This window comes from Camelus ferus, chromosome 11 (assembly GCF_009834535.1).
Source record: "Camelus ferus isolate YT-003-E chromosome 11, BCGSAC_Cfer_1.0, whole genome shotgun sequence".
Lineage (NCBI taxonomy): Eukaryota > Metazoa > Chordata > Mammalia > Artiodactyla > Camelidae > Camelus > Camelus ferus.
The window spans coordinates 24,343,138-24,405,998 of NC_045706.1; the positions used below are offsets into that span (position 1 = coordinate 24,343,138).

The window sequence follows — 62,861 nt, forward strand, 5'->3', positions numbered from 1 at the left end:
TTGTACCTAGAACATAGTATGCATAGGAAGGGGCTCCATGGAAAAGAACTCTAGAGAAATACTTGTGCTGTTTAAAGTCAGATTGATAAATGCTTTTAGCCTTTTAAGTAGACTGAGGCCTGGGACCTCCTGTTGCAGGCTGAGGCCTGCAGCTCAAACAACAGGATACAAGGAAACCACAAAGGGTGAAAATCAACTGCAGACATGCACAGTTGGGATGAGTTACGAACAACAGGATGCACAAAACACCCAACTGCTGTTTCTGAGGTGTTAGGTCAAGAGGAGGGCACTGGGGTCAGGAGCAGGGCACTGGGGACAACAGCAGGGCACTGAGCATGATCCCTGACCATAGCACCACAAGGAGATTGAGAGGACTATCCAAACCTCCCTCCTTTCCAGTTCAACCCTGGTCAGCAAGAGCATGAGAAAAAACCCTTTAAACCATTATACAGTTAAGCAGTTACAAACACCATTACAGGTATTAGATGGTCACCAATGATAACAACAGGGTCCTGCTCGGCTACATCTCATCTGTAAAATACTATCCCAGCCAAAATACTATCATGTAAATGTATTATATGCATAAATTAGCTAATACAAATTAGCAATGAGTGAACTGAAAATTCTTTAGATGTGTTAAACATTGGAAAAATTACAACACTCCTTCCTATCTCTATATAAAAAGTTAAAATAAAAGCAACACTAATGCTAAATTAAGTCTAATAAATTCCAGCAAAGTTGATTTTTCTCAAAATGATTTACTCAATGCTGTTTTAGAACATCAAATACAAAATTATTTCTTAAAAAGATATTTTTCCTCCTTATTTTGCCACCCATGTTCTGTTGGTGTGCTAAGCAAGTGCTTAGTGTCCCTTTCTGGTTAATATAGCATTGACTCTGGTAGATAAGTATTTCTCCACTTGTGTAAGTAGCTCTCTGGCACACTTCTCCAAGAAACGAAATTGTTAGGACAAAGGGCATGAAATTTAAAATTTCAAAAGACACTGCCAAATTGTCCTCCCATAAAAGCACCAATTTGCATATTTACCAACAATATGTAAGAATGCCTATTTCCTCACTCCCTTACTGGGTTTCATTAATTTTTACGTCTTTACCAGACTAGTAGGTAAAAATGACCTACTTACATGTGTCAGTTTCTATTTATTTAAGTGTTAGTATGAGTGACCATCTTTTCATATTTCATTGACCTTTGATATCATTTTCTGCAGTCTCTCCAAGTCTTTTACTCAATTTCAGGTGGGTTGTTTGTTTTATTTTTCTTTTTTTAAATATTTCTTTGTATAATAGGGAAATGGTTCTTTGCCTGTCCTATGTTCTGCAAATATTTTTCCCATATGTCTTCTGTCTTTTGACTTTTTTTTTCACCCCCAGAAAGGTGTTCTACATTTTTCTGCAGTCAGACTTATCTTTTCTCTTCTCATGGCTTGTGGGTTTGACATCATGCTTAGAAAAGAAACTTCCATTTGAATATGATAAAAATGCTTCATTTTTACATTTAAATCTTAGCTCCACCTGAGGTGTTTATGTGTAAGAAGTGAAGTAGTCCTTCATACCTTACTTTTGGTTTTCTAAAATGGTGCAACCACTTCAAAAAACAGTGTGCGAGCACCTCAAAATGTTAAACAGAGTTACCTACCACGTGACCCAGCAATTCCACTCCTGCGCATAACGAAGATAAATAAAAACTTAACCAACTGATATGACCCAACTCCAGCACTGGATTACAGTGGATGGATTACGAAGAATTACAAAAAAATGATCATGTTCATTATCTTAATTGTAATAACTTTACATGTGTATACATTTGCCAAACCTCATAAAATTTACACCTAAAGTATGTGCAGTTTATGTCAATTATACCTCAATAGAGCTGTGGGGGAAAGGTAGAGAAAAGATAACTGACTATTTAAAGCAAATATAACAACAATATATTTGGGGGTTTATAATACACATTGAAGCAAAAAGGATGACAACAATAACACAAACAGTAGGGTGGGAGAAATGGAAGGTTTTTGTATTATATATGAAGTGTTATATTATTTAAAGGTAGACAGTAATAAGTTAAAGATGCATATTATACACCCTAGAGCAAACATTAAAAAGTAAAAGGAAGAGGTATAGCAAATAAGCCAATAGTAGAGATAAAATGGAATGATAAAAAGAAGGCAGAAAAAAGAAACAGATGGGAAAAACAGAAAATACATAGTAAAATTATAGATTTTAACCTAACTACATTGATAATTACAATACCTACAAATAGTCTAAACACATCAGTTAAAGGACAGAAATTATCAGACTGGATAAAAAGAAAGACTATGCTGTTTTCAAGAAATCTACATTAAATATAAAGATATGGGTAAAATGTAAAAGGATGGAAAGAATCAAAGGATCAAAAGAAATCTGGAATGGCTATGTTGATGTCAGACAGAGTGGACTTTAGAACAAGGAATATTATCAGAGATAAAGAGGGATATTTCAGAATGGTATGTTATATCAAGAAGAAATAACCATCTTTGGGGGAGGCTATAGCTCAATGGTAGAGGGCTTGCTTAGCATGTACAAAGTCCTGGGTTTAATCCCCAGCACCTCCATTAAGAAATAAGTAAGTAAATAAACTTAATTACATCCCCCCCAAAAAAATGCAAAAGAAGAAATAACCATCTTAAATGTGTAAGTACCCTATAAGATAGCTTCAAAATACATGAAGAAAAATTTATCCATTCATCTATTGATGTGCACTTAGGATGCTTCCGTATCTTGGCAATTATAAATAATGCTGCTCTTAATAATGGGGTGTATGTATCTTTTTGAATTAATTCCTATTTGTAGTTGGCTTTATTCCTTTGATAACTATGTAAGTTTAAAAAGCTAAAGCTCTAAATGTTCTTAGAAACAATGAACAGTACATATATGTAAATTTTTTAAAATATGTGCAGTATATTGTGTGTATGTATTTACATGCCATATATTGTATATGTGCAGTCAAATTGTAATAATTCTACCACACAAAACTGAAAAATGAAAAACATATATGAAAAAAAGCTAACAGAAAGAAAAAATAGGAAAATTCACAATTGTTTCAATATTCCTCTCTCAGTAATTGAACAAATAAACAGAAAATCAACAGAGATGTAGAAGATTTGAACAACACTATCAATCAACTTGCCCTAGTTAACATTGATAGAACATTCCACCAACAACAGCAAAATATAATTTTTTTTCAAAAGCACATAGAACAGTCACCAACAGAGACCATATGCTGGGCCATGAAACAAACTCTATAAATACAGAAGGATTGAAAAATCAACATCAGATGAACTACAGACCTAAGTGAATGAAACAAATGATAAAGCTTTTAAAATATAATATAGAATATCTCTATTATTCTATTAATAATAATAAGGAACATTTTCTTAAGCAACACATAAAAGCACTCATTTCAAAAGGAAATATTAAAAAATAATGATATATCAGTCAGAAATTCAACAGGAAACAGATGACACACTCAAAATGGTCTGAGAAAATTTAAATGGTCTGAAACACTCTTTAAAGATTATTTACAGTGGTGTGAGTATAGGGGAATATAAAGACAGTCTTATGACAGAGAGCTGGTAGCAACAGTTTGTTCCCAACACTTGGGCAAAGCAATGCGAGTAAGGAGAAGGTTCGGGAACCCTGAAGGAAAAAGTCTGTAGAGGAGATTAGCTTGAGGGAAGCAGTGACTTTTGATTTGAAGACACAGCAGGTTGGGGCTAGGAAAAATACCTACTCTCATTCTCCACCTTCTTTTGATTCCGAAAACTCAATCAGAAGCCAAAGGGCACAGAGCCCACTGATATTGTTCCTAGAGGTCACACTCCCTAGGCAAAGAGCCAGTGGAAAAAGGTGGAAAGTATATCATGGAGGGACAAATGGAAGATATCTGGCTTAGAATAGCTGACTAAATAAAAAGTAAGCTTTCTCTTCATCAAAAAAAAAAAAAAATACAATAAAGTAATGCAAGACACTGAACTGAAGAAAATATTTATATAGCATAAAACCAACAAAGGAATTATATCCAAAATATACAAAGAACTTCTGCAAATCGGTAAGAGAAAGACAACCTAATAGAAATACAGGCAAAAGACTTTAAGCAGATACCTTCAGAAGAGGAAATCGAAACAGTCAACAAGTAAATGAAAGGGTGTTCAACCTCATTATTAGTCAGGGAAATCCAAATTAAAGCCACAGTAAGATATGATTACACACCCAGAAGACTTGGGGAAATTTTTATTTAATGTAACTTACCCAGTGTTGAGGAGACTGTGGAACAAGGGGAACTCTCTTGAGCTGCTATTGAAAGTTCAAATTAGTAAATACCTTTGGAAAATTGGCATTATTTGGAAGATTGAAGATGCACTTACTCTATGACCAGCACTTTCCCTTCTAGGTTTAAATTCAGAGAACTCTTGCACATGTTCACCAATAGACCCAAGACTGTTCAGAGCAGCATTACAACTTGAACTCCTGTCAATGAATAAATTAATAAAGAATTGGAGGTATACAGGAGACTACTACACATCATAGAAATAAGCAGGTCACATGAGAATAGGTACAGTATGGTACAATTTACACGGTTCTATAAAATAAGACTATATATTCCTTAGAGATGATTGCATATACCTATTTATATCTATATAAAAATGATAAATACCAAATTCAGGACACACCAGGAGATGGGGAGGAAAGGAAAAGAGAGATGATTGGGAAGAGGCAGGGGTGAAAAAATGTAACTTTAGAGCAAATTCTTAAGGGCCCCTATGGGCCAGACATTAATCCTTTATATGTTGGATTATGGGACAGTTCAGGGGAGATGGTATATGTCCTAGGGAGAAATCAATGATTTGGAAATGAGAGGAGATATTCAGAGGGTTCAGGCCAGCAACTGTTTCCCAACCGGTATTATTTCAATATTATAACAATTGGTACTTATTAATGTTAATACTGGCTTAACATTCAGCCTTAACATACAGACAGGGAATTTAAGTGTGTTGGCAACATTCTGTTTATAAGGCTGAGAGATGGATATACATTTTTTTCAATGAATTATTCTTTATTAAAACCTTTTAGCATTCATGTTTTCTTGGCTATTAGGAGTAATACTACCATGAACATAATCAGCTTCAGAGATGCAAGAAAAGCATTACTCTCCCCGCTAAAATCTTTAACTTGATCTATATGATCCTACATGATCTAGCCTCAGCAAATTGCTCCAGATTTACCTATAGCTCAGTGGTAGAATGTATGCTTAGCAAGCACTGAGGTCATGGGTTCAATCCCTAGCACCTCCATTAAAAAAAAAATTAAAGGGAGCTGTCTCTCCCAGTCATCTTGGCTGACAGCTCCCTGACTGATTTTCTTTTCTTCTCTCTGTAGTTTTAGCCCTGTCAAAAAAAATTTTTTTTAATAAATAAATAAAACCTAATTACCTCCCCCCAAAATTAAAAAAAGTTAAAGATTTTAGACTTCACCCAAGACAATAGAAAACCAGTGCATACTGAATGTTAGTTACAACTCAATTTTTAAAAATTGTACCACTTTGATGAGAAAAGTGATTTGATCAGATCTGTTTTTGAAAGATTATTTTTGAGCAGTATGGTGAAAAGATTAGAAGTGGGTAAGAATTAGGGGAAGGGGTGGTGGCAGTAGAAAGGTAAAGAAATCAATGTGAAAAATATTTGGGAAATCAAATCAACAAGACTTGAAGATGGCCTGGATAAAAGGGTAGATGAGAAGAATAAAGGTATCACGGGTAACTGACTTTTAGATTTTCACATAAGAAAGGGCACTGTTTACTGAGTTGGAAAACACTAGAGAAGGTGGAAGATTCAGAGGAGGGTGAGTTAAGACATGAATTAAATTTTGAAGTTAAAGTGCCTACAAGGCATCCTGGTTCAGATGTCCCCTAGTCCTGGCTCCAACTACACATTGCTCCAATCCTCAGGCCTCCAGCCAGTTAAAGGGCCTGTACCTCTAGATGGGCTTCATTGTGGCTCTGAGGTCTTTAAAGACAACAAAACTTGGTCTCCTTCATGGAAAGAAGTAGCCTCCTACAAAGAAAGTTTTACTTAGGGGCACTGCAACTTAACAGCCCCAGCTTTCACTAACAGATGACTGGCGTTGCAAAGAATATTTCTGCTGCTCCTGTAAAACTGTCATGAATACACATTGTCCATAATGTTGTTTAGGTCTCTTGTAATAAGGACCTATATGATAATTATTTTTAAAATTTTGTATCATCAGGAAAAGTTGTGTCTCTGTATGCTTTCTTACCTTTTGGGAATAATTATCAAGCCCACTATAGTTCCCTCTTTGCCTTGGCCACCAGGAAGTTCTGAGCTAAACTGAAAGTCAAGTATAAAGTCAAATATAAATATAATTATTTAGTCAATAATTATACCAACCTAAATTTATGATAGTTACTCCATCCTTTGTTCCTCCACAACATAATTTTAAATAATCTGTTTTTAGTTTAATGCCTTTTCTTCTTTTTTTTCAAGTAAAGGTAGATTTATTTAGAGAGCTATATACTACATAGAGTGTAGGCTGTTTCTGAAGGTGAGAGAAAGGCCACTAGGTGTGTGAGGTGTGGGTAATGCCTTTTCTTATATGTCATATTTATGAGCTGCTTCAAATTCCTCTTTGAAATGACACTTAAAAAATGTATGCTTACTAGGTGTCACGTACTTGGCATTAATTATCTTTAATCGACAAAACAATTCAACATTACCCTCTATCCTTTTTTTTTCTTCCTTCCTCTTCTATGCATTGGACAGAAATGGAACCTGAGTCTCCTGTGTGGGAGATGAGAATTCTACCACTGAACCTCCAATGCCCTAGCAACACTGTCTCTATTTTGTAGACAACTGCAGTGTAGTGTAAGGCTATGGATTCTGGAATCCAATTGCCTGGATTCAAATCTCAGCTCTACTTCTGCCTGTATAAATTTGGATAAGCAGTGCATCCCTTCTCTGCTTCATTTTATTCATCTGTAAAATATGGATATTAATACTTCTCAGGGTTGTTATGAGGAGTAAATGAGATATGCTTATAAAGTTTATAGTGCCTGAGCCATTGTAAGCACTTAATAAAGGTTGGATAGAATTATTATTTACATATAAGGAGGCTGAGATAAAATTAACAGAGTACCACAGCCAAGTATCACACAACTAGTAGTGCTGAAATTGAAATACAGGGCCATTCGGTCTTTTCCACTGCACCATCTGCCTAAAAGAGGAAATAAAACAAATAAATAAAACTTTCTAGAAATTCCAGGCCTCTTGGCTTGTTTATCCATTCTGAGGAAGGACATGTGAGTTGTATCCAGTTTGGTGATTAAAATGAATCATGTCTTGAAGCACACGTACATGAATTTCTCTAGGTAGAGTATATCCCTAGGAATAGAATTTCTGGGTCACTGAACTTGCATATTTTTATCTTTAGAAGATAACATCAAATGTTTTCCAAATTGGTGGTATCAATTTACACTCCCACCAGCAGTAGAGAATTAACATTGAGCCCTTTCTCTGTGGACATTTGCTGAGAGGTTTGTTTTATTGCTAAAAACTCCAGCAATCAGACTGATTTCAAAGAGACTGGTAAGATTTGGGGGAGTCAGGTGACCATCTCATCATTTTACAGATAGCGTTATTGACAGTCCTGGGGAGGATGTGATTTGCCCAAAGTTACCTGTGAGTCCAAGGCAGGGCAGGAAATAGAAGCTGGGACTCCATACTCCTACTCCCATGCCCACCCCCTTTTTTTTTTAATGCATGTAGCGGTATCATTTTTTTTAATTAATTTATTTTTATTGAAGTATAGTTGATTTACAATGTTTTGTTAGTTTCTGGTGTACAGCATAAGTGATTCAGTTATACATATATATATTCTTTCTCATATTTTTCAATATAGGTTATTACAAGATACTAAACATATTTTCCTGTGCTATAGAGTATGATCCTGTTGTTTTCCACTGACTTCTCAACATTTTCTCTTAGATGTCTCAAAAGCACCTCAGACTAACATGTCCCAAACCAAACTTTTCTAGTGTTCCCCATCCCAGTGAATGGCACCACCATTCTCTTAGTTCTTAGGAAAAACATCTGAGTCACTCTTAATACCTTACTCTTCCTCACTGATCTCCTCCCACACCCCACCAACCAAGTTCTAATTTTTTTTCCCTAAATATTTCTTAAATCCATCAACCTTTCTCCATCTTCTCTATCCTAGCACCACTTTAATTCAAGTCACAGAATGATCTCTCACCGGGCTTATTGCAGTAGCCTAATTGGCCTCAAAATATCCGTTCCAAACCCTTTCAGTCTATTCTCGCAGCAGCCACATTTGGCTTTTCAACATGCAAATCTGTCACCAGCCTTTAATACCACTCAATGATATTAACAGAATACTTAATATCAGCTGATAACTGTACTGATAATTCTTTTAGATGCAGTAGTGAAATTGTGGTTATCTATTTTTTAAGGCTTTAAGCTTTAAAGCTACATATGTTAATTATTTATAGATATAGTTAAAGTCTTATTTTTATTTCAAAACAATCCAATGGAAAGGGGTGCAGAGAGGTATGGGTTAGGGTATCAGAAATGAAACAAGATAGGCCGGGGAGAGGGTATAGCTCAGTGGTAGAGTGCATGCCTAGCATGCATGAGGTCCTGGGTTCAATCCCCAGTATCTCCATTAAAAAACAAACAAAAAAAGATTAAATAAATAAATAAATCTAATTACCCCTCCCCCACCACACACAAAAAAATGATAGGACATGTGTTGGTAAGAGCTGGATGGGGAGATGGAGGGTTATCATACTGCTCTCTCTACTTTGGAATATATTTGAGATTTTCCCTAATAAAAAAAATTTAAGACACACACATGTACTCACTGAATGGTCTGAATGTTTGTGTCCTCCTGCTCCCCAGAATTCACATGTTGAAGCCCTAACTCCCAATGTGCTGGGATGAAAAGGCAGGGCCTTTGGGAGGTAATTGGGTTTGGATGAGGTAATGAGGGTAGATCCTCATGATGGGATCAGTGTCCTTATAAAGAGGGACCAGAGAGCTTGCTCCTTCTCTCCTGACCATGTGAGGACACAGCCAGAAGCCTTCTGCAAGCCAGGAAGAGAGCTGTCACCAGGAACCAAACAGACCTGCATCTTGATCTTGGACTTCCCAATCTCAGAACTGTGAGAAATATGTTTCTGTTGTTTAAGGCACCCAGGCTGTGGCATTTTGTTATGGCAACCTGAGCTAAGACACTCACACACTCTTCAAAAGCTTCCCATTAGGGGAAGTACAGCTCAGTGGTAGAGTGTGCTCTTAGCATGCTTGAGGTCCTGGGTTCAATCCCCAATACTGCTGTTAAAATCCCAGTACCTCCATTGAAATAAATAAATAAAAACCTAATTACTCCCCCACACCAAATTTTTATATATTTTAATATAGATTTTTAAAAAGTGAAACCTTAAACAAAAAAGCTTCCCGTTGCCTTCTAAAGACCAAAATCTCAGACACTCATTACAAGGCTCTGCATTCCCAGGTCCCTGCTTCCCTCTCCAGCCTCATCTTCAGTTGCTCTCCTCCTCACTCGGCCTTTCAGCTGCATAAGGCTTCTTTCAGTTTGGGGTCTCCATCACGCTCCCTCTCACCAAAAGGCCTTTGCACATGTTATGCCCCCTAACTGGTAAAACACACAGCCTTGCTCATACTGTACCACTGAGATAGGTAAGAACCTGGGGCCCTTTACTGAAGTGCTTGCACCTGGACTAATGTCTCCTTGTGCAACAGAATACAAAGAAACCATAAGGGACTAAAAACAACTGCATGCATACTCAGTTGGGGAAAATTATGCACAGTATGATACAAAAAGGCCACAAACTGACACTTCTGAGGTGCCAGAAGCAAAAGCAGGGTACTGCGCATGATGCCTGCGCACAGCACCACCAAGGAGAGTGGGCAGACCACCTAAGCCACCCCTGAAGCCCGAGCCACCCATCCTCCCCTCCCCTCACCCCATTTAAAGAACCAGCGCCACTCTCCTCCGAGAGCCAGCAAGGGAACCTGTTACTTGTTTTCACTTGAGTCTCAATAAAGCCTTGCCTGAATTCCTCGTCTGGCCTTTTACTAATTTTTATTGATTAAAGAGTGCGAGGATCTGAGTCGGCAACAACCTCACCTGCACCTAATTAACTCTCACCTTCAAGTCTTGGCTGAAACCACTTCCACAGTAAAGATTTCTATTAGCACGGCAACCCTGTGTCCTGGCTTGCCTTGGAGAGTCTCAGTCTACACCTGTTTGTCTCAGCCTAATTATCAGTTGCTCTCCTTTCACTCTCAAAAGCATCCCAGTTTAGATGATAAATTACATGCTTACCCAACCTGTGAGGGAGTCCCACCACTGCGTGGGTCATTTTCCCCTGATACATGTTCTCATAGCTATTTGCACCTTGCCTTCATTGCAGTGAAGTTTATACTTAAACATTTATATGTGAGAATTAATATCTTTGCCTCTCATTAGCCTGGGTAAACTTTGGTCACTGGGCCTGTGTCTTTTTTGTTCGTTCATGATTGTGTCCTCAACATCTCTCACAAATTATGTTCCTACTATATACTAAGCATTCATACTTGCTGAATGGATGAATTTCTGTTTCTGGCAGGCTAATTTAGTGAAATACTCTGTAGTCCCCTACCCTCCAACCCACTTCAAAGATGAAAGCCTGGCATTTGTTCTTCTCAATCTGGAGATACATAAGGGGATTATGCTGGGTGAGGAGGGGAGATAGGGGAGAGCTCCAGAGCCTCTGAACTCCCAGGCCAAGGGAGGACACAGGTCTGCAGCCTCCATAAGCAGTGGGACCTGTGACTGGCCCCCCTTACGGGAACTCCAATGCCCTGTAGGACCTGAGGCTAAGGTTGGGAGTTCCATGGTGAACATCAGTTCCTCTACAAGTAATGTTGCCTGTTGCTGGCTTTCATAGATAACCAGGACAGACTGGAGTCCAGAAGGGCCTCTCCTCTCCACTCTCCAGAACCAAGGTTCCTCAAATGAGGGCCTATGCCTGTATCCAAAGGCTCACAGCAGGTTCTCCAAGTTTGTTGAATGTCACTGAAATAAGCTGCCAAGCTTCAACTATAGTCGAAATCTTGCAGTGTACAAGAGCCCCACCTACTGGCCTCTTCAATAATTGCAGATAGCTTAAGCCAGCTTTGCATGGGGCAGGGGATAAACTTCAGTGGTCAGTAGGGAATTTGCTTTCACAGCAGCTATATTCATGCCAGGAGCATTGCATTGACAATCAAGCCCCTGACATACTCCAGGTGAACAAAATAAATTATAACTCCTGACTTGGGTACAAAAGGCCATTGCCATTGAATCTTCAGAAGGTATTATCTTGCCCCTGCCTCCCACATACCCTCTGCTTGATCCATCTTAAAGGCTCTCTGCTCCCACTGGAAATGTTTCCTCTTCCTTGCATGGTATGTGCCTTCTCACCTGCTATTTTCCTCAGAATCCTGGGTTCATCTTAGTCTTTTCTTGCTTGTTCCTTTGGTGGGGGGGGGGGTGCTATTCTGGTCCCTGGAGACAGGACTCAGCAGAGTATGGACTGTTCCCATATTTGACTTCCCCAACTAGACACTGAATTCTGAGGGAGTTCTATGGCTGGTAAAAAGTAGGCACTCAACCAAAGTTAAATACAGGTAGATCAATTTTTAGGGAGACCTGGACTCTTGTCTCAACATGCCACTAAGCTGCAGTTTTATCAACCATAAGCAATCATTTTAAACTCAGCTCTTTCCCCAGTGGTTCTCAACTAAGGGCAATTTTGCCTTTAAGGGGATGTTTTGCAGTATCTGGAGCCATTTTTGGTTGTCCAAACTGGAGGATGCTACTGGCATCTGGTGGGCAGAGGCCAGGGATGCTACAACACACAGTACAGTCTTCCACAACAAAGAATTATCTGGCCCCAAATGGCAATGGTATCAAGGTTGAGATACTCTGTGGTCTAGTTATTACCCACCTAACTGGGTTGGGTGGCAGTGAGGATATAACCAGTAAAACACAAACCCACAAAAGGGCATTGGTAAGTCAGCCTTGTATCCATGAAAGGTACACTGCAGAGGGGCATAAGCCATCATGTGTGCCATTCACGTAATGTGTGGATTTCATCAACAGTGCCAGAACCTATCAGCAGGTGGGAATTCAGGTCGCTCACAAAACTAAAGTTTCTGGTAGGATCAATTCTGCGCATCAGTGTTTGGCATCACGAATGAAGGTGCTAAACCAACATCAAACATCCACACACAAAATAAAGTCCACTGCCTGGGTATAATCATTAACATTAACAGGATTCAAGCCTCTGTTGAAATGGCATGATGCACATCACAAGGGCACCAAGGAATGACATCTCCCAAAACCTCTTATTGTGCAAGTGGCAGCTTGGAGTGCTTACAGTGTGCTAGGGACTATACTAAGTGCTTTAGATAAATTCTCAGACCCTACAGCAGCCCTCTGGGTTGGTCAGATTTTACAGACATGAGAGAATACTCTCATTTTAAATGAGAAAGCAGACTCCTAGTAGATGCTGTTAGACAATCTGCTCAATTGCCTCACTTGTGTAACATGTCAGCTGCATATATGTAGCAGGTTCAGCTTTGCAAGGCCTAAGGGAAACGGAGATCTGTTAAATTTAAAAAGTAAATAAGACTGGGAAGGGTTATGTTTATAAAATGCAAAAGAAAAAACAAGTCATAGCTTTAAACAATAAATAGGAAGCTTAAAATTTGTCTACTTTAAGGAGAAAAGTTAATGGGTGTATATTATATCCCATTTTAAGATGAAAATGCCTGGAAACCAAATATTTGCAACCTATGATTCAGGGCAAATCTCTTTAATGTATCAAGAGCACTTAGTTATCATAGAAAAAGATAAATAATTTAAATGAAATAGGGGACAGCATTGGTCACATTTCATAGAAAAGAAAATACAGATGTCTAAATATGTAAGAGAAATCCAAAATAAAACAAAATGGATAAATAGAATGTGGTATATACATACAATGGAATTATTATGCAGCCTTGAAAAGGGAAATCTTGCTACAACGTACATGGTTAAACCTTGAGGACATTATGTTAAGTTAAATAAGCCAGTCACAGAAGGACCAATATTGTATGATTCCATTCATACAAATTACCTAAAATAGTCAAAATCACAGAGATCTGTTGCACAATGTCAACATACTTAATGCTATCGAACTATACACTTAAAGAGAGCATTTTCATTTACCCAAGTGGGAAAGACCAATTTGTTAAGTGTTGGCAACAGGGCAAGCAAAGAGGTGTCCTCATAAACTGTTGGTCGCTGGAACTGCAAATTGGTACAATGGTTTTGAAAGGCAATGATGAGCAAAACGTTAAATGCACATATGCTCTGACCCAACAATCACTTAGAATATTTATTAAAAATATTCACAAATACTCAATGTCTCATGTATAAAATATCCACTGTGGCACCATTCATAGCAAAATACTACCAGCAAAAAACAACCCAACCAGCTACCAATAAGGTTTAAATAACTTATGCTATTTCCATACAGAGGGGTACCACACAGTCCTTAAAAATGAGCCCCAAAGTTACAAAACACTGCATATAAACTACTCCATTCGTGTAAGAAGAAATGGGAGGAAGCTCATGGTAATACACAGAGAAGCTCTCTCTGGAAAGAGACACAAGAATCAAATCCCAGGGCTAAGATGAGATGGGAATTTTTCACTTTATACTGTTAGATTTAACAAGTACATTTGAAGATGGAAGCACGAGGGGAGGTAAGAAAAAAATTACTTCTTTTCAAATACTCTTTTAACAATTTTCAACTCTGGTTGCTCATTAGAATTATCTGAGAGCTTTAAAAATCCCAACTTCCAGACTCCACCAGAGCACACCAGTGTCTGACTGATTTGGTTGAGAGATGGGTCCCTGGGTATCAGTGTTTTTAATTAAGCTCCCCAGATAATTCTAATTTTCAGCCAGTGTTGTGAAACCACTGATTTAGGCCACGGATTAGCAAGCTGTAAAGGGCCAGATAGTAAATACTGTACACTCTGTGGCCACATAAAGCCTGTCATGTCAGTTTCCCTTTTTTTAAGCCCTTTAAAAAATATAAAAACCATTCTTAGCTTCTGAGCAATAAAAAAACAAGCCACAGGCTGGCTCTGGCCCACAGGCCATTTTGCCAACCCCCAATTTAGACTATGCAGAGGCTGGACTATTGCCTGGAAAAAGCACCATGGGACAAGGTATGGCCAAGAAGAGCCAGCAAGCTGCTACCAAGAAGGCTCCACAGTGAACTCACAAGTCTGGACCCCAAGGCCTCTAACTCAAGTTGTTCTGGTAGGAGGTAGGAGGGCTCTGGACTCACATTAATAAAACTCCCAAGACACATTATAAACCAGCCAGTTTATTATTTTGTAGTAAGATGTAGAACTTTTACCATGCAGACTGAATACCTCTGTCGGCATGAAGAGCACATTTTCTTCCTAGAGGCAGTTACATAGAAAACCAGGTTATCAGGTTACTTGGAACCCAAACAAGGGGAGGCTGATCTTCAGCTACACCTCATCCATAAAGCTAGAGCACTGCCCCATCACAGGGACAGCCCAGCCTCCAGAGAGCTCCTTAGACTCTTCCCTCCCCACCTTGCTCTGGCCAAGCAGTGCCAACAGTAGTTGTCTCCTATAGCTTCACAATCAGCCTGCTTGGCCTAAGAGTCACATCTCTGCTCACTGGTTTTTACTGTTACTGACAGTTAAAGTTCTCAAGGGGGCACATCAGTTGCTCCCATGTACCAACTAAAAGACACAACAATCCTATTAGGATGCTCTCTCAACCACATTCAACTCAAGTTTTACCAGATAATATGCTTTGTGAAGTTTCTTCCCATCTCCATTAGCATATATATAGGTTACCTATAAATTCACCTAATCTAATTCCTACTGAGGACTGAGGTTTTTAACTATAGGTTTTCTTCTTCCTCTTTCTTCATCAGTGATTCCCAACCTTGTAGTAGTTAATGAAACTGTGTCACCACTGCTACCATGATAGAAATACCAAGTGATGTGTACTTTTCAGATTAATGTTATTTTGTCCTCTAAGATGTTTTAAAAAAAAAAAAAAAAAAAAGAGATGTAGTCCTCAATTTAGTACTCAACACTGTAAGTATTAAGGGTCAAGCCAGTCCAAAAAAGTCTTTGAAAAATAAAAAAGTTCACGCTTTCAAATTAAAAAACATGTATTGCAAACATTATGTAATAATAAAATTACAGAAAACAGAATATTCAGACTGACCCCAGGGCATTCACACCACACCAGAATTTTGCCTGCAAAACAGTAAATTTTACCCCCAAAAGTAGGTAAGTCCATGCTGGCTGAAAACTTCAGTACTAGACCCCATGAATGAGGTACATAGTTCATGCTTAACAGATATATACATTAACCATTCTTAACTGCCTCAGGGTAGCAGGGGTGAAATGTGGGCATGAGCACTCACATAGGCAGAATTCGCCACTTATAAAAACTCACACGTGACCTTTGCTGTGTCTTGGGCGGTAGCTTAAGATTTTCTCTGTGGGAACCCACCTTTGAAAATAACAAAACTCAATAGGAAATGATTTAATATAAAATATACAAATTTCTCAGTATGAGGACTTCCACAGAACAGAGAAGAGGGAACAACTAAGACAAAATTTTCTTTAAAAAGAGAACACTCCTTTCACCTTGTCCTTGCTACCCAACACTCAAAAACAAACCTGTACAACACCACGAACACAGAAAAGGACCTCAGAGGATGTTATGATGCAGTCTTCAGACCTAAACTGCTGTCTTCACCAAGACCCCCCCCCCCCGCAACAGAGCTGGGGTTCCCAGGTCCACTGGGAAAAGTAAGTGGTCTCAGATGATCACCCCTGCTATGCCACGAACAGCCCCAGGTCATTCACTGTCAAACTTAATGGAATTCACTTGGACAGAGATGGAGCCTCCCCGATAGCTGCCCCGCTTCTTCTTGGTCTTCTCATGCCGGAAGGATTTGCCTTTGGTGAACTTTAGAACCTGATTGGCTCGCTCCCCCCAGTCTCCGGCTGCACCTCGCTGGTAAGCAGAGAAAGGTGGTTAGCACATAGGACAACACCAGGGACTGTCACTTTCTTCTCCCTGCTCCAGGCAACCCAAACCCAGAGAGCTTTCTGCCTACCAGAACCAAAAGCTGTCCTCTCTCCTACCCAACCCTGCTCAAGAACGGTGCACACCCTCTCTCCTCACCTTGGCATCAAAGGAGTTGTCTGCCACTCGAGCATCCACCTCGATCTCCTCCTCCCTGACCCTTCGGAACGGGGAAGACACCCTTCTTTCTCCCTGGAGAAGAGTGAGGTAGAAAAAGATGAAGTGGCCACCTGACCTGTGTGCAGGCATAACCCTGTGCGCCAGGCCAGGCAAAGAGCTGTCAAGACGACTCAAGGTTTCCTTTTCTACTCTTAAGGCTGGTCCCTAAGAGGAAAATAAGACAACTTACTTTCTTCCTTTTAGGAAATGTGTTGGGGGTCTGGGGCTTTATTTTCTTGGCTGGAGGAGACTCTGCCTCCTTGCCTGCCTCATTTTGCTTCCGTTTCTTTCCTGAACCTATGAAACAAAAAGCCAGACTCAGATCAGTTTCCTGTTCCTCCCAGGTACCTACACCAAGGGCCTGCAACTGGAAGCCATTATGGGCCTCTGTGCCCTATCCCATCCCCCAAGAGTATAGCCCGTCCTGATTTGGGGGACAAACCAGGAGGCAGGTTCTTTGGATACAGACCTGGCTTAGAAACTGCCATTGCTGCCTTTTTCTTGTCCTCCTCCTCCCCGTTGCTGTCCCTGTTTGCTTTTCCATTCTGGGCAGCCAGTGCAGAGGTGCCATTGGCCTTGGGGGCTTGTGGTCTTGGAGTGCCCTTGCTCTTGGGCTTCTCCTCCTCCTCCTCACTGGAATCATCAGAGGAAGAACTGCTGCTGCTTTCGGCCTTTGCTTTCTTCGCAGAGGCTGGCTTGGAAAGGGCTATGGCTCCTGCTGCCTTCTGTGCCTTTTTTTTAGCTGCGGGTTTAGGCGTCTTCTCTTCCTCCTCTTCCTCACTGCTGGAGCTGTCCGAATCAGAGCTGCTGTCCCCACCACCCTGAGAGGCCTGCTTGGCAGGCAAAGATGGAGCTGCTTTGGCCATCACCTTGGACTTAGGGGTGGCTACAGTCTTCTTCATCTTCTCCTCCTCACTAGAACTGCTCTCCTCCTCGCTGGAGCTACTATCAGCCTTTCTGGTCAGAGGCTTCTGGCCACTGCCTGCAGGCTGCTTTGGAGTGGTGGCTGGCTTAGCTGTGGACTGCTTGGGAATGGCAGCTGGCTTACTTGCGGAATTCTTGGTGGTACTGACTGGCTTGGCAGGAGCTTCATCCTCAGAACTGTCTGAGTCTGGACAGGGAGAAGAGAATGAAAAGCTCCCCAAACCAGGCTGAGGAGAGCCCTTGAAGCTCCCACTGACGGCCTCCATACGCCTTACCTGAGCTGTCTGAAGAGCTCTCTGCTACCTTCTTTGCTGGAGCTGGTTTAGTGGTGGCTTTAGAGATGACTGCCTTAGCTGGGGGTTTCTTTTCTTCCTCAGAACTTGAATCTGGAGAGAACCTATGGCATCAGACTAGGTCCAGAGTCCTGACCCACCCAGGGGCAATAAAAGGAAGGATGCAAAGACCCACACAGAGCCTTAGCCCTGTCCCAATTCAGGAAAAAGCAGAAGAGGCAGAAGCATTGTCTTCCCTAGTCCTCATACACTCCCCAGACCCGCTTACCACAGCTGACAACTCACCAGACTCATCGCTGCTGTCCTCACTGCTCTCCACAGGCTGCTGCTTCTCTGCAGCTTTCTTGGGAGCCTGGGTTCCCAGAGACTTCTTGGGTGGGGGAACAGAAGGCGGGGGGACTGAACTATAGGGACCTGTTTAAAAGGGACAGCATGGTGGCTTTAAAATATGTCCATAAATTCTTTGATACCTCTCCCTTCTAGAAATGGAGCTTAACTCCCCGTCCCTTAAGCATGGGTTAGGATTAGTGACTCATTTCTAACAGAACATGGCAGAGATGATGGTGTGTTATTTCCAAGTCTAGATTATAAGAGGCAATGAGGCTTTCTCTGGGAGAAGCTAGCCATCATGCCACGTGGCTCTATGGAGAGGTCCACATGGGGACAGCAGAGGTCCTTCTGCAACTGGGCCTGGTTACAGTCGTGCAGCTTGACTCCCCATGTCCAGTCACCTGGTTTTTTCTTCACGGGTTTTTTCTTCTGCTCCTCCTCCTCCTCACTGGAGGAGTCCTCACTGCTGGAACTCTTCGGGGCCAGGGGGGCAGCTGCTTTCACTGGAGCCTTGGCCACAGCTTGCTTTTTAGGTATGGTCTGCATCACACAGAGAAAATTAATTGCCACAGAAACATGTTGACCCAATCAATCCTTGCCAGGAAAGGGAGACCCGCACCTCCGTCCCCTGCCCCCTCCTCCCTGGCAGAAGTCAAGGCTCAGACCTTCTTAGAGATGGCTGCTGCCTTCTCCTCCTCAGAGTCATCACTGCTACTGCTGCTGCTGCTGCTGCTGCTGGCTGCTTTGCCATTGGCTACTTTAGGTGCTGCCCGAGCTGGTGAACCTAAGAAGAAAAAAGAAACTTTGTAAAGCGCACCTAGGTGTTAAACGGCCATAGAAACCTCTTTCCTATTAGCTCTGAACTTAGGAGTCTCTCACTTCTCTTGCCTTTGGAGCAGGTGTAAAGAAGGCTGTGGTTTACTGTACCAGAGGATAACTTTACTGCCCAATTTCAGTAACAAAGCTGTCTTAAAGAAAAAAATGATATGATGCAAATCATTTAAATATGCCCCCTGAAGTCTTTCATGCCAACTTTCACTGGTGCCAGAGAAGCTCCCACAAATCATAATCTAACCTTCATCACCAGAAAATTAATGAAGAAAGTAAAAATTCTCCTTTGTCCCATGGAAGATACAGGAGAAAAAATGGCAGTGAAGAACATAAAAAAAAACAGACATGTAGTCACAAGAGAATGGGATTTGTGCAAGTGTAAATGTCTATGAAATGTAACTCTAAAAATGCTAAAATGACACCATTCTTTAAAACATGTTTTCCCTTGTCAGACTATTTCTGTAGTTACTGGCCCCTAATTATGAAATGTCTTACTTGTTAGTGAAAAGTTAAAAAAAAACAAAAACAAAAGACACTAGTCAACACCTCTAATTCAGCAAGCAGTGCTACTGCACCACTGCACTGCATAAGCAATTTTCATACCAGTCCCCAAAGCAACCTGGTACCCGGCCTAGCCTCTCGGGAACAGAAACAGTACCTGGTTTGGCTGCTGCCTTAGCCTGAGCTTTAGCTGCCATGGGTGTTGTCTTTGGCTTCTGGTTCTTTGGAGCCTCATCCTCTGAGCTTGAGTCAGAATCAGAATCAGAGCTCTCAGCCTTCTTAGGAGGAGCTTTCACTGCTTTGGCTTGGGGTTTAACTCCCTTCTGTGAGAGAACCCACAATGAGGATAATCAGCAGGAGTTTCTGGGTACTCAAAGGGCATCCCAAGATAGAAGGCTTCCTAGGCACCTTCTTTTTCAGAGGCGAATGGAGCAGTAAGAGCAAGGGAAAGCTAAGCAGAATAACATATAGAAAGGGCAACAAGCTCTTACTAATAAACAAAAAGTTCAGCCACTTAATTTGCTGGCCCTGTACCTCCCTAAGCTCCCAGGACCTGTCCACAAAACATACTTCTTCTTGGAGTCCTAGACAGTGTCCCAGAGAAACCCGATACTGCCAGGGAAGCAGAATGGACTGAATTTCCTCTAGATTCAGGGCCCAACTTCAACCTCACATATCCTTTCCAGACTTCATGCTTCTACATCTCTAAAAGACCTCATAATCATCTGTTGTCTGCCCACTACCATCAAGCTAAAAAAGCCAAGTTTAGGTTTCTTCTTTCCATTCCCTTATGTAATCTCTCTCTTTCCCAAAGTTGCAAACCTGGATAGGTTTTTTCTTTTTGTCCTCCTCCTCATCACTGGATTCTTCACTGCTGCTACTGCTGCTGCTCTCTGATGTTTCAGCTGCAGCTTTTCCAGGATGCTGAGGCAGACTGATCCGCTTGGCAGGTACAGCTAAACAAAAGTAGGTCCCAGTAAGAACCAGCCATGTGGTATAGACAGGCTACAAATCCTTTCCTGGAACTAAAACTTCTGCTGGGCCTTACCAGCTTTCTTAGCTGGAGGCTCTTGGGCTTCTTCCTCCTCGCTGCTGTCCTCACTGCTGTCACTGGATGAAGTCTTCTTAGCTTTCTTAGTCACAGGTCCATTTGCCTGTAACTTCCGCTTTGGGGCCTTGGTGGACCTGCTGAGGTAGATTAGGCTAACCTCTGGGGGATCAGTACCTTCCCAAACCAAGGAACACAGCTCAGCCCATTTTGGGGGGGAGACAACAGCTACATTGGCACAGGGAAGACTTACTTAAGCCAAAAACTATAGATGTCCAAGAGGGAAGAGGCATTGGCATCCTGCTGGGTCTGTAAGAGAAACGAGAAAGAACAAGGTAAGAAAATTTTACCCTGGCTAGTCTATGAGAGTTCAGATTTTGTTATTCTCTCATTAAAAGTGACTTGCTTTATACCTGCTATACTTGGTAGAAATGTTACATTGCTGTAAGACTTTTCCTACTTGCATAAACTAGGAGAAAAATATTCTATTTATATATTTTCCAATTTTTGGTATCAAAAACTTGAGCTATTCCTGTAGTTTCTGGCACCATCTATCCCCTGCCTGTCAATCCTACTTATCAAAGCCTTTAAAAATGTACATTCCCTTTAGTCTAGCAGTGTATTATCCAGGAATTTATCCTTACCCATGAAACAAACATCTGTACAAGAGAATGTTTGCTACAACATGGTTTATAATACCAAATCATTGGAAATCAACCTCCAAGAGAAGATTAGTAAAACGCTATGTTACACGTTCAGTACAGAATTGCATTCAGCTACTAATTACACTGATACAGATTACAGGTTGGTGCCCCCCAAAATGGCAAGGCATTACAGTACACACAAGCACAGGCTCAGTTAGATGAATAGATGTGAAAGTCACCTCTGCCAGTTATTTCTGTGTGACCCTGAGCAAATCACTTAATCGTTCTGAGACTGTCCTCTTCCCTATAAGATAAGTAATACTACATAACTAATCTGTTGAGAGAATAAGAAATAATGCATATAAAGAGCTTAGCATCTGGAAACAGCATCTAGCCCTTAGTAAGGCCTCCATAAAGATTAGTTTTTGTCATATAAAAGATTCCTAATTCTAAAAGACCCAATTCCATCCAGCCAACTGTGGAAACACTCTCAGCAGCTTCTCTAACAATTCCATCATGAAATCAGTTGTACCAGACCACATGGCTTAAGGAAGTTCTTTCTGAGGCTGATCTAATTCTCTCCTTGTGCTGCCTGATTCTGCCACAAAGAACAAGCCTATCTTCTCAAAGACTAAGACTTCCAAGGACTACAACTCTACTCTACCGTCCCTGAGGGTGTTTTCCCATGAAGGCATGTCTGCTTTCCTTGAGATACAGATTCCAAACCTTTCACATTCCTGGTCATCTTACTTTTACAAGTTCTTGGAACTTCCTAAGTTACCATAACTAAGATAACAGCTTTCACTCACTGATGCTTCGTGAGCACCAGGCAATGGTATTGCCATTTTGTATGTATGATGTTACTGAAACACAAAAATTCTATAAAGTGGACGACGACATCCTCATAGGAGTAGAAACAGTTTCAGAGGCTAAGCAAGTGGCCCGGCCATAAGTTTTAAGTGGCAGAGCTTGTTCCCAAACCTAGACTTGTTTGATGGCAGAAGTCAAAGATCCAAGCCAACAGATATGCCGGCTTGGTAGGGCTATGATGCTCAATCCTGCTTCAGTATAATTAAAAGCAGAATCCTATCTCTCTACTCTGGTTCACTTTCTTCTTTACTAACGGAAATCTCAACCTTCGTTATTTCTAAAGCAATTTTACTTATCTTTGAGTCCCGGGTAAACTCGATTGAGAAGTAAGGTCAAGAACCGTTCTGCATCAGCAAACGTAAAGCCCAAGGATGGAACCAGGAGCCTCTAACATCTCCAGTGGGACTCGGCGCTCCCGCCTAGCCACACTCCGCCAGCCACGTGACCTAGGCCACGAGGGTCCCACGCTGCCGCCGCAGCACCGCTCACAAGAAAAAAGCAACAAGGCTCTGCGCTATGTAGTAAGACCTCGTGGAAGAAGGGATGCCGAGACTCCAGGCTTTTACCGGTCACCGCCGTGAGCTCGGCACAAAGGCCTGGCAGACACTGGGCTCGCGGACCCCACAGACCTCCCTACCCGCAAACCTAAGCATGCCAGAGCCGGCAGCCCTGTGCTCATCCCACCCCAGCCGGTGCCCCAAGTCTGGGACTCACAGCGCCGGTTGCCTTGGCGAACTTATTGGCCACATCCGAGAGCTGGTTATCGCGCAGAAAGCCGAGCACGAGGGGATACAGGTCGCTGGGAACCACGCGGCGCAAGCCGGCGTCCGCCATCCTCCGGGCAATACGCGTCACTACCGTCGCCGACGCACACGACTCAGGAACCCGGAACAGGAGTAGGGGCGGACCCGTGACGCCATCGCGCCGTGCGGGGCACCGCGGAAGAGGCGGGCACATTCCGCAGGGCAGTCCCGCCCCCACCTCGGAGGCCGGGTCAAGGCGGAATCTACAAACTCTTTCCGGTCTCACGAGTGTCGCCATCTTGGTAAGGGCGGGGCCCTGACGTCAGGGTTCACGCCCTCGGCGGTGGCGGGAAAACTCCGGCGTTCCTGCGCCCTGCCTTTCTACTGGAGCCACTTTTTCTCAGGGAAGCAGTCACCTGTGCCCCTGGGATTCGGATGTCGGAGGAATAAGTGGGCCGGCGAGCTCCACTGTCCTTGAACGCTGTAAACTTGGTCAGATCCCCCAACCTACCCCAATCGAGCTGCCAGTGGTTTCCCACCCTTCACCTTCACTGCCTCCAATACCCTGGGAGGCCCCTTCTCAAAATACCACCCACATCTCTGCACTCCCACCCCCATTACAGAGGATCCATAAAATCCTCACCACGGTAGTGGTGAGGTGTTAATCTTCAAAACTGCCCCTCCTTTAATCATGATTCGCCCATAAGACAACCCATTCCACTCTCAGCCTCAGGTCCGCTCCATGAAGAGAAAAGGGGTTGTGCACCAAACCTGAGTAGCAGCAGCAGTCTCTTCAAACCTATAATCCTGAAAACAACCCTTCTACCTACAGTTTACCATGAACTCTCCCTGTGGGAGAACTAGAAAACCTCCCAACTGCCTCCCCTTTTGCCTTTCTCAAAGTAGGCACTCCCCTCTCCTCTGTGTAACTCCCCCTCCCCCAAAGGTCTATCCACATGCATGCATCTATGCACCTGCTGGGTACCAAGCATTCTGTTCAAACTAATGTGGTCCATATACACACAAGCTGCAGTTTATTTTGGAACAAGTGTGAGCTTCCTCTGGGTCCTTGATATTAAAATTCCTTTCTGGACCAGTAGCATCAGCAACCCCTTGTTGGAGATACAGAATCTCAGGCCCTATGCCAGAAGTCAGAATCCGCATTTTAAACAGATCTCCAGATGATTCAAATGCCCTTTTAAAATCTGAGAAGCACTGCCCTAGATTACTGATTTCACTGACAACATTCTTGAGGAGCAAAGTTTCAAGTCCAAAAGAATTTTGCACCTGATCAATGAGGGGTTCTAAGAACTAAATGAGGTAAGCATGTCCCTGTTGTGTTCAGAGAGGAAAAGGGACTTTTCTAGTACTAGCTCCACAGAAGGAAGCACAGCAGCACTTGAGAGTTCTCTCTAATTTATGTTTATTAGTCTGCATAGTAACTTAGAGTTTCCAAACACTGGGGGAGCCCCATCCCTCTTACATGGGAATGTAAGTGACCGTGTTTCAATGCCTGTTATAAAAAACAAATAACCTTTAAAAAAAATCTGATTTAACACATTTTTATTTCACTTTTTTCCATTTCTTTATAAAACAGTCATCTCCTCACTAGCAGCTCTCTCCCCTAGAGTGGGGGAGGGGTGGAGGAGGTTGGGCACCTCCAAAGAAAAGGGGGATTGGGGGAGAAGGGCCCAGGGTTACCTCCTGAGGTTCTTCTGGGCCTGTTTCAACAATGTGTCAAAGTCAAGAGAATCAAATTTGCTCTTTACAGGAGCAGGGTCAAAGTCCTCCCGGTTGGAGTCTATAAAAGTAGAAAGAGACAAACATCAAGGTCCCCCGAGCACACTTCCCAACTTCAGGGTCTTCAAATGGCCCGCCACCTCCCATCCCAATAATGGATGGAGCTAAAATTGCCCGGATTTTAAGTCAAAAGACAGGAGGCCCCCCATTTTTCCTCTCATCCCACCCCTTAGGCTCTTCATCTGTCAGAGAAAGACAAGTCTGCCTACCTAATCTCCCTCTCAAAGGGCTGGGGACCCTTCCAGAAAGACGAAGTATACCAAAGGCACAGGGCCTCCCCCTACTCACCAAGATCAGAATAGCTTCTTTTGCAAAACTGCCTGCGGCCCCCAAAGCAGAGATCAAAGGGTTGCTCATCTGCCTGCCTCAGCTTGTGGCCACTCTCAATGGCTGCAAATGCCTCCTCCGCATAGCGGTAAGTGACGAAGCCATAGTTGTCACTGGTGGGGAGGGTGAGAAAGAGGCTGAGATGGCTATCTGGGCACATGCAATAGAGAAGAGATGGCTTCCAGGGTACAGTGAGGGACTGGGGTGGTTCTTCTCATTCCCCAAATGGCCAACCCTCTGTAGAAATGAAGAGTGTCCCACATAGCCCAGCACACCAGAGCAAGGGGGAAAAGACAAAAAAGCATCAAGGTAGATAAATGAGACAGAAAGGACATCCTGACCTTAGGGTCCAACCTTACCCTTGGACACGGAAGTGGATGGTGCACTCCTCAATCTCTCCAAAAACCGAAAACCTCTGTTTCAGCTCTGACCGAGTCATGCGTCCAGGTATCTTTCCAATGAAGACCACTCTTCTCTCTTCCTATGTTGTATCAAGGAAATTAACACACCATGATTCAGGGACACAACTGCAGATGGCTCTATGAGCTCATGGCTCAGGGACAAGCAAGCCCCCTCCTCCCAAGACCTGTTCCTCTACTCACTATTGCACGCTCCTTCTGCAGAACTCTCTGCCTTTGGTAATGGTCGTGTGAACGATAAGAACTGTACCTGACAAAGAGAAGGTGCTGTCAGTCCCCCAGACATAAGACAGCTCAAGTCTCAGAACTTGCAGGCACTTGCATCCCAGGTACACTGACTCCCTGGAAAACACACTCACCGCCGCCTCCTGTCACTTCTCCGGCGTGGGGATGGAGAGCGGGACCGGCTTCGGGAACTGGATGATGAGGATGAGGAAGAGGAAGAGGAAGATGAGGAAGAGGAAGAGGAAGAGCATCTTCGGGAACGTCCAGAGGAACTGCAACTGGACCTGGAGAACAAAGGGGCAGGCAGTAATGCTGGGAGGGGCACAGGTATATTCCATTTGCCTCACCTTGGCCCCAGCCCTGCCTCCGTCAGGAAGCTCAGGACCAAACGCAAAGCACAGCAGAAGAGGTCTAGAATTCTTCGCAGATGACCAAACTGAGAACCTTTTGAACTTTAGATGTTTTAGAGTGTTTTGGCACAGATCATATTTATTTTCAATTATGCAATTAAACATTGAAAAGTATTTAATAGATCAGAAAAGAAAAAAATGGAGATTCAGAGATAAAGGGCTGGGCCCCAGGTCTTACAGCTAGCTGGGATGTCAGGTCTGGGTCTTTGGGATCCTCCTTCCTTCACGTCTCATAAAAGTACTATCAACAGGGCATTAAGGGGAGGTGACTATGCTAGACCTGTGCTAGCAGCCATTTCTGAAAACAAGCTTCACCATCAAAAACCAAAAATTCATTGATTCAGTGGGAAAATTTGGGTCTATTACTGAGAAAAAAGTACTGCCAAACAGATGAGGCCATTGTGACACCCAAAGGAACTGTCCCAGACTCTTTTCTCAACAGATGATTAAAGGACTACCTGCCATTAACAACCCACTAGCCCACTGTCTCACATACCACCAGGAAGATACCATAAATGAGGATTGATACAGTATGCAAAGGAATCAACATGGTCAAGATCACACCCTAATGGTCTCCCCAAGGTAGGTCTCCAGAAATCAGGAGACCTCAGATATCCCAAAGTCCAACAGGGGACAGAAGCTATCTATCTTCTCACAGCTTACCTCCTTCAACAATCTAGAAAAGGGGGAGAAGACAAAAGCCAAAGACAGAAATAGAAGCCTCAGTGCCTGAAAGTATCCAACTCAATGTACAAAAGCTCTCAAAGTAAACCAGAGTAGAGTTTATGAACTTCCTAAGCAGAGAGGACCTAACAGGCCATCAGAGCTCACCTTCGCCACCTCTTGTGTGGGGGGGAGAGGGACCTGGACCGGGACCGGGATGAGGAAGACGACGATGAGGATGAGGAGGAAGATGCTTCGCTGGTCCGGTTGGACCCAGAGCTGACAGAACGGCTGCTGCGGCCACGGCGGCCCTGCCAGCCCTGGCCTGGGGGGCTGGCTGACCTGCAGGCTTTTCGATAACAGCGAACTGACTGCTGCTTGGCTGAGGGGTCAGGGGGAGTCCTAGTGTTCATGTCATTCCGGCAGGGTGAGGCCTCAGGGGACAGCAAGGCAGATGGGGCAAGGCAGGGGGCTGGAGGATCTGCCTGCTCATTGCTAGTCCTGTGATCAAGTGGCTCCTGGGAGGCAGCTGTGCATGGGGGCAGGGGGCTGGCTGGGCCCAGGGACAAGACGGGTTTGATGGTGATATCCTGATGGCGTTTGACGTTCCACCGGGAGCCCACCTCTGAAATGACTAGGGCCGGCGTCTTTTTTGGGGGGGTCCTGCTCCGGACACAATAGTCATGGTCCCCAGAGCCCACATGGACTGGACTAGGGCCATGGACCCCTTCTTGGAAGCGGGCTGCAGCTGGATGTTTGGCCTCTGTAACTCCTTCAGGCTTCAGGGTTCCCTCCTGGGCGGTGGACTTAGGAGATTTGGCTTTAGCCAGCAGTGAAACAGCAGCCAGGGGCTTCCATAACTGATGGGGAGGGGTAGCTGGAGGGGTGAGCCCTGTGAGGGGAGGGAGGATGGAGATAGCAGGATGAGATCCAATTCTACACTTCTGAACACTGTATACAGGCTCCAGAGACCCCCACTTCATCTCACAAAGTATGCTAACAATGGTCAACAGCCCAGCTTCTCCCACTGTTAGAACTACTCCTTTCCCTGTATTTCCCATCTTGGAGACCAGCAACAGAAACCCAACCAGCTAGGGTCCTCCTGACCCCCTCAACCTCTCACTGCCCAAACCTAGCTGGTGGCCAGGTCATGTCTGGTCTACCTCTCCATTCTTAGACCTACCCCCTGCACTGCCTGACTTCTAGGCTGCATCTTGCCTGGACTCATGTAATCACCTCCCAATAATCTCCTACCTTGGGCTTCACACCCATCCACCTGTCTTCTACATTCCTACTGGAAGGAACACCCAAAAACCAATCTGGTAAAGCTTTTTCAACTGCTTCTTCAATGTACACCATAAAGTCCAAAAAGCTTAGCATAGCATTCAAAGTTCCCATAACCTGACCTCCTACTTACCACTCCAGCTCTCTCTTACTTTAGCTCTGCCCACCACCCTGATCAGCCACTATACTCCACACAAAATGAACCACTGACAATTTCCCAAAAATATACCAGGCTAGGTTTGTTTCTTCAGTTCACTCAAGCTCTTTCATCTACCTAGAATGCCCCACCCCCTAAATCTACCTGAATGGTATCAGCGCTTTTCTCACGCCCCTGCCCTGACCGTCCCTCTTCATCTGACCTCACTATAATCCACACAGGCTTCTTTACAACCTCTTGATACTCAACATGCTCATTTGTTTACACATCTGCCCTGCAGAGTGTAAGAACCTCGAGGATGAGGATTAGATCTCTGTATCCCCAACACCTACACACACTTGGTGCAGAGTGGGCTCTACAAACATTTGCTGCATAAACTAATCAAAGGCAGAGATCCCCACCCTGAACCCACCTGCCACGTTGGCCAGTTCTGGGGCTTGTAACCGGTCTAGGGGCCTCTTCTCCTGGGGAGTGTCAACGCTGCTGGCGGGGGGGAAAAGGGAAAGCCTGGTTCATTGCCTCCTCGACATCTTGTACATCTGCTTTTCTCACAAAGCAACGGGGGAGACGTGGTGTGTGCAGAGAGGAATGAGGGGCACGAACTGCCCCTATCATTCTCCTCCAGTACAAAAGGGATCTTAGTAACTGAACTGTATGTAGGCTGGGTATCAACTCAGCTCTGCCCAATTCCTAGAGGCAGGCTATGACCTTGAATGCCCCCCACTTCCTTCAAGCCAGGAGCCTCATGTGCCCAGCTCAAACCAACCCAAAATCTATGTGGAGGAAAATATGCTTAGCTTAACAGGATGGCGTACTATGAACATGAAAAATGAAAAAAGGCCTTTCAGTGCTGGAAGAATGGGGAAACAAGGAGGTCCAGGATGCCTGTGTCCTCCAAGGAGTCAGGGGAGCCCTAGCCATGAACATCTTCCCCCAGTTTTTCTTACACCATCACCAGTGTTGAGCAACCTTAAAGTTTGTTAAATAAAGGAAAGAAATCCCAAAAGGCATGACTTGCCAGAAGACAAAGGCATCACCATGTGGAATCAGCCAGAGGATGGTACTTACATATACATAGCCTCCTACCTTACCACCCAAGACAGTGCCCAGTAATGATGGGCTGAGCAGGGGGTGAGGGAACAGGGAAAGACTCTAGAGCTTACTAAACATCCCTGTAACAGAGGCATCCAGTTGACAGTCCTGGAGCGCCGGCCGGCTGCTGACCAACAGCTGTAGGGTAACTCGCTTATATGTCTCCATACTTACCCTGAGTTTCCTACAGCCAGGCTGTCAGCAGGAGCCGGGGGAGGGCACTCCTTTTTGGCTGAAAAGAAACCATACTAGTTAAAAGCCCAACTAGATTTCCATACTGAGGAGACGCAGAAGGGCTGGCTTTGAGACCCACAGGAGGAAAATCCACTTTGCCTACATTCTCCATTGGGCTCTCCCAAGAGAGATTCATTCTCTTCCAGTGGGTGCCCAGATGCTATTTTTAATCATCTTTCTGCTCAGAAACATCCACACTCCCACTGAATTTGAGATAAAGTCCAAACTTCTAAGCCTAGTATTCCAGGTTCTACATAACCCTCCTAACTTCCTAATTTTGTAACGTACTCTTGGATCTACACTTATCATATTTTATATTTTGCCTTGTACTACAGATACCTGTTACCAATTCAGGAATCATTTCTGAAGATTTTCCTCCCTAATTAGACCATAACTCCTTGAGAAGAGGACACAGTATCCTCCACAGCACCTAGATCCATGCCTTGGACTGAAAAATAGAGCTATCAATTGCCTTCCAAATACACCACATGCAATCTTATATCTCTGCTTATATTCACCACACACACTCTCTGAATTCCTCTTTCAAGGCTCAGCTGAAGAGCTACTTCCCTCTATAAAAATGTCCTCAAATAACCCAACATACCTGGCTCTCATCTATCTACTTTTCATAGTTCTTGCCATGCTGTATCCACCACCCTCTCCCTGGCTTAGACTGTGTCATAGGTGGATCTTGTCTCCCCATGCCAATTAGGGGGCTGCTCTAAAGGCTGAGATCCCCCCCTCCCCCTGTTTAAGCAACTAGAGGGCAGGACCCAAAGGAAGTATCAACAAAAAGGTGTTGCAGCGAAGTGACCCGTTTCCTCACCTTCTGATTTCTCAAACTGCTCCAGCAGACTGGACAGGTCCGATGCCTCAATTCCTGTGGAAGCATACAACATAGGATTGGAAACCAGCCCCTGTCAACTGAGCACACAGGTCCCAGAAGTCCCAAATCATCTCACTTCTCCCCTTATACTCCCCCTGCCCACAGTACTCAGTAAACCAAGGAAGCAACACAAAGCAGGAAACAATCAAACAAATCCAGTCTTCCACCTTTCAAGAACTCTCCGAAGAAACCCAACAAAGGCCAGCTCCATCAAGGTGGTTTATCCTGGTCTGTGGCGGGCACTCCTCATACAACCCCCATGCCATTCTTCAAACTGAACCATGTGGCACTCACCAATCTCACTGATGAAAGCCTGCACCACATCCTCAGGACCCTGGGTACGGGGGTTAGGCCGGAAGGACAGTTTCCTTAGACGGGCTGGGTGGACAGCAGGCAGTTTGGTGGCAGTGCTCTGTCTTGATGCAGGTGTGAGAACAGCCTTGGCAACAGGAGATGGAGGCTTCTCCCTGGGCCTAGTCTCCTGGGTCTCAGGCTTTAGATTCTCTGATGCAGTTTCCTCAACAGATACACTCTCAGCAGACAGGCACGGTGAAGCCTTGATCGGAGGGCTGTGCACCGGGGAGGACACCTTGTGTTTCAGATGGGGAGATGCAGGCACTGGCTTGACCTCTACCTTGGTGGGCTCTATCTGTGGAGCTCCCTGACCAGCTGCCCCAAGACTGAGGGGAGGAGCCATTGGCACAGTTAGTACACTTTCAGGAGGGCCAGCTGGGATGCCACTGGGCTCCACCTTGGATGGAGGAATAGCTCTCCCAACAGAGGTTAGAGACAAAGGAGGTGGGGGAACAGGAGGCCAGAATGGAGGGTGTTGTAGCCCTGGGCCCCATCCCAAAGGCCCATAGGTACAGGTGGAGCTATAAGGTGGGACTGCGGCAGGAGGAGGTACCCAAGGCACATTACAAGTAGGGGGCACAGCATAGGCGCCAGGAGTACCAGACACTAGGGGCACTGTTGGCGGGGGTGGCAAGCAAGGATACCCAGAAGGGGACACAGGGGGATAACAAGGCCAGGGTGGTACAGGGCCATAGTGGGTATAGGGATCAGGTGGCACTGGCCCCATAGACATCGGAAGACTCGGAGGCTGCAAGGGTGGTGGGGGCACACTGGGGACCCCTTGCCCGTTTGAGGGAAGGGACAGCATAGGGGTCATGACCAGCCCACCTGAGGGAAAAGGCAGAGCAGTGGGCATTGTAGGGGGCATGGACTGCACGGTAGGAGGTGGAGGTCTTGCTGGCACTGGCATCTCTTGGGATGACACCTGCTCAGTGGGAGTTGAGGCCATAGGTTTGGTTGCAGGTGGCTCGGGATTAGGAGAAGCAGGAGAGGGACCCACAGGCACAAAGCAAGCCTCAGGAGGAGCCTCAGGGTTTCTCTGCAGAGCTGTCTTCTTGGCTGGGGCTGGCGGGATGACAAGACAAGGGATGTCTGCCAGCCCTGTGGGAGTCTCTGGGAGGCTGGGCCACTTCCCAGCTGGGGGCTGGGAGCTCCTCTCTTCTGCCTCTACTTGGCGCTGCTGCCTTCGTCGCCGGTACTCAGATAGGCTAAGAGGCCTAGGTCTAACCTCCTGGGTTATGGCACTGGTACCACATTCCCCCTTCAGAGGACCCACGACTTCTTTGACCTCAGGACTGATGGCCTTTGGGGGGTCTGAGGACTCTGACTCCAGGAGCTGGGGGGCTGGACTCCCCTGGGCTGATGATACTGCACCACGTCTGGGATCAGTTGGCCTAGACTTAACTAGTACAGGGTCAGCTGGAGCCAGGTCACTGGGAACAGAGTCAACTTGTACTGGGATAGTCAGAACAGGGTCAACTGAAGGCAAGTCATCTGAGATTGGGACAACCACTGCAGGGTCAATTGCTGCTGAGTCAGCCAGGACTGGGTCAATCAGCACTGGGTCAGCTGGGAGAGGGTCAACAAGCTCTGAGCTGGCTGAAGCAAGGTCAACCAATGCAGGAGCAACAGGTACAGGGTCAGCTAGAACAGGGTCAACTGCAGTAGGATCAGCTTCAACAGAGTCAAGTGGCATGGGGTCAGCTTGAGCAGATTCAACCAAGAGATGGGCTGAAACAGGGTCGGCTTGGATGGGGTCAACCAGGTTGGGGTAGAGGTCTGGCGGACCTTCTTGAGCAGGACTAGCTTGTCCAGCACTACTCTCCAAGTTCCCAGAGCTAGGCTTCTCCAAGACAGCTGCCCAGGCCCGAGCCCAAGCCCGGGGTTTCCCTCTACCACAGGAAGGTCCAACCCCTCTCTGAAGGTCCTCCTGAGGCAACTTGCCTGCCTGAGAGGTCACCTCTGTAACCACTGTAGACTGCCCACGAGAGGCTGACCTCAGCCTCCGGGCATAGCTTTCTGCACAGGCAGCTGGCTGCTCCTTGTTCTTCTTCCTCCTGCCCTTTCGAGCTCTCTGGGAACTCAGCGTTGCATTGGCTGGTGGGTTCTGAGGCCCCTTGGGTGCCACTGGCTCCATGACCTCCCTGGGCTCCAACAAGCAGGCCGACTGCAGCTTTTCCTTTGAGTCCAGTGACAACCCCTCTTTCTCAGGGCAGAGGGCTTCCTTGGGCACAGCAGCCTCTGTCTCTGCCTCTAGTGTAGGCATGAGCAGCTGCAAGGCTGAACTGGCCTCTAGGGAGTCATCAAGGAGCACAGGCTGAGGTCCAGCAGGGATCTGTCGCACTACAACTGGTATTTCCAGGTCATTGCCAGCTGTGGCTGCCTGGCCCACAATCTCCAGCACCACACAATCCTCAGGCAGCGTCAGGTCATCCGGCTGCTCCTGAAGCTCATCCTCAAGTGCTGTCAGGTGGGTGAGGTTGGGCAGGCAATATGGGTGCATAGCCCGCACCAGCTCACTCAGGGAGGAGATGCTCTCATCACCAGCTGCCTGCACTGCCATCTCTGCTGTTGCTGTTTTATCTTCCTCCTCGGGACAGGCCAGGTGCATGGGGAAGTCTGGGATGCTGCTCACAGAGTTGTTGAGCTCCCCAGCAAGCAACTCACTGCTGAAGCCAGCCACCTCCTCCTCCTCTTCCCCATCACTACGCTGCTGGGGAGGAGGGGACTGGCCCCAGCGGGGTCTTGATCTTGGGGGTCTCCAGCTAGGAAGCTTGGGGGAGGAGGTCTCCAAGAAGGAAGGTGGAGAGAAGTCCCAAGGGGGATCTGTGAGAGACATCTCAACCTACAAGAGAGAAGGGAAGCTGCAAAAGGAGTTTTCTCCAGGAACATATTTTTCCAGACCTGTCCCCACATGCTCCTCCCCGCTGGGAGTCCATGAGGCTCCCTAGGTCAGGCTTACCCCATTCATTCTACTACTGCCTGTGCTGGAGCCCAGTGGATCAGCTGGGGTGATGAGGTCACGTTCTGGGGGTGTCCGAGAGAGACTGAGCAGCCTGTGTAGCTAAAGGGAGAAAAAGACCTGAAATCAGTTTGTGCTTCTGAGCTACGTGAGTGGGCCCACATACGTAGTTCTAACCCTTGCATAAACCACACATCCCCTTCCCCTGGTCCCACACTTACAGAGGAGCCCTCCCGAGGTGACACAAGCAGCTCTGAGTCAGGAATGCTGTCAAACGGAGACAGGTTCTCGGAATCTGCATTGTCCAAGATCTCTGTGAGAGCTGTGAGCAGCGACACTTCATTCTGGTCCTCCAGAGATAATCTGCTCTGCTTAGGAAAGACAACAGGAAGGTCCTACCAACATCCCTAATGATGTACTGGGCTACTGAGGACAGGATGCGAAGAGAATCAGAATCCCAGACTCAATTCAGCTCAATTTGCCAGAGAAAGATTTGAGTACCAGGAGGCATGGGTTCCAATCTCATTTACTACCATCCAACACCTCTCTAGTGTCAACAGAGGCCTGTCAAAACTGAATCTCAAGCTTACATTTCACACTCCCTCCACCCTCAGGTAAGATGTGGGATGCTCAGCAGACAACCCTTGGCTAAGCCAGAGTTGGACTCAAAACAAAGTTTAGGACTCTCAGGACATGTAAGTCAGGGGCCCAGGAAGGGGAAAAAAGCCTTGCGCTATAGTCTAAGCCTGCCAGGGTATCGTTTTACATGGGACATGGGACGTGGCTGGCAGTCTGCAGCCCAACTCTCACTTAGAAATGAAAACATACTTCAGTGATTCAGGTTGGGTATCTAGAAGTCAAGGTTCTGGGAGAGCAGAGCCACTGAACCATAGCCAAAGCTCCTGCCTGAAGACCTCCAAGCCCAGCCCTAGCTCACCTCTCCAAGGCTACCAAAATCCTCGATGAGGGAGATGAGGGAGGCATCCATGTAACTGTGCATGGTCCCCAACAGTGTCCCATCCTGCAGTATCAGCTCCTCCATCTCCAGGTCCTTGTCCCTCAAGCAGGGGCCCAGCCGAGACAGACTGACAAAGCCAGAATCATCCCCCTCCTCATGTAGCAGCACCTGGGGCAAAGGCGGGAAGGTCAGAAAGGTGTGGTGAAGGCTGCAGGGCATGTGCCCTCTGGGGCAGCTGATTGACATGCTCTGTAAACCAGGTACCCAGCCCTCCACCAATGACCTTGGAGTCGGCAGGGGCCCCACCATAGCCAAACCTCTGGACTTGCTGAGAAGAGGTAAGTACAGCCTATAAGCCAAAGCCCCAACCAGATGACAGTGTTTTTGCCCACCTTCTGAGTGAAAAAAGGTTTAGACTCAGGCTTTCCCAACCCATGCTCTCTTCACACCCCTGAATTCATTTTTTGTACCACTCACTTCTCTGGCAATCACATCCTGCCCTCTCCCCACCCTATGACATTCCTTGCATCATTACTAAAACTGGATTCCAAGTACCTCTGGGGGCAAATCACCCTTTGTACTCTATTAGTTTATATTCTTCTTGGTTCTTGGAAGGGTTTAAACTGAGCTTACGCTTCCTGGTTATCCATGATGCCTGGCACAGTGTATCAGAGTATACACAGTTGATATTCACACTTATTTCAGACTTTTATCTTGAAGGTCCTACAGTGTGCACCCAACCTCTCAAAGGTAGTACCAAGGGAAAAGTCTCTTCCCTATCCCTACTAGGTTAGAGCAAAAGAAGAGAAAGCTTGATTCTGTGGATGGAAAAGCCCCACCCCAACTCTTCCCTAAGAACTAGCAACATCTTCAGCCTTGTCAGGCAGGGAGCCACCCGCCCAGGACTGTCAAGAGTGTGGGCGTGGGCAGAGCCAAAAGTGGCTGTAAGGGCTGGCAAGGCCAGAGGCCAGAGTACCAGAGTACCTCCACGACAAGAAACTACAGATGATGCAAAGATCAAAGAGGAGCAAACACGGACAAGCCAGTCTCCCCTCTCCTTTGGTAGCAAAAGGAAAACTCTGTACCTTTTCCAAAAGAAAAAAAGCAACAGATGTGACTACACCCCCTACCATCCTCACCAAGCTGAGGAGTTACAATGCCCAAGGAGAGGAAAAGATAGATAGGGACACTTTAGGAGGCCAGGCCTGGAGACGAAGTGCAAGGTGGCAGGTTTTAGCCACTAACTCCTCCCAGGCCTTCATAATCCTGTAATTATAACCAGCTGCTGAATAGCACCTGGCTCAGCAAACACTCCTAAGTGAGCAAGGAAGCTGCATCTTGACTTGCCCTGCCACCTACCTGACCCAGCCACTAGGCCAGAATCTTAAGACAATACCCAGCTCTACGAACTACTCATCACCACCTCTATCACGTAGGTATTGGAGCCCCAGTGAGAGACACCCTGCTCTTCACCTGACCTCACCCATCCTACAAACAGCACAGCTCCCAGAGTACCAAGATCATCTAGGGGCCAAGCCCATGCTAAAAATGAGCCAGCCACCAGCATCTTTAACAACCTCCCAACTGGCTTTCCCACATCCAGTGTGTCCTGCAGTGTTCAAAACCAGCCACAAACTAAAACAAAAAACAAAAAACAAAAAAACACACACATTTTGATCACTTTTTGAGACCCTCCCTCATCCTCTCCAAGGGCATCTTCCTGCTCTCAGCATTAGTTCTAAAGTCCTTAAATGGCTTACGGTGGTCCTGATATTTTCCTCCAGATTCTTCCCTAACGTGTCTTCTCTCAACACTCTGCATATCTCTATATACAGTAGCCACACAGCTTTCTCCAGTAAGTCATGTTCTCTCCTACCTTGAGGCTTTCACGTACTATTTCCTCTGACAAAATTCTCCCCTGCCCCCACCACACAGTCTTAGTTTAAAATGTTCCTTTCCAGACCTGCAAAATAGATTACTACTGCTGATTATATAATCCCAAATAGGCACTTTCCTTTTGTCCCACTCATCATTAGTTACTGTCTGTGTATCCTGATAAAAACATAAGATCCTGGAGGACAGGGACCCTGTGTGGTTTACCACAGTATCCCTTGTGTCTGAAAATAATGGAATCTCAATAAATAGCTGGTTGACTAGCTTCCACACGCTCATCATTGTGTGTATGTTTGTGGTGAACAACCTTGCCATGAGATCCTCTCCAACCCCAAATGATCATCTAACTTGGATTACAGCTGGATCATGGATACTTCCTGCCTCTCCCCATAAGGGTGGGCAGCACTAGCCCTAGAAGATGGGGCCTCTGAGAAAAAAAGAGAAGGGTAGGGGGGCCTGGAATGGCCTGCTAGAACTGACATTATGGACAGCCTGCAGCCCAACTCCCACCTAGAGACAAGAAGGAAAAAAAGCGTTCGAGGACTCAGCTTAATTGCTTAAGAGAGATAACAGCTCAGACTAAGTCTTGCCCACCACCACTCTGGGTGGGAACTTTTAAGAAGCCCTGGTGAGAAGTGGGAAGATAACACTTTTAAATATGGGGAACTGAAGGCCAAGAAAAAAAGATTACAGAAAAAAAAATCCCCTCCTCATTCAATAAATTTTCGGCTAGTGTTGAATAGTTCTCAAATCACCTCCAACTCTTCCCCTCCCCAGCAAAAATTCCAGAAAAATTTAAACACAGATCATCTCAATTTGTATGTCAGTTCAAAGAAGGCCTTAGCTGCCTCCTCAAAAGAGATGGAGGAAGAACTGAGGACAGAGAGGATTCCCTTTCCCTTATTTAAGCCTGTCCCACGTACATGTTGACACTCCTCATACCCTTTGAATCACGAATGAGACAGGTCTGCAGGCAACCAAAACGCCAGTGCCCGTGACTCACAACGCACCCCGAGCCGGTCAGACAGAAGCCGCCACAAGCTCACTCCACAGCCCTTCATATTCAGCTTTTTACCCTCCCCAACACACTCCGCCATCCGCAGGGAATAGACGACCCGCACATCTGGAAAGTCCTTCACCACCCACTGTCGAGAGGCGACGCGGATCAAAGCAGGAGGAAAAAAACTCCAAGGCTCTGGGCAAAGTTGAGTCCACCTTCCTTCCCACCCAGGGGCCCCCAACCCAGATCGGAGATGGCGGGACCGGCTGAGACACACCCAGTTCCCGGCAGTGCGGCTCCAGCGCGGATACCAGACGCCGGGCAGCCTGGAGCGGGAGCCACGTGGACATCCCCTCCCCGCCCCCACGTGGACCCGCGGGCCACCCCCTCCAAGCCCAACCCACGTGGGTGCCGGAGCCGCCTAGAGGGGGAGGGGAAGCAGACAAGTTCTCCCGGCAAAACCGCTCCCCCCAACCCCACGTGGCTCCGAAAAGGCACTGCGGCGCGGGGCTAGGAGCACCCCAACTCGGCATCCTTAGAGAGGGATCTTAGTCTTCTACTCCAAGTCCGAATCCCTGACCCCCACCCCCACCATGGACCATGTTTCCGACACCTGGCTCTGCACCTCTGGCGTTCGGGAGAAATGGCTATAAGGACTGCGCCTCCACCTGCATCCCCCTAGCAAACGACCCAGGTCCGCTCGGCCCAACCCGTCTCCCGCAGTCACCCGGCATCGACTCCCGAGCGCTTCTTCCCTTTCCTGTGGCGTCCACGTGTCACCGCCCGGCACACGCCGCTTTGCTGGCAGCCGTGGGCCGCCAGCCAGTCTCTTACCTGCTCCCCGCCGCTTACAGAGCCTACAGTGCCATACGGCGCTTGGCTGCGACTCCCCCAACTGCTGCCGCGCACCCCACCGCCTGGGTCGGGGCCGGGGCCCCCACTCAGAGGCGGCGCGACTCCGTCTCTCCGTCCCCGGCGCGCCGCCATCTTGGCCCCTCAACACCCAGCGCAGCTCTGATCGCCGGCGCCGCCTCGCCCTGCCGATTGTGCGACGGGACCTACAACTCCCGAAAGACACCGCAAGACTACGGATCCCAGAAGACCCAGCGGCGATACCCACTTGCACCCGGAAAGAGGGCTCTTGCCTCGCAAGGAAGCCTGGGAATAGTAGTCTCATTAAGCTGACCCCGAGTGGCACGTGCTATCGGTATACTGTAATGCAGTTTTGTGTTTCGCGGGGGAACCTAGTTGGGGAGAGCGAGGTAACAGGCGAGTTAACATTTGCGCATCTTTTAATTTTCCTAATTTGTCCAATTGTCGGAACACCCTCTTTGTCTTATGTTTTACCTGCTGTACATACCTTTCACCTTAGTTCAAGTGGGCTTGTGTTTTGAAATAGCACCCCCTCGTGGGCACTCGCACTCCAGGAGCTAAGCCTCACCTAATACACTGCGGCATTACTGTGAGTTTAACCTTAAACACCGCATTCTCGGTGTCTCTCTGAAATCCACGTTGGCGTCTCATTACCAAATTTATTTCTTGCTGCTGCACATCATCTTGCTGTCTTGCAAAGACAACAGGTGTTCTCCTGCCTTTGTTTTTCTGTCTGGAATGCTTGAACCTGGAAACATCTTTCATCCCCTGTTTTATCCAGGAAAGCCTTTTGGGTCGTCCCAGCCAATCATGATCCTGCTCTGTGTTTCTACAGTCCGTCACTATCTCTATAATTTACTCATTTGCTTTTTAGAAGCTACTTCGTATTATTGTTTTCCTATTTTTTTGTAAAGGTTTGTACTACAAAAGTTTAGAAATCATTTCAAAAGGTACAAAACTATTTAAGTAAAAAATATAGTTGGCCTACAAATTCCAGTTCTGCTCTCCAGATTTAACCCTTGTTAACTTTGGTGCGTATTCATCCACGCTTTTTCTATGCATATAAAAATGTATAGATTCCAGTGAAGAAACAATCACATGTCTTACCTCTTGTCCTTGTCCCAGAGCCTGTAAAGGTGAACCCACTGGGGTTGGCTGGAGGAGAAGTGGAAAGTTTGTTCCAGAAGGAACTGTCTGAAGGATCATAAGGATTTCTAAACATGGGAAGGGGAGGAATAAATAATTCGTTAACATATCAGTTGTAAATTTTTTTCCAGGTCTGAAGAAAGAACAAAACACATATAATGTAATCCAACTCTTGGAGGACATCAAAAAGGGAATTTCAAGTTACTTTTTCTACAACCTAGCTGTCCTAATTAGCATACAATCATCCACCCTTTCTAAATAAAAAGTTTTAACCTTAAAAATGTATACAGACACACATGGATCTTCTTTATTCAAAAATGGGACCATTCTACATATATGGTTCTACAACTTGCTTTTTTTCATGTAACAATATGTTGTCCATTAACCAATATTTATTGAGATCTTAGTGAGTTCCAGTTCCATTAAATGAATATATCAATTATTAAATTATATTTTTAGTTGTAGTTTTTCACAACTACAAATTAAGTTACAGAAAACATTCTTGTACATGTAATAGTTTTCCTTGAAAGGAAATTGCTGAGTTAAAGAATGTATACATTTGAAATTTTGGCGGATAATGCTAAATTACCCTTTAAGAAGGTTGCATCAATACATATTCCCACAAAAAAATTCATGAGAGGAGACCTCTGTTATGGACTGAATTGTATGTGTCATCTGCCTCCTCCCCACCCCATGGGCATAATTCATATGTTGAAGGGCTCCATACCCAATGTGACTATATTTGGAGCTAGAGCCTTTAAAGAGGTAATTAAGGCTAAATGACATAATAAAGATGGGGGCCTAATCCACTAGGACTGGTGTCAGAAGAGGAAGAGACACCTGCAAGCCAGGGAAAGAGGTCTCACTAGAAACGAGCCCTGCCAGCTCCATGATCTTGAACTTCAAACTTCCAGAGCTGTGAGAAATAAATTTCTGTTGTTCAAGCCACTTAGTCTGTGGTATCCTGTTATGGAAGCCTGGAAAGACTAATGCAACGTCCTTTTAGTTAATTTCTTATTAATCTTTTGGGAGCACTGAATCTTTTCACATTTTTCTCTATCAAACAGTCACATGATGGCCACAATAAATTTATTTCAAATAAACTTGGAAATAATTTGCCTATGAGAAATCAGTAAGAACCAATATAGGGTAGCACAATTCTTCCTCTGTGAAGAAACATACTCTAAGGTGATTTGGGCACTAACTATGGTCAGTATTATGATGATTAGGCTTTGGGAAAAAGATTCAAAGATTCATGTTAAAGAAAGAAAGTTGTGCCATTTTTGCTTTACTCAGTATCTGATAAAACAATATGCACCCACATGTGCTGTCTCCATGAAATCTAATTTTATATATATATATATATAAACATATATATATATATATATATATATATATATATATAGGTCTCCAGTGCTACCTAGACAGAGGTGTTGTGGCTACTAGCCTCTTTGGCTGGTGCATTCCTAAGGGCCCTGAAGGAAAACCTCAGAGACATAGGCCACCAAACATTGGCTGAACAATCATGTCTTTGCCTGACTCCATGTTCACCAAAGACTCATCTGATTATAACTGACTTCTCATATCACTTTCAATGGAGAGAAAGTGTGTTGATTAAGTGAGACAAAACACCCAGTTCACGTGACATACATTTCTTGGTATGAATTAACAAATCAGCACTCTTGTTTATCTATTGAGTGCCTACTATGTGCCAGGCATTATTTTAGGTACTGGAAATACAGCAATAATAATACAGACCAACAAGAACCAAAAAAAACCTTCCTAGGGGGTGGGGGTATAGCTCAGGTGTAGAGCCAGTGCTTAGCATGCAAGAGGTCCTGGGTTCAATCCCCAACACCTCCATTAACAAAAAAAAAGGAGGAAGAAGAAAAAAAAAAAACAACAAAGCTCATATTCTAGTGGGGAGGCAATCTTCAATTAAGTGAAGAGTCAAAATAATTTCAGCACAAAAGTGCAATAAAAAATAAATGGGATAAAAAAAGTAAAAAAAATAAAACAAAATAAAATAAATGGGATGAGAATGTTAAGAGAGAACAATTTTATATGGTGTGATCAGGTTAGGCCTCTGAGGAGGAGGTATCTGAAGTAAGCCCTGAATCACAAGGAAGAGCTAATCATTCAAAGAGCATTCTGTGGTAAGAATAGCCAGTGCATGGACACTCCAGTGGGAACACATTTGTTATGTTCAAAAGGAAGACTAGTTTAACTAAGGAGTTCTAGAAAAGAGGGAGAGTAGTACCAACCTAATGTTTCATCTCTATTTAATTTGTGTGAGTCAGTCTCCTGAATCTGATGAATTCTGATTCACTTCCTAAATTGAACCTCCAGAACTACAACACTGAGGACCAGACCTGGTGTGGTCAGAAATTCCCAGGGTGGCTCCCAATAATTTCTGCCTCCTGTTATTCACACTCTTAGGTATGTTCCCTCCCATATTGTACCAGGGTTGGTCTGTGACCAATAATATAAGCCAGAAGCGATGATGTATCACTTCCAAGATTAGATGATAAAAAGACTGAGGCTTTTAGCCTAGGTGCTTTTGTTCTCTCTCTGCCTCTCTCTCAGATCTCTTACTCTAGTGAAAGCAATGTGCCCTGCTGTAAGCAGCCCACGGAGAACCCCAAGTGGCAAAAAATTGGAGACTCCATCGAACAGCCATTGAAGAACAAGGCCTGCCAATAACCTCAAGAGTGAACTTGGAAGCAGATTCTCTAGCCCCAGTCAAACCTCGAGATGACTGCAGATGTGGACAACATCTTGACTTCCACCTTCTGAGAAACCCTGAGCCAGAACCAGCAGCTTAGCCACTCCTGGATTCCTGACCCTTAAGAACTAAGTGAGATAATGGAAGTTTATTGTTCTCAGATGCTAAATTTGAGGGCATCTTGTTGCACAGTAATAGATAATTAATACACCTGGTTTGCAGTTATTCTTCCAGAGAGCCACAACCCTTCAGGCAATACCCCTTTTAGTGCTTTATTTTTAGCCCTAAACAACCCATATTTGAGGTATGGTCTACAGTCCTCAGCTTGCTGTCTCATTTCACAGAATCCCTGCAATATCCCTGGAAGAATTAGAAAAGTAGGGATTACTGTCTGCATTCTACTGAGGAAGAAACTGAGGCTAAGGGAGGTTTAAACAATTTGCCAAGGGGCACATAGTAAGTAGATTATTTTATTTGGCTCCTTTGTTCCTAGTTGTATATCTTCATTTTTTTTTTCTTAAGTTTTTTTTTGGGGGGGTAATTAGGTTTGTTTGTTTATATTTAACAAGTGCTTTACTATGAAAGTAATTTTCTCAAGCAATGTCCATAATATAGAAGCATTTTTATAATCCAATAAACAACTCAAAAAGAATCATCCTACTGTTTTTGTGGAAAACCCACAGCAATTTTTTTGGGTAGTAACTGGATCCAACAGCATTGTAATTCTAATGAACAAATTAAATCAGGGATCTTTAAATTTTGGAATCCCAGTATTCATCAACTACAAATAAGTATCAGCCCACATCTATCACCAGTGATACCAGATTTTTCTTTCTAATGAATTGCCCATTACATTTCCAAAGTTCTGAAATGGCCAACAGACCATAAAAAGACTCTTTTGGCTCCTGCTTGAAACGAACAGCTTCAGCAAGCTGCTAGCCTTGATTCAGGGCCAATTATTTACCTGTTTTTTAATGGAGGTAGTGGGGATTGAACCTAGCACCTTGTGCATACTGAACATGCGCCCTACTACTTGAGCTATACCCTCCCCACCCTCATTGTTCCAATCAGCTTCTTATGGAAGGAGAGATGAAAGAATAGGCTTCATTGCATTTGATGAGAATGCTCTGAAGGGCAGGGACCCTTTTACAAGGAATTATTTCCCAATGTTGGCATGCTTAGGAACCAATTGAGGCATTTCTTTCAAATGCAGATTTCTATATCCCTTACCTCCAGAAATAAGGGGACTTCTACATATTTAACAAGTTTCTGGAGAGTTTCTTATACATCTTTAAGAAACTGCTCTGGCAGAGAAAGGTCGTGGTAAATGTTGATAGTGATGCTGATGGTAAATGGGTAAGAGGGGAAGGTGTTGGAGCAGGGAAAAATAAATCTTATCAGAATTCTTATAATCATCCAATAAATGTTATAGGATACATATCAGGTTCTAGGCATTATTAGGTGTTGGGAATAGAGCCATCAATAAGACATATATCACTTGTTATCTTGATGGAAAAAGAAGATTATTCCTTGAAAAAGCAATGGCAATAAGTATTTGAGGAAGCTTCAGAGGTAAAGGAAATGTAGGGAAAAATAGAGAAGGTCAAGGTCAAGATCAGGAGGAGTTGGATGGGACAGGTTCTAGGAGCTGGGAGAAATAGGGAGCCCATCTGTTCTGAGGCTACTCTAACTCATTGCTTCTGCTGTCTGCCTTTCTGTGCGGCTTCTCTTCCCTTCCCCTTTCCTAATCTCACCTCTTACCTTGCACCTCCCACTTTGTTTCTTCCCCATGTCTAGAGTCCATCTTGAATTATTGACTGATATTAAAAATACTGAATGCCACTGAATTACTCACTTTAAAATGGTTAGTTTGTCATGTGATTTCACCTCAAAAAAAGAAAATACTGGGTTCTCAAATCCATCCATCCAAATTGGCCAAGCTTGCCACCCTCCAGGACACTCATTAAAGACCTTTCACACAGACTCACTGCCTCCCTACCTTACCCCCAGTCTATCTGCCAGGCATCTGTGACTTCTCCCATTTTTGCCTGCAGCACAATTCCCAGAGCTGCTCCACTGATGTTTTCCTTTCCTTCCCTAGGTCTGGTCCAAACTAGAAGTAAGGCAGAGAAGAGTACTGGGTCAAGTACTTGTCAGCTGTGCGAACTTGGGTAAGTTACTCAACCTCCCTAAGCCTGGTTCCTCAAGAAGCTGAAACCACTTACCTTAATCACCCATCCAACAGTATTGAGATGATATTTCCTTAAAGGAAAACAGGACCAATAGATCAGCTGGAGTAGGAGTAAGAGGGGTACCTTCCCAGAGGAGGTAAAGGTATAACCAAGGTTTAAAGGAGGCATTAACTAGCTAGCAGGAAGAAAAGAATGTTTTACAGAAAGTTTGAATTTATTAATATTTCTGTGTTTTCTTGCTTGTTTAATGGAGGTAACAGCACCTTTTTCCTAAAGGTTGTCATGAAAAGCAAACGAGGTCTCAGGTGTGAAATACCTAGCACAGTGCCTGGCACATAGAAAATACTCAACAAATTCTGTTTTCCTTTTTTCTTGCCTTCCACATGTGTAATCTAAGAGAAGGGAACTTTAGATTCAGAGGAGGCAAAGTCCTCTCTATTGGGTGGGTTGTAAGCCCCTCTGTCCACTCAAGTGATTGGTTATCACCATGGAATCTGGCCAGGCTAGTTGTTTGGAATGAGTGGCCTTAGGGGTGAGTGGTTACAAGATTGGGGGAAAGCCAATTCATGGACAGTAGAGAGTGAAAGGGGTCCAGCCAATCTAGCCCATTCCTGGCCCCCTTAAAATAACAGATAACTTCAAAGAAAGCAGGAAGGGGCTAATATATATTGAGTACTGACTACATAGCTTGCATTGGGCTAGGTGACTGGGCATACATTGTCTCCTTTAATTCTCAACAAGCCGCAGGTACCTATTACTGAGGGTAAAGCTAGAGTTCAGAATGGGGAAGTCAGTTGTCCCTGGTCATTTGCTAGTGAGTGGCAAAGCTGGAATGCAAACCGAGGTATCCAAAATTCCAGGCTAAAGTTCTGTTACCTTGGTTCCCTGTAGTGCTGACCTCTGCCCTGGGGAATGTGGGGAGGGGTGGACATAGGCAGGGGAGGACATAGGCAGGGGATGCTGCCAAGGAGATAACCGTGTAAGTGTGGATGGCTTCAGTCATATCCCTCTGAAGCCTTCTATCCCCCCCCCCCCCGACTTCCCCCTCCTCCCGGGGGGTGAAGATAGGGAAAGCTAGGGGTGGGGATATCCACAATGTGAACGGAAGTGCTGGAGTTAGTGTGTAGCTTTGCTTACAGCTCCCCTCCCCCACCCTCTCCTAAGCCCAAGGGAAGGGAAGGGATCCCCATCCCTTGGCAGGCCCTCTTTTCAACCCCCAGACTACTCTGTATCTGCCCATCATTTCATACTCCCTCAGCAAAATTAAGGTGGAGAGAAGGGGTCTCATAAACACTTAAGCCTCCACATCTGTAACCCTCCCCCCAGCCAGTTCAAGCCAGCTGTGCAGACTCTGGGCAGGGGTGAGGGAACCTTCACAATCAATCCCCACCTGAGTAACAAAGCGAAGGAGGACCCTCCACCCAGTCTGGGCCTGATGCCCTAGGAAGGGGACACCAGCCCAGGTCCCCAGCATCTACTCCTAGAGCCCACCCTGAAGCTTAAGGAAGAGAAGCCAGCAGCTGGGGGACCCCACCGAAGGGAGGGGGCAGACTCTCTCTTCCAGACGTCTCCCCTCCCCTCTCTCCTAATAGGTATTTCCTGTTTATGAGGCAGCTAAGGCTGGGCTTTTGGGAAAGGATGGATATGGAGATGGAGCCCCCAACCCCCCACCTCCGTTGGGGAATCCGTGAGGAGTGCCTGAAGGTTGGGAGGCTCCTCCCTGGGGAAGGAGTGTTCTTCAAATTGACCATCCAGATCATCCTCCCGTCCACCCCACTCTTCCAACTAAGGCCCCAGCCCCAACGGGTAGGGGGGCACTGGAGGGGTCTGCTTCCTGTCCTCCCCCGTGTCAGAGGCCCTCAAAGAAAAGCAGCTTCCAGACGAGACCGGCGAGGGGGCGGGAGATTGGGGGGAGGAGGCCGAGACTGGATGAAGAAGGGGGGAAGGGAGGGGAGCGTCTTGACTGATGAGTCAGAGTCGGCTAGGGGGTAGGATGGCCGGCGAATTCCCCCCTCCCCAGTCCTACCTGGCGGTCATTCTGCTGTCCCCCCCTCCCAGCAAAACGCAGATCCCAGGCTCTTGGACGAGGGAGGGCAGGGACCTCACCTAAATAACCCTTTTAGCTCCAGTCCCAACTGGTTTAGCAAGCAAAGGAGGAGTAGGTGAGTTAGGGAGGAGGTAAATTGAGGGGTGGCTACAAGAATTAAGATAGTGCTTCTTTCCCCACCCAGGTTAGGGTGGGGACGCATAACCGGGAGCCTCCCGAATAAGACTAGGTTTTCAACAGAGAGCATGGGCGGGTGGTCGGCAGTCTCGTTTTCTTCCCGAAGCGCAGCCGGGGGTGGAAAAAAGAGCTACACCTCACAGCCCACCCTGGCTCCGCCTCCCCAATCCCGGCTCCCGCTCCAGCTCCGGCTCCAGCTCCTCCACGCTCCCAACTCGGCGGCGCCTGGAGGACTCACACCCAGCGTGAGGCTTTGCCTCCTATCCCTCCCCCTCGCCCGCCCTCTCCGGGGTCTCTGCCTTGGTCTCCTTTTTTGAAAGCTGCGTCATATGTATGCAGAGCCCGGAACGCTGCCGGTCCCTCACGGCCCGCCCGCCGCGCGGCGCACGCACGTCGCCGCTCGCTGCGCGCTCGCTCGGGTCACTTTGACACGGCTCTCCCCTCCCACTAGCAGCAATTAGCATATTAATAAAGCCCGGCCCAGCCTGGCTGGGGCTGGAGAGTGGGCGCTTACTGGAGGGAGAGGGAGAACCAGAGGGAGCGCGAGAGAGAGGGGGGCGAGCGGCGGCGGCGGCGGCGGCTGTGTTGGCGGCGGGGAGGGCGGCGGGAGCGCACAGACACGCACACGCGCACACACGGACACACACTCCGGGGACGCACACCCGCGCGCACACACGCAGAGGCAGCTCGCCTTCCTGCCTGGCTTCCTTCCTGTCTGCTCTACGCCTGACAGGCCCCTTGCTGCAGCCAGGGGCCGCCCGCACCGGGCCGAGGCCGGGCCGGGCCGGCGGCGAGGGCAGCGGGGGCCGCAGGCGGCGGCGGCGGCTCATGCCCGGCCTGTCCCCGCGCGGGGCGGGCACCGTGACTCGGCTGGGCCCCCAGCGGCGGGCGATGTGAAGATGTCAGTGGGCTGTGCCTGTCCTGGTGAGTGGGGCGCGCAACCGCCCAGCCCCTCCCTCCCGAACCCCTCACCCCGCCAATCCCTCACCCCTTGTTTGGCGAGAACTTGTTGGGGGGGGGCGTCAATGGCACGGCGGAGGTCGGGGGCTGTGAGGGGTGTGTGAGGCCTCAGTACGGGGAGGGTTTTCCCCAACTGCAGCAGCCCAGAGGCACGGGGAAGGGGTATTGAGGGTGGCTTGTGTGTATTTTTGGGGGGGAGGCTAATTTGGGAGGGGTTGGGGGGGCTGAAATTCCCAGAATTCCAGGGTATTAGCCAATCAGAAGTGAGTCTGGACTTTTGACCCCCCCTCAGGTCATCATAGAGTTGTGATTGGCTGGTTTTGGTTGCCCCCCCCTTTTCTGCTGTCTTCCTTCTTACATATTCTGTGACACCTCCCTTCAGGCTGTTTCTGAGAATCCGTGTTTGGGGGCAGGGATTGATTGCGGGCCATCTTGCCCCCTCCAAATTATCCTGCCTGTTGCTAGGGAAGGCTGGCCCTCCTGAGGGACAGGAGGTACTCCTGGGGCTGCGGTGGCGGAGGGGGGGGGGTGTCAGATAATTGTGCTCTCGGGTCTGGCATCTATGCCCTAGTGGGAGGGGGAATGTGGAGCCCAAGGCAAGCTAGGAAATAGAGTGACTTGTGAGAGTCGAGTTAAGGGGAGCGATGCTTGACCCCAAAGTGAGAACTTGAAAGAGAACTTAGGCTCAGATTCATGCCTCCCCAAAAACACATCAGCTCTTGCCAGTGATAGCCTAGGTCTGAGTTCTTTCCTAGGGAGGAGGAAGGCTGTACCTATTGCCAGGAGAAAAGAGAAGGGCATGTGACTGGAGAGGTGGTAGTCTTCAGAGGGCCTCAGAACATCGTCTATTGACTCTGGCTTCTTGAATAATCTGCAGGACCCACTCTTGTCCCAGATAGGAGTTAGCTTTCTTTTAAAAGTTAAGTATTCCTGAATCTAGCCTATTTGAATCCTTTGCCCCTCCACATGCCCTCATCTCCGGGAGGTCCATACCTCACAACTGGACCCTCCCCCAAACACACAGTCCCCAAGGGAAGCTGCCAGTGCAGAAGCTTCCTTAAAAATCATGTGACTCAGGCAGTGCTGGGCTGGGCTGGGCACACACTTAACATGCCTGCTGAGGCTGACGTTTAAGGGGCATGGGGCCCAGAGGGAGGGCTAGTAGAGCCTAAGGATCCTGGAATATCCGGGTGTGGGAACCCCTGGCTCCTGCTGCAGAGGGTGGGGGAGAGGGGGAGAGGGAAGAGCCTGCCAAGCTGGAATCCTGCCTGGCCCCATCATTCCTCCTCCTACTAGCTTGGTATGCATGTTTGTATGTGTATTTTCTTCTTAATAATTGCCCCATGCTGGGTACCCTGTTCAGGTCCATCCATTCTCTGGGTCCATCCCATGGTCTTGATCCTTCATTACCGTACATGAGCGTAGCTAAAGGACTGAGTCTTAAAATTTGATTATCATTTGTTCCTCCTACAAATAGTGGGGAGGAGGTGGTTGTGGAAGGGTTGTTAGGCTGGAGGTAGATGGGAGGTTGGCCTTGAATTTGGGGTAGGTTGCCTGGTGCCTGGGTCCAGTAGACAAAGTTTCCCCCTCAGTCTCTCTGGAAGCAGCATGGGGACATGAAGAGGACCTGTGTGTGTGTGTGTGTGTGTGTGTGTGTGAGGGGGTACAACTTCAGTCAGTGCCTCAAAAGGCATGTTCCTTTTGTGTGTCTGGTGGTCTGGTTGGGGAAGAGGGGGCAAAAGATGGCTAAGAGTGGGGAGTCTTTTTCCTGAATATGAAGAAGTCTTATGGATTGATGCCATGGAGAATGGACGGAGGTTAGTTTTCAAGGAGAAGGACTTGGGGAGGGGCATGAGAGTGGCCTGAGGGTGGGGAATGGTAGGAGTTGGGGTAAGGGAGGGCTGCAGGCTTGCAAGGGTGTGTGGGAGCACATGGTTGAACACAGGGACATCGTGGCAGTGTGTATGGTCCAGGCCCAAAGACCCCCCACCCCACCCCCGACCTGAACAGCCCAGAGGTGGGGGCCCAGGCGCCCTGGCAGGCAGCCTGCCTGCTGCCTGCCTGCCTGTCTGAGTCTCTCCTTTGTGCTCTGCTGTCTCCCGGCTCCTCCTCCCCCAGCCCGGCAGAGACAGCACATGCCCCACACATGTGACTGAGGGAAAGCCTGAGCACACACAGACCCACACACATGCACACGCGGAAGGAAACACTACAAGATACACGCAAACACATCTAGCTCCCATAGTGCTCCTGGGGTGCAGAATATCTTCTGGGGCTTTGGTCAGAAGCAGAGAGAACCTCTGCTAACGGGCATCACCCTGGGTAGGGCAGGTTGCTGAGGGGACCAGGGCCTGTTTGGGGCAGCATGTGGCTGAGAAGGGTTAAGGCAGGGAGAAGTAGGGGGAGGGGAGGAGGCAGCAGTGGTGGCGGCTGGGAGCCAGGAGAGGAGGATGGCAGAGCGCCAGGCCAACGGGAGGCCGGGCACAGACAAAGGAAGGGGGGCAGGCACACTGGAGGCCTGGGTCAGGGAGCCCCAGGGGCCCAGGCAGGGGGCAGTGCTGGTACCTTGTCCTGTGGGCTGCAGCGGGCTTCTGCCCTTCAGAATTCCCATCTCCAGGAGTAGCGCTCTCCTTCCCTCCCTCAACACCTTTGTCATTCTTTGCTGCTCCTGGCTTTCTCTCTACCCCACCCGCCACCAATTTTAGAGCCTTCTAACTCAGGCTTGCTTTCTTTAGTTGGGCCTCTTCTGCCCCTGTGCAAGTAGGAAACTTGAAGTCAGAACTGAGAGAGGAGCAGAATTGCTAGAGAAGGGAAACTAGGAGAGGGCCCTTTTTGAATGATAAGCCAGAGTCTTGATACATATTGGCATTTAGGGCCCTTCTCCCTGAAATCTGAGGAGACAGACTGGGTGGGGGTTCTGAGCTCTGAACCAGGAGCAGAAGCCAGAGTACACACCTATTTCCCCTCCCCAAAAAGACAAGTCATTTGGGGCCTGGAGTGGCCATTCCTTGGAGGGGGCAGGGAGTAGAAATGGCTGTAGTGCCCCAGGACTGGGCTTGTGTGAGTCGGGGTTAGAAGTTCAGGGTTCCAGCCTCAGGCCCTCCTGTCTTACTGTGACCTGTTCACTTAATATTTGGCCCTGGATGCTGTTAGGATCTCTTGAGGTACTGCCTGTGAATGCACTTTGGAAAGTTTAAAGGCACGAAACAAATGACAGGAATTGTCCTGTCAATGGGGGAGGAATGTAGTTATCCCAGAGTTGGGCTGTAAATTTGGAAGTTGGGCGAGTCCTGGTGTATTGTGGTAGGCATTCTAGCTAAATAGTATAGATTTCCATATGTTTGTGAAAGCTGGGGTGTATCATATAGCTAGGCCATGACAGAGAATGGTGTGCAGATTTCAAAGAGGGTGGTTTATAGGGCTAGTCCCTAGGTAACAAATGGTCAGGGTGTGTGTGTAGTAGTCTATCACAGGTTCAAGGGGTATAATGCAATTCTGGTGTGTGTATTGGGGCCAGGAGACATGTGTGTCGTAGTGTGTACGGAAATCAGGGTTTGACATGACTGTATGTGTGTGTGTCCTAGGTTTAGGTTTATTTCAGGTTTGAGGTATATCACAGGTTGAAGTGTGTATTAGGTACTGATTTACATGAAAGTGAGATGTGTTATTTATGTGTGGAGGATATTCACAGAGACAGGTTGTTATTGTTATTGCACAGGCAACTGGTATGTATGTCATGAAAAATCCTATTGTGGGGCTGTGTGTGAATATGATTGGGGGGCAGGGGTGGGCAGGGAATAGACAGCAGAGACTCAAATTGCAAAGAAGTAGGAGGTCCTCATTACCCCCCCCCCCATGTGAGTGTGTGTGTTCCCGTCCAGGTAATAGGGCCTGGACCACTACCCAAGTTTTAGAAACATTCCCTCTTGAGGTTTCCCCCTTGCATTGGAGAACAGGCCTACCTTGGTAATCATACACCTTTTTTTTTTCTCCTGGGGTGTGGCGGGGGGATTCAGCAGCAGACTAGGCCCCTTCTGGGGACCTTTGGATAGGCAAGTTTGCCTTCTCTAGCTCTGACAGCACCTCTTTCCCTAGTATCCTTGTTTCTCCAGTGGTGGGGGCTGGGAGGTTGGGGTGGAGGTGGGATTCCTGTTAAGGCAGATCTAAGTCAGTGCTTGGAACTTAGTTGGTTTGAGGGCAGGGAGCCTGGAGTGTCCCCCTCCCTCCAGTCATTGTTTACAGGCTGAAGTTTGAGTGTGTCTCTGTCAAAAATAACCCCCTGGAGCCTCCCCCCAGCTGCTGTGGGATTTCATCAGGGTCTGAAGCCCAGGGTGGCAGCCTAGCCCAGCCTTCAGCTGGAGAGATCGCTAGGGAGAGGAAGAAAGATTTAGGGGATGTTTAGGAGGCAGTTAGAAGATACTGAGCCTCTCCAGAGAGGAGAGGGCCCTCCTCCATCCCTGCCCCTGGCTTTGGCTCTCCTGCTCACCCCTGAGCACCACACTTGGGGTTTGGGGACGGCATTCCAGTTCCTGGCTCCCAGAGGCTTCCCCTCCATCCAAGTCTCTCCAGACCCAATCCGTCCTGACTCCATCTCTCCATCCTCTGTCTCTCACAGTCTCTGTCTCTCTTTTGTTTTTCTCAGCAGTCCTCCCTGCCTGCCTGCCTCCCTCTCTGGCTCCCTCCCTCTCTCCCTCTTCCTCTTTCCTCGCAGGGAGGGGGCGGGGCCGGTGGGGGCAGCTCCACCCTCCGCCCGCCCTGGGGCCTCATTCTGAGAGAGGCTCGGAGAGAGCGAGCGGGGAGGGAGGGAGGGAGAGAAAGGGAGAAAAGGAAGGGAGCCGGCGGGCGCTGCGTGTGTCTGTGCGTGTGCGAGTGTGAGTGAGTGTGAGTGCCGGGCCCTGCCTCTGCTGGTGCCCCGGCGGAGGGGCCTGCTGGCCTGGGGAGGGCGGGCGGGCTGCTTGGAGGCAGAGGCAGAGACAGAGGCGGCTGCGGGGAGAGCCGAGGAGGAGGAGGAGGAGGAGAGGAAAGAGCGGAGCAGCCATTGTTGAGGGAAACCTTGCAAACAAAGAAGGCTCCGGACTCCCCGCGGCCCCCCGCCCCCCAGGCCGGCCCCCTGGCCCCCGGCCCCCGGCCCAGTGGCCATTGTAACTTTCCCTCGGGGCTGTGGCCGCCGCCGGGCGGGCCGAAGCCGTGCGTGCGAGTCTTTGTGCGTCCCACGGAGTGGAGCTCCCAGCCAGGCCTGCCTGTCCCACTCGGGACATGAGCGGCTGAAGTTGGCCCCCCCTCAGTCCTCACTCCTGCCAGGTCCCCTGTGGGCTTCCAGCAGCTCCCCGCACCTCTCCCGACCCCCTCAGTTCTCCCAGGTAAGTCTGGGCACCCTGCAAGCCCGTTGGGGGTGGGTGGAAGGTCCTCGGTCTGGCCCTGGCCTGGTATGCTGGCTGGGAGAGAGGCTCCCCAGCTCAGAAAGGCCCTCTGGCCTGCTGACCTATGGTCAGCCCCCAAAGGGAGGGGGCCTGTCTTCAGGTCAGGCTGGTTACCATGGAAATGCCCAGCTGGAGGTGCCCCCCCAGACCACAGGATGCAGCTTCCATTCTGAGAAAACTTTACCAGTTCTGGGCTCTTCCTCTTTCCTCCCCCTTCCTAAGGGCTCCCAGATTGCTCGAGGTGGGAGCCTGGGAGAGCTGGGAGCTGAGCCGGGACTCTTGTCTGACTCCAAGACTGGATGACACATCCCCTCACCCCCACCCCCATGTTACTCCATCTACCCTTGCTGCTGGGGACAGGCAGCAACAGGGACAGATGGTCTGGGTGATGTTCCCTCCCCTTCTCTTCTCACTCCCAAGCCCTGGTGCTGGAGCTACTGGGAGTTGCTGTGACTCTGGAGAGATGCTGAGTTTGTGTCCATTCACTGGAAGTGTAAATAGAGGCCCTAGAGCTTTGGGCTTTAGCGCTTTAGAACTGTTACCCAGCTGTAGGCAATGCCTGTCATTTCTCTAGTGAGAGAAACTGAAGCTCAGAAACTTTTTTCAGAGTTAGAGAGGAACCCAGGTATCCTGCCTCCCTTCGCCTTAGGGTGTTAAGCTGATACATTTCTTCAAGTTGCACTGACAGTGAGGGGCAGGGGCAGTGATGCTTTTGGAGAAAGGAGGGCGTAGTTAGGGGATGAGGGCCAGGTCTGATAATCTAGACTATTGAGTTCATTGCCCAGGGCTGGCTTCTGGTGGGCAGTGTGAGCTTTGGCTTCTTACATAGCCTTAGTCCACCTGTCTGTGGAGTTGGGAGACTTGGGGTTGGGTGCGACTGTCTCTTTCCTGAGGATGCAAGCTCCTCATTCAGTCCTGACTGGCATGTAAAGGCTGTGTATGTCGTGCTAGGAGCATGTGGATATGGCCTGTGAGAGCTCGTGTGGGGTGAGGGCCTGTTGCAGGCACCCTGATCCTGCCTGGGGCTGCTGGGTTCCAGCCCTTGGTAGGCATGTTGGGGCGAGCTGAGGGTGGAAGCCTGCTAGGCAGGATGAGACACACGCGTGTGCAAGTATACACAGGCTCTGACTCTTGGCACCTTCGGGGACCCTGTTGTGTAGGCCTCTCTGGGACCCTCTTTTTGCCCATATTGTGAGGAAAGGACCCAGGGGAGAGAGTTAAATGACACATGTTGGCACAGGGTCTTCCTTTGTCTCTTTTCCCCTAGGAACAAAATAGATTTTATATCTAATTTTGGGAGGGGGGTCAGATATAGCCAATACAACTACCCTTCCAAATTAATCAAATCTGGGGGACATGAGGAAGCAGCTGTGACTGGGTCTATGCTTCAGTTTCCCCTCCTATCTGGTGGGGAGGAAGAAAATGGCATTGCAGGTGGGGGCAAGGGGTGTACCTGGCTCTTACCCAACTGTGAATGTAACACTTCTTCCTGTGAGGAAATACCCCAGGAACTGTGTGCTGCTGGGTGAGGTGGAGAGGGGACACATGTGCATATGCATAGATACACACAAGCAGAGACTGTCTAGTTACCACTTGCCTCCTAGACTAGCGCCCTGAAACCTAGACTTCTTCCCAGGCTTCCTATTTTCCATTTGTTGGTAGAATGGGATCCATTGGAGGCCCATCTACCTCCTTCCCTCACTGCAAGTCTCAGAAGAGAAAAGGGTGGGTGGGGTGGGTATAGCTCTGGTAGAGTGTGAGGTCCTGTGTTTAATCCCCAGTACCTCCATTTAAAAAAGAAAAAAAAACTAAAAAAAAAAAAAAGAAGAGAAGAGAAAGGGGGTTGAGGCTTTGGGTTTCTAGTTTGGAGACAATACTAGACTCATGGTGAGTGTGGGTGAGGGAGGGGGCTGGTCTGATAAGGGAGAAGCCGTTGGTGGGAGAGGCAGAAGGTCCAACTGGTTATCTGGTGGGCGGCACCCAGCAGGCACCCCCCCCCCCCTTATCTTTCTGTCCCCTGCCCTCCTAAGACCCTGGGGGTGGAGGAGGAGCAGGGAGTTGGCAAAATCCCCCTTCACCCTCCCTCAACTTGGTCTCCAGACGGCAATAGAGGGGTAGAAATACTATAGGATATAGGAATCAGAAGATCTAGGTTCAATTCCTATCTCTGCCAGTTAGTAGCTCTGGATCTTGGCAAGTCCCTTTGAGCTTTCTGTTGCTTCTTTTGTAAAATGGAAATGTTACAGTTGACACTACTACCTCACAAGATTGTTGTAATGATTGAACAAAATAATATAGATGAAAAGGTTTATCAAAATTAGATTATAAAGTTTAGATATTTATTTATCTTATGGTATTGATATTTTTTCCCAGTTTCAATTCTGTCATCCAGGGTTCAGCCACATGAAGAAATAGGGTCTTGGGTATTAAGGCTGAGAACTTCTAGTTTCTTAAAACAAGATTGGAGCCAGATTGAGAAGAGAGATAGGAGCTCCCTAGGGTAGTCTTCCTCCCCTAGTCCACTCAGGGGCTCCAGCAGACCAGTCCCTGTGCATATATCTAGCAGACTTCCAGGAGCACTCCCAAGAGCGACTCAGGGGAGCCCTTCTTTCTTTCTCTTCTAGGTTGTTCCTCAAAGTCATTCAAGCTGTACTCACCGAAGGAGCCCCCAAACGGCAACGCCTTCCCCCCCTTCCATCCCGGCACCATGCTAGATCGGGATGTGGGGTGAGTCTCTTGTCCACTTCCTGTCCTTTCCCCAGATGGCAACCTGCCTTGAAAGGGGAAGGAGTGACACCCCCCCCCCCAGTAATTCTTATCTTCCACCCGCATTCTCATAGCTTCTTCCCTTACACAGCCCAACTCCCATGTACCCGCCTACATACCTGGAGCCTGGGATTGGGTAAGTGGGGTCCAGTGGGGAGGTAGGTGCTTTCCATTACAGGGGTGAAGGCAGGGGTAGTGGGGGAGGTTCAGCTCCTTCTGATTTGCCTTCTTCACTTCCCCCAGGAGGCACACACCATATGGCAACCAAACTGACTACAGAATATTTGAGCTTAACAAACGGCTTCAAAACTGGACGGAGGTATAGCTAAGGGGAAAGGAGCTGGGAGGGAGAGGGCCATCTGGGCACCCCTGTGGCATGTCTTCTGACACACGCACACACATGCACACACACAAACACCCCTCCCTTTGCTCCTTAGGAGTGTGACAATCTCTGGTGGGATGCTTTCACAACTGAGTTCTTTGAGGATGATGCCATGTTAACCATCACTTTCTGCCTGGAGGATGGACCAAAGAGATATAGTGAGTGGCCTCTGGGGGTCGTGCTTGTTCTGCTGTAAGAGTGTATACTTCCTGTGTCCTTCTAAGATCTGGGGGTGGGCATCTGTCCCAGGGGATCTGCCTTGGCAAGGGTGATATCTGCCTGACCACTTTGGAGGTCCTTCTGTTCTGAAGAGTTTGTCCCATCTCTATAGCCATTGGCCGGACCCTGATCCCACGCTACTTCCGCAGCATCTTTGAGGGGGGTGCTACGGAGCTGTACTATGTGCTTAAGCACCCCAAGGAGGCATTCCACAGCAACTTCGTGTCCCTCGACTGTGACCAGGGCAGCATGGTCACCCAGCACGGCAAACCCATGTTCACCCAGGTCAGCACCCAGCTGGATGTGGAACACTGAAGTACCTGGGTTTGATTTCCCTCCTGTATCCCCAAAATGTACTTGGCTGTTCCCCAGGGAGGATAATGGGAAGAGGCAAGATGAGCAGGGAGGGCAGGCATGCTGCAACATTCAGACATGTAGAGTTTGTATGGGACAGTTTTCTGTGCCACAGGGGGACACCAGTGAACAAGAATCTCACAGAGATTATAATCTCACAGAGATTATAGCAGGCAAGTGTATCACTAGTTACATGGGGAGAGGACGAGGATCTGTTAAGCATTTCTACTGTGTGTGTGTAAGGGCCAGAGGTGCGGCGGGTATTCATGCAGATTTATGTTCAGGTGGCAGGAGCGCTTGCAGCAGGAGAGTCATGAGCAAACAGGAGAACAGGTGTACTTTCAGGTATGTGGAGAGGGGGCAGACTTGTGACAACTTTGTCTCCAGGTGTGTGTGGAGGGCCGGTTGTACCTGGAGTTCATGTTTGACGACATGATGCGGATAAAGACGTGGCACTTCAGCATCCGGCAGCACCGAGAGCTCATCCCCCGCAGCATCCTTGCCATGCATGTGAGTTGTGGGCAGGACCCAAGACTCAAGGGTAAGAGCAGGCAGTGGGAAGGGTGAAACAAGGTCTGCCGTCTCCTGACAGTGATCTTAGACAAAGATTAGCATTTCTCCATCTGAAAAATGGATTTAATAGTAGCCCCTCTTCTCTCTCAGGAGTGTCTCAAGGCTCAGATGATAGGACAGGTGAGCAGATGCAGCCCAAATGGTAGTATTCTTAATCTTTCTCCTCCTCTAGGCCCAGGACCCCCAGATGTTGGACCAGCTCTCCAAAAACATCACCCGGTGTGGGCTGTCCAATTCCACTCTCAACTACCTCCGAGTGAGTCTCTGATCACCCAATTTCTGCCCCATACCATTTGGTCTCTGCTCCATGTCTGTCCCCTGACAAGCCACTAACTGGTCTCCCCCCAGCTCTGTGTGATACTCGAGCCCATGCAGGAGCTCATGTCCCGCCACAAGACCTACAGCCTCAGCCCCCGTGACTGCCTTAAGACCTGCCTTTTCCAGAAGTGGCAGCGCATGGTGGCACCCCCTGGTGAGTGCCTTGCACCTGCACCTGTTCTTACCAGAATCTGATGCTGTTCCCCAAAGCTGTATCTGTGTCCTCACGAGGCCCTGTCCTCACTCGTGGGTCTGCAAGATTGGGATCAGGGTAGGCTCAGGCTCCTTAGGAGCCAGAATGGGGAACAAGGGGCCCAAGGCCCTACCCCACCTGAGTCTCCTTTCCCTGACACAGCGGAGCCTGCACGGCAGCAGCCCAGCAAACGGCGGAAACGGAAGATGTCAGGGGGCAGCACCATGAGCTCGGGGGGCGGCAACACCAACAACAGCAACAGCAAGAAGAAAAGTCCAGCCAGTACCTTCGCCCTCTCCAGCCAGGTACCTGTAAGCATCTCGGCTTTCTTCTCTCTTCTGGGCTGCCCCACTGCTGACCCCTGACCCTGTTCCACCCTGAGCTCACTAGCAGGCGTAGAAGCAAAGACGGTTTTTCCCAGTGTACTCTGCCAGCATGGGCTGATTCCTGTCACTGATGAGAGTCCTTGTCACATGCATGATTGTGATCACACAGACTCAGACATAGCAACATAGAACATAAAGGGACAGACACAGCCATGGGAACATATGGGCATTTAGGACAGACAGCTTAGGGGCACACAGACCATCAGACATACACTCACGCTGACCGAGGGACATACAGACTTGAATGTGTGCAAATCTAGAATACATACGCACGTGCACGCAGTTTTCCCGCTGTGTTTTTGATCTGCTCCCTTTCTCTTACATGTGGACAGAAGTTTAGGAGCCTCCTAAAACTTAGGGGAGATGGACTAGGGAGCTAGAGAAGTAGATTGACTTCTCCCAGAATCCAGTGGAAATGGGTTAAAGGCTGTGATGCTTTGCATTCCTTCAGTGGGAAGAATTCCAGGGGCTGAGGGTATCAGAGGATTTGTGGTTTTAAATTGGGGTATGAGCAGTGGGTGGGGGTGTTGAGTTTCCTGGGGGCTGGTATTGGGGCTTGGGGGTATCTGCTGCCCTGGGCCGGGCGAGCCCCTGCCCCGATTATGTTTGGGGACCTCCGCCACTCTCAGGATGTGATGGTGGTGGGGGAGCCCACCCTGATGGGCGGGGAGTTCGGGGACGAGGACGAGAGGCTCATCACCCGGCTGGAGAACACCCAGTTTGACGCGGCCAACGGCATTGACGACGAGGACAGCTTTAACAACTCCCCCGCCCTGGGCGCCAACAGCCCCTGGAACAGCAAGCCTCCATCCAGCCAAGAGAGCAAATCGGAGAACCCCACGTCACAGGCCTCCCAGTAAAGGCCTCACCACGGCCACCCAGTGCTATGCCTGCCTGCCCCACCCCTCGCAGCCCCGGGGAGCAGAAGACAGAATGAAGAGACTGAGCATCTAAAATGGGCAGCCTCCATCCACCCACTTCAGGGAGGAACTGGACTTGCTGGGGGCAGGTGCCAAGACTTGCACCCTAGTAGCCCTGGGCTGGGGCTGGCCTTTGCAGAGCTTTTTGGGGGAAGAGGGTATTCATGTGGATGCCTACATGGACCTGGGGCCTCTGAGAAATGTCCTGACCACCTTCAGGGCATTTGCCTCCATCCTCACCCCAGGTTCTGGGTACCCCATCCTCCTGACACCACCCCCTTCAAGCCTGGGGTTGTCTATAGCCACAGCCCTTAGGGACTTAAAGTTATGGGGCTTGATTGAATGCCCCTCCCCCAAACCCTCCCATTAGGTGGCTATTAGTAGAGGAGTTAAGCTCTGGGCTCCTCCTCCCTTCTGCCACCTATCCCAGCTCCAAGTTTTTTTAAAAATAATATTATTAAAAATGTAAGTTTAAAAAAAAATCATGTCCCCCCTCTTCCCCTTATTATTAAAAGTCCAGCTACCTCCCTACGCCTGGCAGATGGGGGCTTAGGACCCAGGTAGGGGTAGGGGGGTATGCATTACCATTTTATACAGTTTGAGAGCTTCAGACCAAGGAGACACTTTGCCATCTCTCTTCCCTTTCCCTCTGGGGTGAATGGAGTTGGGGAAGGCATGCCATGGGGTAGGGGAGCCATTGTTGACCTCACCTTTGTGACAGCCCCCTGCTGTTGTCTCTGTCTCCCCATCCTCTAGGATTCTGGCCTGCCCTCCTAGTGCTTGTGACTCCCTCTATCCCAGCCCCCAACCCCCTCCCTCCATGATGTGTATATTCTTTACAAGTCCTCCACTAGAGCAGCTGTCTTGGATGGGGGGAGGGGGAGGTTCCCTCCCTTAGGGAGTGTGGAGGGAAGGGAGCAGCCTTGTTTGTCGCTGTGTTTTTTTGTTTTGTCTCCATTGGGCAGGCATGGGATGGGGGGAGGGGTTCATCTACCCTCCAGCACTCTCTTCCCCCAACCTCTCAAACTGCATATGTAGTCCTCCCTGGACCTTCATAGAGGATTAGGAGCCACTGAGGATGTCCCAACTCTAAGCCCACCAGGGAGCAATAGGCCTTTGTCCTCCAGCTGAAGTATAAAGGCTTTTCATCTCCCCAAATCCTCTCCCTCCCCTTCTTCACAGAAGGGTGGGGGAGGCAGCCAGGATCCTCAGCTCTATTTCACAGTTGGACCCATTGAGGCTCCAGGCCCAGGGTGTGGCCAGGAGCAGGGTCCCATGAGTCTGGGCCCAGCTCTGTGGCTTCACTGCCTTTTCCTGTGGCCAGTTCCAGAAATGTTAGCACCACCTCTCTGCCTACTCTTCCTTCTGGATTCTGGGGTCCCCCACACCCTGTTTCCTCCACTCCAGCTGCCACTTGGAAGGGTATTGTGTCAGGAGCTGAGGGAAGGGGTGGGGAAGATGGGTGTCCCACCCCAACTGTAATGCCTTTTTTTTTTTTTTTTTTTTTTTTTTTGGGCCATTTGAGTCATGTATGGTACCGATCAATAAAGAGACTTTTCGGTTTGAGAGTATCTTGGTTGGTCATTGATGCCTGTAATGACTCAGTCTAAGGCAGTCTTTTTCCCCTCATTCCCGCAGATCCTAAGACCAGTCAGTCATTGAGGAGGAGGTACAAATTGGGCTTGTGAATTCCCCCTCACTCTTGTGTTGCTTTTCATGTGTCCCAGGCTGCCCTGTATCCCTCAAAAGTTGACTTTCCAGTCCCCCCAGGACTTGTTCTTAGGCCCTGTCATGGGGCTGCCAGATGGATGGACCCCCAGAGGCAGGATTCCTGGGATAGACAGCCCTGGATTAGGCTGTTGGGAGAGGGGTAGGGGATGGGGTCCTTGCCTAGGAGGAGGCTTGGATTGGAGGAGCTTTGGGTGGTTAGAATGGTTGGGAGACTTGATCTTGTTTCTGTTCATGAGATTCTTACTCTTACATGGCCTCTAGCCTACCAGCCCTGCAGAGACCTGAAATGGTCTCCCCTGGTGTTAGGTCCCTGGGTGGAGAACTAAGAGAGTAGTGGGGTTGTCTTCCTTGCTGACTCTGGTGGGGGTCATAGAGGGAGGAGATGCTGAAGCCCTGTTGCTAGGAGATAACCTGAAGCTCCATAGGGAGATGGAAGGAGGAATAAGGCACCTTTCAGACTTCTTCCCAGGTAGTTCTTCTCAATTGCTCTCCTTCCCCACTATTGAAGATTAGTAAGGTAGGGAGACCATGCAGTGGGTTGGGGATGGGGTATTAGCACTTGCGAAGTGCCCTACCCAGTCTCCCTCATTTTCATCCCAGTCAGGGGAATCAGGCCTCAGACTGTTGCCCCACTAAATGGGGGATATGAAGGCTTCATGGGCCTTCACTTCTGCCCGCACCTCCCAAGCTGGCCAGAGGAAAGGCCTGCATGGCCCATCCTGCCCCCTCTTTAACGTATGCAGTTACCTTGGCCCTGCCCTGCTGCCTTCCCAGTTCCTCATTGCCCCAGCACTTCAGAATTCCAAGGCCTGCATTTGTACGCACACACACGCACATACACACCACTCCTCTGTAGGCCTGATCTGACTGAAGGACATTTACCAACCAGCTCCTAGCATCAACTTACCCTGGAAGTCCTAGGTAACACCTATCTGCAGTGCACTTGTGCCTGGCACTATGTGTATATCTGGCCTTTTTGCCTAAATGTGAGCCAGTATGTGTAGTTGACCGCTGACCTGAGAGAAGGCTTGGGTGTGTATATGTAAGAGAGCGTGTACATGTATGGATATTCATGTGGGCTTGTATGTGCATTTGTTTATGATGTATGTCTTGGTGGAGTCATTCATTCAGCTAATGTTCATTGAGCCCTCTCTAGGTGCCAGCTCTAACTCCAGGTGCTAGGGTTGCGGTGCTGAACAAGGCAGAGAAGGCATGACTACAGGGTGTGAGTTGGAGGCTACAAGTACATAAATGTTGTTGCATACATGGCTTGGCAGTACAACTGTGTTAAGTTAGGGGGCTGCCAGGGTGGGCATGTGACTGGGTTTTGGCATTTGCAGGTTCACATTCTCTGTGTGTGTGTGTTTCCAAAAGGATGGTTGGTGTCAAGGGAAGAGGTAGATTGCTAGGCCTGGACTCTGCCCTGCTTGGGGGAAGGGAGTGGGTCAGAGAGACAGGGGAACCCACTCTTTGAACTCAGGAAACATAGTGGCCAGCGACTTCCTCTGGAGCCCCGGATATAGCTCCTCCCTGTTTGCCCCAGCAGCCCCTCTGAGTAAGGCCCTTGTTCAGGAGGAATTGCTGGGTGGGGGAAGGGAGAAGCCCTTCAAAGCCTTCATGCCCTGTTTCCAGGTGCAGGTGAGGACCCAGCCTCAGGCCCAGAATGATGCTGAAAAATTTGTTTCAGCCCAACTTTGTATCTCAGCCAGGCCTGCCCCACTGCAGAGGCCCAGGTCCTGACCCCCAGACTCCTAGCTCAGCCTAGCTCCTTTCCCATGTTTCCTAACCCAGTCCAATCCAGCCTGATTTCCAGCCCTTCTTAGGACTGCTAGTCTCGACCAGCACAATCTCCAGCCCCTTTTATACCCTTAGCCCAGTACAGCTTGACCTCTAACCCCGTCCCCAAAGGTAAGACTCCAGCCCAGCCAGTCCAGCCCAGTTCAATCTGACCTCAAGTCCCTTCCCCTAAGGTGAAAAGTTTGAAGCTGCGCTCCCCGGGCCTCCCCCTATTCCCTTTTTCACAAAGAAGGGCCTTATTTTGGGGACTGGTAGAAGTAGAGGTGAGAGTATGGGATTAGGAGTTACAGCCTGGATGAAGAAGGGAAGAGCAAGGAAGATAGAGATGGGTGCAGGGGCTGCCGAGGATGGCCCAGGTGTGTTCTGGGCCAGGCTGAAAAGAAGGGAATATGTG

At 47.7% G+C, this 62,861-nt stretch overlaps 3 protein-coding genes and 3 non-coding genes across 14 annotated transcripts; 3 read left to right on the top strand and 3 right to left on the bottom strand.

Moving 5' to 3' along the window:
• The first annotated feature begins 8,682 nt into the window (after positions 1–8,682).
• TRNAA-AGC lies at positions 8,683–8,754 on the top strand. The gene has a single exon. It is a non-coding gene; the product is annotated as a tRNA-Ala (tRNA).
• A 5,746-nt stretch (positions 8,755–14,500) lies between these two features.
• On the bottom strand, positions 14,501–22,770 carry NOLC1 (nucleolar and coiled-body phosphoprotein 1). 2 transcript variants are annotated; one of them, XM_006182957.3, is made up of 13 exons: positions 22,596–22,770; positions 20,621–20,676; positions 20,368–20,504; positions 20,142–20,275; positions 19,477–19,642; positions 18,653–18,771; positions 18,389–18,527; positions 17,943–18,071; positions 17,640–17,750; positions 16,910–17,551; positions 16,631–16,737; positions 16,381–16,473; positions 14,501–16,209 (listed from the first exon to the last, which is right to left on the bottom strand). In XM_006182957.3, exons 1-13 carry the CDS (start codon positions 22,713–22,715, stop codon positions 16,051–16,053), a joined length of 2,112 nt encoding a protein of 703 aa, XP_006183019.1. In that variant the 5' UTR covers positions 22,716–22,770; the 3' UTR covers positions 14,501–16,050. The 2 variants fall into 2 exon arrangements, with proteins under 2 accessions (XP_006183019.1, XP_006183018.1); XM_006182956.3 differs by having other exon boundaries at positions 20,368–20,507; positions 22,596–22,760.
• Positions 22,771–24,170: 1,400 nt separating this feature from the next.
• PPRC1 (PPARG related coactivator 1) lies at positions 24,171–39,375 on the bottom strand. 6 transcript variants are annotated; one of them, XM_032491042.1, is made up of 14 exons: positions 39,269–39,375; positions 34,375–34,563; positions 33,659–33,808; positions 33,438–33,539; positions 30,416–33,320; positions 30,062–30,115; positions 29,176–29,233; positions 28,322–28,392; positions 26,637–27,360; positions 25,530–25,679; positions 25,354–25,420; positions 25,111–25,232; positions 24,713–24,864; positions 24,171–24,425 (listed from the first exon to the last, which is right to left on the bottom strand). In XM_032491042.1, exons 1-14 carry the CDS (start codon positions 39,365–39,367, stop codon positions 24,322–24,324), a joined length of 4,947 nt encoding a protein of 1,648 aa, XP_032346933.1. In that variant the 5' UTR covers positions 39,368–39,375; the 3' UTR covers positions 24,171–24,321. The 6 variants fall into 6 exon arrangements, with proteins under 6 accessions (XP_032346933.1, XP_032346932.1, XP_006183017.2 ...); XM_032491041.1 differs by lacking the exon at positions 39,269–39,375 and adding an exon at positions 38,123–38,327 and having other exon boundaries at positions 28,322–28,389; XM_006182955.3 differs by lacking the exon at positions 39,269–39,375 and adding an exon at positions 38,123–38,326 and having other exon boundaries at positions 33,659–33,805.
• Positions 39,239–39,364, top strand: LOC116667428. Its single transcript, XR_004324305.1, has one exon. It is a non-coding gene; the product is annotated as a small nucleolar RNA SNORD22 (small nucleolar RNA).
• A 3,479-nt stretch (positions 39,376–42,854) lies between the features above and the next one.
• Positions 42,855–42,988, bottom strand: LOC116667435. The gene has a single exon (XR_004324310.1). It is a non-coding gene; the product is annotated as a small nucleolar RNA SNORA2/SNORA34 family (small nucleolar RNA).
• A 3,808-nt stretch (positions 42,989–46,796) lies between these two features.
• On the top strand, positions 46,797–59,411 carry LDB1 (LIM domain binding 1). Of its 3 annotated transcripts, none has more exons than XM_032491045.1 (11): positions 46,797–47,372; positions 55,453–55,555; positions 55,686–55,730; positions 55,838–55,913; positions 56,032–56,134; positions 56,308–56,480; positions 56,937–57,059; positions 57,295–57,378; positions 57,471–57,594; positions 57,796–57,938; positions 58,649–59,411. In XM_032491045.1, the coding sequence occupies exons 1-11, from the start codon at positions 47,348–47,350 to the stop codon at positions 58,877–58,879; spliced, it is 1,230 nt and encodes a 409-aa protein (XP_032346936.1). In that variant the 5' UTR covers positions 46,797–47,347; the 3' UTR covers positions 58,880–59,411. The 3 variants fall into 3 exon arrangements, with proteins under 3 accessions (XP_032346936.1, XP_032346935.1, XP_006183014.1); XM_032491044.1 differs by having other exon boundaries at positions 46,800–47,372; positions 57,796–57,944; positions 58,649–59,410; XM_006182952.2 differs by lacking the exon at positions 46,797–47,372 and adding an exon at positions 52,214–52,768 and having other exon boundaries at positions 57,796–57,944; positions 58,649–58,879.
• Positions 59,412–62,861: the final 3,450 nt, after the last annotated feature.

Bases quoted from the DNA above. Each gene is read 5' to 3' on its own strand.
- NOLC1 (XM_006182956.3), bottom strand. From the start codon at position 22,715: ATGGCGGACGCCGGCTTGCGCCGCGTGGTTCCCAGCGACCTGTATCCC. The intron at 17,751-17,942 runs GTGAGTTGTCAG...GGTTCTCTCCAG, and splicing joins GGACAGCAGCGATGAGTCTG to ATTCAAGTTCTGAGGAAGAA. The intron at 17,552-17,639 runs GTAAGGCGTATG...CTCCCTGTCCAG, and splicing joins GAGCTCTTCAGACAGCTCAG to ACTCAGACAGTTCTGAGGAT.
- PPRC1 (XM_014557815.2), bottom strand. From the start codon at position 38,275: ATGGCGGCGCGCCGGGGACGGAGAGACGGAGTCGCGCCGCCTCTGAGT. The intron at 30,116-30,415 runs GTGAGTGCCACA...ATGCTTCCACAG, and splicing joins GGCTTTCATCAGTGAGATTG to GAATTGAGGCATCGGACCTG. The intron at 29,234-30,061 runs GTGAGGAAACGG...GTTTCTTTTCAG, and splicing joins GCAGTTTGAGAAATCAGAAG to CCAAAAAGGAGTGCCCTCCC.
- LDB1 (XM_032491044.1), top strand. From the start codon at position 47,348: ATGTCAGTGGGCTGTGCCTGTCCTG. The intron at 47,373-55,452 runs GTGAGTGGGGCG...TTTCTCTTCTAG, and splicing joins AGTGGGCTGTGCCTGTCCTG to GTTGTTCCTCAAAGTCATTC. The intron at 55,731-55,837 runs GTAAGTGGGGTC...CACTTCCCCCAG, and splicing joins TACCTGGAGCCTGGGATTGG to GAGGCACACACCATATGGCA.